The following is a 72,089-nucleotide window of genomic DNA, read 5'->3' on the forward strand; positions in this document are numbered from 1 at the left end:
TATATCCGATATATCAGGTAACAAAGTGAGATACTGTAACAATATGAGATAACCAAGGAACAGCAAGAGATGAGAGATAACATAGTACCTTAAGAATAACAATCATTCATTATATGGCTTATGTTTCTTATTTCCAGTTAACCACCAAAAAGCTGAAAGTGGAGTTGTGGCTTAAATGTTAGAGTACTAGCCTTGAGAACAAAAGCTCAAGGACAGCATCCAGGCCCTGAATTCCAACCCAAGGACCAGTGAAGGAAGGGAGGAAGGAAGGGAGGAAGGGAGGGAGGGAGGAAGGGAGGAAGGAAGGGAGGGAGGGGTCAGGGTCCTTCATCCCCAGTCCCTCTCGACTAGTCAGAGGGATGGGGAAAAACACACCCTGACCAGTCCAAGCCACAAGAGGAGAGACCCACTGTCCTCCCGCTCTCAGCCTTCCTTCCCCGGAGCACGAACAGAGACGCCACACAGCTTCATCAACGCAGGAAAATCTCTCCCCCCCCCAAAAAAAAAAAACCTCCTGAGGAAGTCCCTCCTGATAATATACCCACACTCTCAGTCCCAGCATAGTGATAAACAATAACACATTTGTAAACAATCATAATTAAGTCTTGCTCCCTGCCTCTTGCGCGCCTTGTCTTAGCAGAAAGTTATTGGACATGGCGTTACTCGGCCCCGCAACATCTCCCCCATTTTTATCTTAGAAAAAAGACAAAACCTAGGATATGTGGGGCTACCATCATATCAGATCGACTGTGCCTGTCTTAGGTGTCTCCAAGCTCGCTAGTCTTCTTACCCGTCATGGGATCATCAAGTCCTTTTTACTTGGCTCCTGTCTTAGGTTGATAGGCTACCAGCTGTCCATTTAAGCAAATCAGACTTGAGGGGATGCACTTATTTCCATGGGAGCAGATGCCTGATGCATTAGCATTCACTTTCTGCGTTGACTTTGTAGGCAAGCAATATAGACATATTACAATTATAGCATATAAAAATTAAAACAAATCAATCCTGCCCATCTTTGATCAAGTCTCAAAACAGTCAACCAATCACCCAAAGTTAGAATATTAACATGTGTCAGATTAACCATAATTATTTCTGCAAAGAGGTCGTCAAGTTATCAAACTGAACATTTCCTGTTAGTCCAAGTTCTTTAGACAGATTAGTCACTCAACTGAAAATGTTATATGGTATTCCCATCATGCAAAATCTGGAATAAGCAACTACACAAAAGGTGCTCATCACCTGCTCCAGAATATTCAATTGTTCTTGCAATAAATCAACTCTTTGATCGAGCTTAATTCCAGTCCTCACATGCTGATTAATGGCTTCTTGGGTCTCCAATGCAGTATTCAAAGCATTCTCTGTAGGAACCGCAGTGGCAAGGGCAACGCTCGTGGTGGTAACGGCAGCTACAGATGTAGCAATGGTCACCACCACGGCCAGGAAAATACCAAAGTCTTTACTGATAAGCAGGAAAGCATTCTCCTCCACCTGTACAGGCACTGGTATATACTGAGGGGCTGACTACAAGAGCCAGAGAAAACAGGGAAGCATTCCAACATTAACTAAGAAAACATTATTGAAACCAATAGAAAAAACAGACTATCACACATGCTACAGGGAATAGCAGGGCAATGGAAGAATTAGAAGAGTCTTCCAATCCCCTCCACTTTTGTTTAAAACTTCTGTCTCCCATGTCTCTAATTTATCCTATCTCACCTTCCAAAAATGACTCTGGTCCTTTCATTTTAAGGGGGTTATGGGCGAAGATCCATTTTCTGTAACTTCATGCTGACTCAGGGGTATTGTCTCTATTTTGCCAGGGACCTAAAAAGCTTTAGCCTGTTTTCAACAATTCTGAACCCCGAGCACAGGCTTTCTAAATCACTACCACTTAATTCTTTTTCTTAAGTATTTTTCCAAGCGTCTCTGTGCTTCTTTTCACCTGTTCTTAAACTACTTACTCCTGGATAAGTTGCCACATAGTTTAGACTTAGATTTACCCACATAGCATGCTAACAATTTAACCTTGAACATGTTTACTCACATCTATTCACACACATTCATACTCGCGCAAAATATCGGTCGTTCTGGTCTGAACCCATTCCGTTCTATTCTAAAATATGGGTCATTCAGGTCTGAACCCATTCGGTTGTATTCTAAAATTGCCTCACCCTTATACTGCTCTGGCCAGAGACTCCCGCAAGGTTCCTCCCTACCGTGCCCAAGTGACCTGCGATTCGGAGGTGATCGGGGAATGATTAAAATCTTTTACTGTTAAAACACATAGCTGCTTCTGCTGTGTTTGCCTCTCCGCTTTGACACAGCCTGCAGCTTCTTTGCCTTTTCTCTCCTTAGCTTTGGGAGGAGTTTTTTGGTTTTTCTTTTCCTCAATTTTCTCTTTTGCCTTTTTTATGGGTTTTTCTTTGTATTTTCCTTTCAGGTTTCTGTGGTTTTTCAGTCTGAGGGGTTTTTCTTCTTTGACTTTTGTAGGTAGTTGCTTCCCTTTCTCTTGTTTACCACTTTTTTTCCTTTCTCTTTCTCCCTGTCTTTTTCCCTATAAGCAATTTCAGCCTGCATTTTCCCTTCAGGTTTCTCTGGCCTTTCAGTCCCTCCTTTTTCTTTTTCTTTGCATTATCTTCCTTTCACGGTTCTCTGGTTTTTCGGTCTTTTTGTGCCTTTCAGGTTTCTCTGGTTTTTCAGTCTTTGAGTTTTTCTTCTTTGACTTTTGCAGGTAGTTGCTTCCCTTTCTCCTGTTTACCACTTTTCTTTTTCTCTTTCTCTTTGTCTTTCTCTTCCTCACTGTCTTTTTCTTTTTCCCTGTGAGCAATTTCAGCCTGCATTTTCCCTTCAGGTTCCCCTGGCCTTTCAGTCCCTCCTTTTTTTCTTTGTGCCTTTCAGGATTCTCTGGTTTTTCAGTCTTTGAGTTTTTCTTACTTTTTTGACTTTTGCAGGTAGTTGCTTCCCTTTCTGTTGTTTACCACATTTTCTTTTTCTTTCTTTCTCTTTGTCCCTCTCTTTTGCCTTGTCTTCCTATCTTTTTCCCTGTGAGCAACTTTAGCCTGCATTTTCCCTTCAGATTTCCCTGGCCTTTCAGTCCCTCCTTTTTCTTTTTCTTTGTGCCTATCAGGTTTCTCTGGCCCTTCAGTCTTTCCTCCATGTATCTCTCACTTGGCTCAACTCTCCATCGTGCCCCTTTTATGCCCATTTCGTGCCCCACGTTGGGCGCCAGTATGTCGGGGTCCTTCGTCCCCAGTCCCTCTCGACTAGTCGGAAGGATGGGGAAAAACACACCCCGACCAGTCCAAGCCACAAGAGGAGAGACCCACTGTCCTCCCGCACTCAGCCTTCCTTCCCCAGAGCACAAACAGAGATGACACGCAGCTTCATCAAGGCAGGAAAATCTCTCTCCAAAAAAATCCTCCCTCCTGAGGCTGTCCCTCCAGCTAATATACCCTCATTCTCGATCCCAGCAGAGAGTGATAAACAATAACACATTTGTAACCAATCGTAATTAAGTCTTGTGTCTTGCCTCTTGTGCCTTGCCTTGTCTCAGCAGAAAGTTATTGGACGTGGCATTACTCGGCCCCCGACAAGAAAGGAAAGAAGGAAGGAAGGAAGGAAGGAAGGAAGGAAGGAAGGAAGGAAGGAAGAGAGAAACCTATACCTGGCAGGCATCAGCAGCTGTGGAGGATATATGTGCCCCCGTGAAAAAAAGGGTAGCGTGGTATGAGACTATAGAGTCATGACTCAAGAAAGACCTAACTAACATAACTTTTAAACATGTGTGTAGAAATATCAACCTTCTAGGCACAAAAGAGGCCAATTGATCAATTGCTGCTTATCTGTGTAGCCTTTTTTTAAAATCGCATTCTTGGTGAATCAGAAGTTAGGCCTGCCATCTCCTTCAACCCTCTCTAAGATGGAAGGCATTGTAGTGTCAGAGGACCAGTGGTCTGGCATTCAGCCTGCACACACAGGCAGGGATTATGGGAGTCAGCTAGTCCATCACCTCACTCACTTGGCCTTCCACTTGACTCATGGTTTTCCTTCTACACACACACACACACTCCAGCAGCTAGAAGGGGCAAAATTATCTTCCAAGAGTCTGCTCCAGGTCATAGGGAGAAAAAAAACTTACTCAGGCATTTATGCCCAAACAAGACTTGCCAGGAAAGAAACCAGACACAGGCAGGGAGGATTTTAAATTCAAATTGAATATGAGGTTCAGCCTCTCTTTGAATATAAACCCCTGTATGCCTGGTTTGTTCATGGGGGGGAGAAGGTCTTTTAACAAAAATTGATCCCATTTTCCCTAGAAGAGGTAGAAGCATTCAAAATACCTTCTACCTACACCTAATTCCTACCAGATGACAGTCATTTGCAATATTTTGTTCACATTATCTTCTGCCTTCTTATGTCTCCCTTTAGAATCAAGCATGGTGTATAGGTATCTGTACCCTGGGAAGCAGTGCATAAAGCACGATAATGTTGGAGGCTACACAAACTCCCTGAGCTGTTCTTTCTTTCTTTCTTTCTTTCTTTCTTTCTTTCTTTCTTTCTTTCTTTCTTTTTCTTTCTTTTCCTTCCTTGATTCCTTCCTTCCTTTCTGAATTTCATCAAACTCTTTTTAACTTTTATTTGTTAACAAGGACTAGGTTTTTGTGTATTGGACTGGGGAAAGATAGGGATATTGAAATCAACAGTAGACCAACAAGTAGCATCTATACAGAAGTATCTTATCTTGTAAGATGTAGGGCTTTAGAAAATTGGCCCAGCTCTTGTCTGAGTCAAGCTGGTTCTCAAGCTAGGGAAGATGACTGGTGAGTCACAAGGAGCTTCTTTGTACTCTTGACTAGAACCTCCTACTATAGTAATCATGCTGTGTGCAGATGAAGCCTGGTTTTCCTAAGTAATAGAAAGAGGAAAAATCATGTTGACAGACATTTTGAGTCTTGTTAGGAAGTTGGATCTTCTACACCTTCTACATTGAAATTTCCATCTTCAGGAGACCTTGGATGCTCTAGATTTGGAACATGAGTGTTTGGTGGCCATTCTAAAGCCCAAGTGTCCTCATTGGATGGCTCTCCATTTCCCACTGGGGCCAATGTTGCAGGAGTGGCTTGGTTCATTAATGAATGCTACCAGAGCCTGTCAATGTGGAAATTATCATTCCAGGAGTTGTTATGGCAGTGTTCAAAACACTATGTGAGTTGCTACAAGACTCCTGCTGGGTACTGACAGCTGGGTTCACTGCAGACAAGGACACTTTCATGGCCATATGTCCCGAGTGTATTAAGGTAGCACTAAGTGGTTGCATTGGAAGATAGCCTGACAGCTGATGTTGCTAGGGTTGCTGGATGGCTCAGAGAACTATTGCTCTCTATCAAAAGATTGTCCATTGAATGGATACAAAAAATATGGTACATATAAACAATGGAATTCTACATAGCTAACAGACAAGATAAAATAATGATATTCACTTGGAAGTAGATGAAACTAGAGTGAATCATGCTGAGTGAGATAAGTCAAGACCAAAGGAACAAAAGGTGCATTGTCTCCTTGATATGTGGGTATTAGATTCAAACAGTACAAGAGAGATGACTCAATATCAGGGTACTCGAGGTCATTGACACAATCACGGAGATATAAATATAACTACCTAGACATAAAAATCTATGATGGTATATATACTCTGTAGACAAAAGTTTATATTATATAGATTGATATGTTTCTATGACATTCAAACTCTCAGCTTAATTTTAAATTTGTTCTTAAATTTATGTGCCGATGATTGCATATAGAAATCCCATTCTTGAATACTTATTTGTTAAACTTGACATTTGAAATGATGTTAAAAAATCAATGTTAACGAAATCTAAAAAAAAATTAAAAACTAACCCAAAATAAAATTTTATTTGAATCTGTGAAAAAAGACTGTCCATTGAAGATCCCTAATGTGGGATGAGGGATGACTCCTATACTGGATGGTTGGTCAGTAACAGAGCTTGGTCCCGGCATGGATTGGGACTATAAAAACTGTTGCATTTTTGCACGATGGAAAATAGTGCCACTATGTGGTCAGAAGCAGGAGATGCTTGGTTCAAAGCAGAGTGGCTGTTTGTCAAGACTGGAGGAGATGGTAAGATTGATGACTCTGAAGGTGGCATTATATCCATCACATTATCATCATCTATGGACAGTTTTGTTGGTCGGGAGGTGCTGCTTACAGGAATGAAGATGACGGCTTCATTCATCTGCACTCATGCTGTGTGATTCAAAGCCAGCCTGGGTAGGAAAGTCTGTGAGCCTCTTATCTCTACTAACTACCCAAAAAGTTGGAAATGGAGCTGTGGTTCTAGTAGTAGAGCAAAAACTTTGTAGACAGTGACCAGGCTCTGAGTTCCAGCCCCAGGACTATCACAAAATAGTACATTATTTCTTTATGCTAAGAATATTCAAAATCCTCTTCACTAGCTTGGCTAAAATAAAGTAATTGTTGTATACCATAATTACCTTACTGTAGTATAGATTATCAAAAATTACTCCCCATAGCTGGGTAGTCCTTTTGAAGGACAAAGGGTTAGGAAGGACACAGCACCCTGGGTGGAGGTGGGTTGGTGGGAGCTGGCCCCATTTCACGTTGACCCTGGTACAGGTTGCAGGGCTCAGGGTAAGTAGATATTAGAGGCAGGGTATAGGGGGTGCTGGAGGAGATTGGCCCCATCCCAAGTTGTCCATGATGAAGGCTACAAGGAATCTGCAGAAATGGATAGGAATAAGGGGGGGGGGGGAACTGGAGGGGGATGGGCCGTTAACTGCCCCTGGTGAAGACATCAGACAACCTGGAGAAATGGATAAGGGTGAGCTGGTGGGTGCTGCCCATTCAGAATGGGTCCCTGGTACAAGCTAGGAAAATGGTAGGATATTAGGGAGGCCCGGGGCACTGGGCCCATCATGACATGACCCTGATGCTGGCTACAGAAGACCTGTGGAAATGGATAAGTGTGGGTTTTGGTGGGCTGGTAGTACTGACCCACTCAGGAGGTGTCCTTGTTGCAGGTTAAGGGACTTTGGGGAAATGGATTTGGGTCTTTTGTAGGGTGGCCCATGTGAACTGGACCCATGAAAAGCAACCCCTAGGGGAAGGTATAGGTGGGCTGATTCACAGGCATTCTATGTCTAAATGTTACTTGTAGATTCCCTTAACCCTATACACAGCACCACAAATGGCTCATTAAGTTCATATGAACTAAGTTGAGAATATCAACTTCCTGCCAAGACTAGACTATATGCATTCACTTCCCCATATTCTATTCCACATAATTTCAGAAATTTCCCTAGCCTCCAAAATGAAGATGTTCCAACTGATGAAATTGTCATTTCTAAAGAGACTCATTTGCCTTTTCCTAACGATTTGAAATTTTTCCATATGTCACTTTTCTAAATCAAGGCTGCATTTCTGTGTCTGCACAATGAAGGTGAGATTTTAGTCAAGTACATTTTGTTTCTGCCATTTTTCTTCATGTGTGAAGGAAAAGAGTTTCTTCAAGCTTCATTACATCGCTTCCCAAAACTTTGACTCACCTTACGTTATACACTTGATCATTTCCATGAGAAAGTGAATACTGGATATCAAATCATGCTTCCAACTATCAATTGTTCCTCTTGTGTTTCCCCTATTAGTGACAGGTTCTGATTAAACTTCAGAGTGGTCATCCCCAAATTTCTCTTGTTTATGTACATACAACACATGTCTATTAGGCATTTTGAAACTGATTCACAAAATGCATATCTAGTATCCCTTATCCAAAATGTGTGGGACCAAAGTGATTCATATTTTGCAGATCTTAGAGCATTTGCATCAACTCTACAACTTGAGCATCCCTAATTTAAAAATTCAAAATCTGTATTTCACTGAAACCTTTTGAGCACAAGCATGACATCTAAATGAATTTTGGAACATTTTGGATTTTAGATTTTCAAATGAGGAATGCTCAATTTACACCTTTTTTTTCTGGCAGTACTAGACTTTGAACTCAGAGCTTCATGCTTGCTAGATAAGTACTCTACCACTTGAGTTATGCTTCTAGACTTTTTTACTCCAGGTGTGTGTGTGTGTGTGTGTGTGTGTGTGTGTGTGTGTGTGTGTGTGTGTGTGTTTCTGTACTAGTCCTGGGGCTTGAACTCAGGGCCTGGATGCTGTCCCTGAGCTTTTGTTCTTAAAGCTAGTGCTTTACCATTTGAGCTACAGCTCCACTTCCTGCCTTTTCTGAGTAGTTTATTATAGCTAAGAGTCTCATGTACTTTCCTGCTCAAGGCTGGCTTCACACTGTGATCCTCAGAGCTCAGTCTCTTTAGTAGCTAGGATTGTAGGCCTGAGCCACCAGCAGACCAGCAGGAGGTTACTCTGGTTGTTTTAAGATAAAGTCTGACATTTTGCTGAGGTTAGGTTGGACTAGTATCTTTCTATTTGTGCTTCCCACCGTAGTTTGGATGATAGCAATGCCAGATATTTCTGATGAGATTCTCCTAGTCTCAATTTTCCTTATGATTGGGATGATAGCCTCCAGTGGTTAGCTTTGTACAGGGTGAGATGGAGTCTCAGAAGATTTTGCCCCTGAGAGTTTCATCTTTGCTAACTCCACAGTGGCTAGGATTATACTCCAGAACTACTGTGGCCAACTGAATTGCACCATCATTCAAATTTATATCCCTAGTCCCATAGTCACTACTGAATTCAAGATTTGATCATATTGTATCTAGATTATGAAAACATTTCTAATATCTCCAAGTTTTTTTCCATTCTTGTTACTGTAGCCAAATAGATCTTTGGAAAATACAAATATATCTTCCATGTCACTTAAAAAATTATCATGCTGGTTCAGGAATGTGGCCTACTGTCTACCAGTGCTTGCCTGACATGCATGAAACCCTGGGTTTGATTCCTTGGTACCACATACACAGAAAAAGCCAGAAGTGGGACTGTGGCTCAAGTGGTAGAGCGCTAGTCTTGAGAAAGCCCAAGGACAGTGCCCAGGCCCTAGGTTCAAGCCCTAGGATTGGCAAGAGAAATCCCTTACCCTTCAATTGCCTTTTTTAGGATAAAATTCAGATTCCTTATTTGATAGTAGATGGTTCCACAGAATTTGGCTCCTGCTTGCCTTTTAAGTTGTACGTTTTGTCACTTCCCTTTTGAAATTTGTCATATGCTGCCCCCATAACTTATTTCTGTTTATCTAATGCTGTTGAACTCTTGTCTATTCATCTATCAGACCCAGGCTAAGTATCAGCTTTTCTAGACATCTTTCTATGTCTCCCTTATCTTCAAACTAGTTTCATGGCTTCTCTATAATGATTTATCTTCCATAAGTCCTTCCCTAGCACTATACACACTGACAAATATCTATTGAAATATCCTACTTTTTGGGTTAGAAACTGCACCCTCATCCTTTTAGCCCCAATATTTAGCTCAGAATATACTAGATAATAGGATACTCAAGATATTTCCTAAACAAATGACCAAATAAATGAATGAAACATAAATTGGATACTGAATTCACTTACATACATAAAGTCAATTTCTCTCCTACTAGGTAGGACCAAACCATGTTGAAATGATTAACAATAGAAACAGATGGCGTGGTCTTTGAAATCACAAGCCCTCCTCACTCCTTAAAGCTGTGGTGATGGAACAATAGAACTGGCCTGAATTAATTGGGGAGGGGGAGGGGTGAAATTAATTTCCCCCCAGGAGACACCAAGTTCTTCTACATCACCAGTCATTCTTAAGCACAGATGGGATGGAGGCCAGACTAAAAATACTTCAGCTGTAGGTGACATCCGGACTGTGTTCTTTTATGTGTAACTCACCCCAGATGGAAGAGAAATCATTTGATAAGCAGTTATAGAAACAGGCAGAGTAACTTGTATCACACTAGGGGTGATAGAGGAGCAAAATACCACTCAGGACTTCTTGTCAATTATAATGAACTCTGATAGAAAATTTCAGTAAGAATCCAGAAGAAATATCCTTGCAATTATTGCTATAAATTCTCATTTATTGGATGCCTGATAAATAGTCTTTTCTTAGAATATTTGATGGAGCCCAGTTTTGCATCTACAGAGGATCAGGGGATACTTACTTGACACTATATAGAGATACCAATCACCCAGAGAGAAGAGAATAAAGTCATATGAATATTCTAAGTCATAATACGGAAGGGGCCCCAGACTGTATACGAGCATTTTTCATTAATGGTTTCATCACTGGATGCCATCCTTCTACAAAGTTTTCCCATAACTACAAAGGAAGAAAAGCAAAAGGTATGTATAGTTCTGAAAAAGTCACAAAACTTCCATCAGTCATAAAAATTCCAGATATGTTTAGGGATGATAATAAACACAAATAGGACCCTATAAAAGTGGTAGGGACAACCCTATCTATCTCTTTGTCCTTCTCTATACAATAGTGCTTACCTTGTAAGTTTCAAACCAGGTAGGAAAAATGAGCTGTAGAACTCTGAAGAGCTACTTAGTTGTGTACATTTCAAGTAAGGGTCTTCTCTTTATTTTGCCTAATGCAGCACATTGAGACTTGGGTGTCAGTGGACACCCTTGCTGAGTAAACAAGAGAATCATTCCAGTTGAGTTTTAAATAGCCACTAACCCACTTGTTTATGGGAAGGTGGAAATAAATGCAGATGTTTTAAAAGCATGCAAACTCTAGACTATAATACTGGTAGATGGTTGCCAACTGACTTAAGCTTTGTACCTCTTTCAGAGATCCTTTCATTCCCCTCTCCCCCCTCCCTTGCTAATCAATCTCCTTTCAAAGATCAAGGTTTGAGACGGTGATCAAGCTCCATGGCATAGGAATTGGTGTTTCTCATGATGCTCTCCACCAATACAACAGGCTTTGGGTTTCTCCCAGCAAAGCATGAAAGCCAGGTGCAGATCAACATGGCTGCTGCAGCTCCACCTCCAGCACAGTAATAGGCCCAACCAAGTTGACAGGTGCCTGTGGAAACAAGGACAGAGACATGAGGGTAGGTTCGTCTTTTGTAAACTGCTGTCTTTGTCAGCAGTTTATAGGAATGATTCCTGAAAGTACCATCTTTATACATTCTCTTGGGGATATCTTGGTTGGCCTAAGAACAGGGAATAGTAGATGGAACTGAATTTTGTATTTTCTTTCTTTCTTTCTTTCTTTCTTTCTTTCTTTCTTTCTTTCTTTCTTTCTTTCTTCATTCGCTGACTGTTGATCTCTGCTTCAGCAAAAGCTTATAAGGTTGTATTTTGCTGTCAGAATAGTAACTGAGGGTGGTGTGGGTGGTGATGGTGTGACAATGGTAATTACAATGATGATAAAAACTTGATCAAGTGTCAAACATATGCTGAGCTCTTTATACATACACCTCATTGAACCTCATTGATCCTCCCAGAAACTACATGAAATAGGTACTTTTATTGTTCCTATCTGATGAAAAATGAGGCAAGCATGACACAGGTTAACCTAATTTTTTAATTACATCTTTAGAAAATGATAATCAGGATATAAATCTGTGCATGATGACTTCAGTCTTTTAACTACTGCAAAGGAACTGCTTTCAAAGGCCATGCCCTGCATCATGAGGCAGTATGGCAGGCAAAATCAAATCCCTTCCCTCTTACTTTATCTGTTCTGATCCAGCCTTTCAATATGCAGGAGGGAAATATGCATTTGAGTAAAAATGAAGCTTCTAAGGGGAAACTTTCACTTCGAGGAGTAATGGCAAACATCATGTGCATGAATCTATTTACCCCACTACTTGCCATTTTATTAGAAATAGATTACTTTATTTGGAGAATTTATCAATTTTAGCCATCTTTTGGAAGATGTTAATGCCAAAAGAAACAAGAAGAGCTACTATTTCATGAGGTATTGGAGTAACTAATTGCAAAAGTAAAATGCTTTACCAAACAAGACTCCAGAAGTTACAGTAGGCGCCTAATTACACAAAATTGTAGAGTAATACTAAGAAGAGTAGGAAATAACCTTGACCTACCTCACAGTCTTGCAGAAAGCTAGTCTTGTTTATTATAAGTTGAGGATGCCAAGACTGGTATTTCTGAAATTTTATTTTGAAGCTAAATATAATCAATGAACTAATTATTTCTGTTCATATGGTTCCCTGTGACTTTCCTTTTCTTCCTTTTAATTGGCTACTTGATGTATCATACGAAGAATCTAAAGAGGCCCAAGTTAGGTTGTTTTGCTGTTTTATTTAAGTTAGCCTAATTTATCCCAAGTTTTTCACCTTGGAAATAATCTTTCCACTATGAAATCACCCATCATCTTGTCCTGTCTTTTCTGCCCCCAACACTATTTTTTCCCTCTTATTCACCACAGAATACTGTTCTGGACTTGACCCCAACTATATCCCTTTCCTGACTCACTCAAGTATATTCAAGTTGACTCAACCAAATAGTTGTCTGATAAGTCATCTCTATATTTCATATAGAGATGCTATTGAGCAAAGCATTGGAAGGAAGATTTTCATTTTACATATTCTCAGCTTCCAGTTCTCCTATTATTAGCTATGCAGTACAGGTGTATTTGTTGTTAGCTCGATAATTTTTCATGTATATTGTCTGTAATGGCTATGATTTCAATACGTGTGATCTAGCCTACTCACATTTTAAAGCTGTGTACTCTTGCATTTTCAACGTTCAGTATGAAAAACTGTGGTTTAGATTCTTAAATAAAATTTTAAATTCAGCTACTGTAACATTCTATTTATTTCTAAAACATCCTGTGGCCTTTTCCTCTACTTAATATGCTCTCTATATGTACTTGTGTATGCATATATTCACACACACACAGAGTTTTGGATTGATCAATATTCAAACCAAACTTAATCATTAATTGCTCTGTGAGTCTTTCCCTTACCTTCCTAAATCAAATTCCTTTACTGGAACCTCCAGTAATATCATGTACAATTTCCACTGTGCTTATCTATTCCCTTATCCCTTCCTGTGATAAGTATCAGTCTTTTGAGGTAGTTTGTCAATAAGCGTGGGCAGTGATAAATATTTCCTAAACCCCCATATCCTCACTCAAAACCACATGAACCGTAGTCTACAACAGCTGTAGGAGGTTTCATATAATACTTTGGGATTCACTGTGAAAATTCTGGAAGTTGTCAAACCTTCAGCTTCTGTCATCATTGGGTAAAGGTTGTCACTTTGTTTTATCCACTTCACAGATTTGAATGTGAGTCACAGAAATAAACCCTAAAGACTCAGCAGCAGAGAGCTAGAAGTCAGAATCCAAAGCAAATCTCTTTACTCTTAATCTGATGTTCCCCTCCCACACAAAATTTCCTTTTTACAGGACCCTTGATATGTGATCTCTTAAGAAGAGGCTTCTACCATACTGGACTGCTGGAGGAAATGTAAACTAGTACAACAAATCTGGGAAGCAGTTTGGATGCTCCTCAAAAACTAAACATAGACCTTCCCGATGACCCATACTGCTCCTAGGCATCTACCCTGAGCATCATAACTCAGGATATGATAAGGAAACCTGCACTATTATGTTCACCACTGCACTGTTCACAGTAGCCAAGCAATGGAAACAATCCAGATGGCCCACTACAGATGAATGGATACAAAAAATGTGGTACATATATACAATGGAGTTCTACATAGCCAGCAGACAAGATAAAATAATGGCATTTGCTGGGAAGTGGATGCAATTAGAGCAAATCATGTCGGATAAGATAAGCGAAAAGCAAAGGAACAAAAGGCGCATGGTCTCCTTGACATATAAACAATATAAGAGTGACTCAGGTACTCCAGGTTACTGATGTGAACTTGGAGATATAAATATATCTATATACACATATAGGTCTATGATCAGATATATATTCTATAGACATATATTGATATACTACATAGATCAATATGTTTCTGTGACATACAAAGGCTCAGCTTAATTTTAATTATGCTCTTAATCTTATATGCCAATGATTGCATATAGAGATTTTTTTGAATTCTTATTTGTAGAACATGACATTTGAAATATGATGTAAAAACTCAGTTTTTTATTAAAGAATTTATTAACATTGATTTTTACATCATATTTCAAATGACATGTTTAACAAACAAGTGTTCAAGAAGGGAATCTCTGTATACAATCCCTGGCACTTAGTTTTTAGAACATAATCAAAATTAGGTTAAGGGTTTCTATATCATAGATACAAATTAATTTATGAAATAAAACATTATGTCTATAGAGTCATAGGTTTTTATGTCTATGTAGTTATATTTACACTTCCAATGCCAAAAACATAGTTTTAATAAAAACTTTTAATAAAAAAAGAAGAGGCTTCTAAATAAAGTTGTGACAGTCTAGCCTGAGGTTCTTCTCTGGCTGCTTAACCAAAATTGGTGCTCTCTGCACAGTAGGCAGAGCCTCATCCCCACTGAGATGAGTCCACCGCCCAGCAAGTTCCTTCTCCTCAGTGTATTCTCAAGCCAGTCAAGATATAACATGAGAACTGATTCTGTTCACTTTCCTGTAAGGTCATCCCCTTATTTGTGTAGCAAGGATGTTTCTATTAGGTACATGCACTCTAGAATGAGGGAGACTTGTTTCTCTAAATGAAAGGAATCAATGCAGAGCATAGCATTACTCCCAAATCCTAATGGACAAACAAGCTGAGGGAGCAGCTCCTGAGTAAAGAGTTTGTTAAGAAAGGGTCTGAGTAAACCTTACTAAAATTTCACTCATACTTAGCAGGGATCCAGCACCTATGTGCTCCTTGCCCTGGTACCTTCAGTGCATTCTAAATTTCCTCTCACAACTACATCTGTTAGACCACTAAGCAGCATCTAAACTCTAGCATACTACCCAACAGGAAAGTAAAGAAGAAATGCATCTTTTATTCAAACTCCTCTCTACAACCCTGTTTGTTATCTGCTTGAGGAACTAGAGACATGGAAGATAAACCAAGAGCAAATCTTTTAAGAACTCCCTTTCCATTTTGGGAACCCCTATCAATCCACAGAAAATGTCACTGGATGATAGCCTACAAAAGATTCCCTCTGGAAAAATCAACATCAGAAAGAAAAGAGTAGTTACACTTTAGGGAGTCCTATAGACTACCATCAATCTATGTCTGATTCATAGAGGTGCTATTGAAGACCTGAGAGGGTAGTTTAGTAGTTCTCACAGTAAATGCTTGCCTAGCATGTGCAAGGCTCTGAATTCAATCCTGAGTTCTGCCAAATACAAATTATTTTCCTAATACTCTTTTGGCAAACATTTTGTATTCACAATCTTACTTGATTTTCACAACCACCTTAATAATTACATTGAGGAGGGAAGTAAGTGTCTGAAAGTCAAATGTCTCAGACAATTTACAAATTTCAGAGTTGAGATGGGAAGGCTAGGCCTACTTTATTTTTTATTTTTATTTTGTTTGAAGCTGGCCATTCTTTAATTCTTTTTAAAAAATTATTTTATTGTCGGGGTAATGTAAAGAGTGGTTACAATTACATTCATCACGTAGTGGGCACATTACTTCTCACACTTCTCATGCTTTTGTCTCCCTTTCCCTCCCCCAACCCTCTCAATCATCTTGTTTCCCCCCTTCCCTTTCCTATTTCAAATAAACAAATAAATGTATATACAATATACCAAGTAACAGAGTCAGATACAGTAAACACATGAGATTAACCATCATGGGAAAAAATTAAAAAGAAATAACTGCACATAGGACATTAAGAACAACAATCACAAAGATAAACCTCTTATTTCCACATCCTGGAGTTCGTTTTGTTTAGTCTCATATGTACATAGCTTTTGAGGTATGTACTCTCTGCTAGGAGAGTTCTGGATATATACTAATTATTACCAATGAGAGAAACCATTGAGCCTATGTTCCTTAGGGTCTGGCTTACTTCACTTAATATGGCTTTTTCCAAGTCATTCCATTTCCTTATGAATGTGGCGATAGCATTCTTTCTGATGGCAACATAGAATTCCATTGTTTATAAGTACCACATCTTCGTGATTTATTCATCTATTGAAGGGCATCTGGGTTGGTTTCATATCTTAGCTATGGTAAGTAGTGCTGCAATGAACATTGTTGTGTTAGTGGCTTTAGTATGTCCTTGTTTCTGCACATTTAGGTAAATGTCAAGGAGTAGAATATCTTTGCTATGGTAAATAATGGTGCAGTGAACATCGCTGTGCTGGTAGCTTTAGTATGCCCTTGCTTCTGGACATTTGGGTAAATGCTTGGTCATAGGGGAGCTCTATGTTTAGTCTTTTGAGGAATCACCATCCTGCTTTCCAGAGTGGTTGATCAAGTTTATACTCCCATCAAGAGTATAGTAGCCTTCCCTTCTGGTCTAGGCCTAATTTAAAGATCAAAATCTCAAAAGTAAATGCTCCATGATATCCCTTTCAATCATGTCAATAGAACAAAACCAAACACACAAGTTATTAAGGACTATATTTTATGGGAAAGTAGAACACTTTCAAGTAATCATAGCCCTTCTTTCCAGGCTTCTATTTCCTTATTTTAGGTAAAAGGTTTTATTAATGATATTTTTTCTGAATTTTATTTTTTATTTAACAGACACCAAGTATGCAAGGGCGTCTCATTATGACAATTCTAAACATGCTTAAGGTATAATTTAAGTAAATATACTTTCTATTATATTCTCATACCCTTTTCCCTTCCTCTGTTTTCCAAAAGGAAGGGCGGTAGCATTGTGCTAAAGAGCTCAGGGGCAGCACTCAGGCCCAGAGTTCAAGCCCCATCACTGACAAAAAGAAAAGAAAAAATCCCCCACAATATAAGAGGCAGAAGATTAAGCTTAAAGTCATGTACAAGAGATTAGAAGAATTTGAGAACATAATGATATCAATGTGCATGGACATTATTGTGTCTCTAACAAAGCCTAAAACAATTCCTAACAATACAATATAACTTATGTAAAAAATATCAATAATCTCAAGGTAAGGCAACCTTCCTCTAGGCATACACTAGGTATTGACACTTCAAACTCCGTTCAAAATGAACCTTGACAATTGAAGGATTAAACAATCAAAATGGAATGGTTTCTGTTAAGAAAGATCATACAGTCCCTTCTTGACTCAGTCAACAGCCTGGAATTGAGACATCATCAGCTTTGAGCTTTTTGATTTTTCTGATATTGTATTCCTGGAAAGCTGGGGACGGTCATAGAAAAAGATGTCACAGCATACTGAGGAGGAGGTTATAATTTCCCCGGAGCCAGATCATTACAAAAATCACTTGAAGAAGTTTTTAACTCTACTAGACCTAAACCCTCTCATCCCTAAAAGAGGAGGAGGAAAATAAGTAATTGCCTAAAGACAAAGCATTAGGACCAGATGAATTCTTGAAATGCCTTGAAAAAATAGTTTTCTAGTGTACCTGAGGCTGATTTCAGTCTCCAGGGTGTGGAGGGGAAGGGAGGAAAGGGGCAGGTAGAGGAGGAAAGGGAGGGAGAGAAGAGAAAAGAGAAGAGGAGAGTAGAAGGCAGGAGAGGAGAGGAGAAAAAGAGAAGAGGAAAGGAGAAACAGTTGGGCTCACTACTTACTGCATTTACACTGAATGTACCCAGATTTGAAACTTCACCCTACACTAGTTCAATGGCCTGCATCCACAGAAAATACTCCAGTGAGCTACCATAACACCTGCAGTTTTGTTCTACTCCAAGCATAGATATCTGTGAAGCAAAAAAAAATGGGTGGCAAGATGGTTGGGCAGGGTGAGTTCTAACTGAAAATTAGCTTTATGCAAAGCTTCTGGATGAGCTCCCAGATGAGTCAGCTCTTTTTTGTGTTCTTCTGTATCAATTCTAACACCCTAACTGTGAGTCATTCTATTCCAGTGTAGAATTTGCTGTGACAGAATCTCTCATAAAAGTTATTAAATCATCACTCAGCAGTGGGTCTGACATTTAAGTCAAGACATGTTGCTTTTATTCCAAGTTGCAAATCAAATTGGTTTGGAGTCTGACTCTGTTTCCTTTGATTCATCATTGTTATATTATTTTTTCATATATTTTTATTGTAATTAATAGAAGGGTTACATTATATTTGCCAGATAGAAGGTGCATTAATTCACATACATTGATACCCTTTCTCATGTCTTGGTCCCCATTTTCCTCCCATCCCCACCCCTCATGTTGTTTTTTCCCCCTTCCCAATCCAATTTCAAAAACCAAATACAAATATATCCAATATATCAGATAACAAAGTGAGATACTGTAACAATATGAGATAACCAAGGGAGAGCAAAAGAGATGAGAGATAACATAGTACATTAAGGACAACAATCACTCATTATATGGCTTTTGTTTCTATATCCTAGAGGTCCTTTCATTTAGCATCATACTAGGTTTTCCTCTATTGCAAATCTCTGCTAGAAGAGCCCAAGGTTTCTACTGATTATGACAAATCCTGAGGGAAACCATTGAGCCTATGTTCCTTTGAGTCTGGCTTTCTTTTCTTAATATGATTTTTTCTAAGTCTTTACATTTCCTAACAAACGGGGCGATGCCATTCTTTCTGACAGCAGCATAGAATTCCATTGTGCACAAATACCATATCTTGTTGATCCATTCATCAACTGAGGGGCATCTGGGTTGGTTCCATATCTTAGCTATGGTAAATAGTGCTGCAATGAACATCATTGTGCTAGTGAATTTAATATGTTCTTGTTTCTGGACAATTGGGTAAATGCCTAGTAGTGGAATTGCTGGGTCATAGGGGAGCTCTATGTTTAGACTTTTGAGGAACTGCCACACTGCTTTCCATAGTCTTTGAACAAGTTTGCACTTCCAACAACAGTGTAGTAGTGATCCTTCCTGGCCACATCCCCTCCAGCATCTGTTGTTATTAGTTTTCTTGATTCTGGCCATTCTAACTGGAGTGAGGTGGAATCTTAGAGTTGTTTTGATTTGCATTTCTTTTATGGCCAGAGATGTTGAGCATTTCTTCATGTGTCTATAGGCCATTTTTGTTTCTTCTTCAGAGAAGACTCTCTTTAAGTCTTTGGCCCATCTTTTAATGGGATGTTTTTTTCTTTGGAGATTAGTTTTAGAGTGATTCAATTTTTTGAGCTTTTGATATATTTTAGATATGAGGCCTTTGCCCGTTGTATGGTTGGTGAAGATCTTCTCCCACTCTGTAGGCTTCCTAATTAATTTACTAGCTATATCCTTTGCCATACAAAAGCTCTGCAGTTTAATGCAGTCCCACTTATCCAGCCTTTCTCTGATTTGCTGTGATTCTTGGTCCTTATTAAGAAAGTTTCGACCTGTGCCAAGGAGCCCTAGTGTATCTCCTATTCCTTCTTGTAAAGTTTTCAGTGTGTTGGCTTTTACCTCAAGGTCTTTGATCCATTTGGAGTTAATTCTAGTGCAGGATGACCAAGAAGGATCCAACTTTAGTTTTCTGCAGGTGCTTAACCAGTTCTTCCAGCACCATTGTTGAAGAGGCTGTCTTTCTTCCATTCTATGCTTTTGGCTCCCTTGTCAAAGATTAGGTGGCCATAGGTCTGTGGTTTAATATCTGGGTCCTCCGTTCTATTCCATTGGTCTTCAGGCCTGTTCTTGTGCCAGTACCAAGCTGTTTTGATTATTATAGCCCTGTAATAGAGTCTAAAGTTTGGAATTGAAATTCCTCCAGCGATGTTCTTTCTGCTAAGAAGTGTTTTTGCTGTACGGGGTCTTTTATTATTCCATATGAAATTTTGGATTGCCTCTTCTAATTCTTTAAGGAATGACATTGTGATATTGTTGGGTATTGCGTTGAATATGTAGATAGCCCTTGGCAAGATTGTCATTTTTCACAATGTTGATTCTTCCAATCCAGGAGCATGGGAGGTTTATCCATTTCCTCAGTTCTGCTTTAATTTCCTTTTTTCAGGTTTTTAAAATTTTCATCAAAAAGGTTCTTTATGACTCACAAAAAGGAAGAACAGGATTTTATTATTAAACACCTTTGGAGGTTTTGTTTTAAGTTAATAATAGGCATAAATCCTTTTTCCCATCCGAAGTCCCTTCTATATAAAAAATGCTCTGTGGAGCTGAGCATGGTAATACATGCCTGTAATCCCAGCTATTTGAAAGGCAGAGGTAGGAGGACATGGTCCAAGGCCGGCCCTGGGCGAAAAAAAAAAAAAAAAAACAAGGACACTGTCTAAAAAATAAAGCAAAAACAGGAATGGGCATGTGACTTAAGTCATAGGATATTTGCCAAGCAAGCACAAGATCCTGAGTTCAAAACCCAAATTCTACCAAGAAATAAAATCCTTGTATTTCTAAAACCCGGTAGATTGGATATGAAGTCTGAAAACTGACTTTCAGTCAGTGTAGACACATTTTTTAATAATCTGTAGTTTTACGCATTGAAGTAGGAGGCAAGTTATTTGAGTTATTTTTCAATGGCATCAATATCAATAAGATTATATCAGTGTATGTTTTCTGAAGTCCTAGAACACTTGTATTATAGGCATTTTCTCTTCCTGTTGGACTTTTTCTAAAGTCATTTTTTAAAATCACCTGTCTTCTAATAGAGTTCTGAATAACACATTTTTCTGTAGGGTTCTTCTGAGACAGTTCAGTCTACCGGTACCATTGTTAGACTCAGCTCTTCACTGCAAAGCATGGACTCATGTCTTCTAGTAGGGAATCTACAGAACTTAAATTAAAACCAAATCTTGATAGCAGGAGACAGCTTCCTGATCTAAATGTACAATTAGAATGTAGGTTGGCAATTAAAGGGTTAGTTGGTTTTGTTTTTTGGTGTGTGGGGGGTGTCTTCAATCTCTGTGTAAATACCAACAAGCTTATGCATTGTAAGCCAAGTGTGTATTCCTGTGTATGAATTTGTCGCGCTGATTACTGCTTCGAGTGAAGCTGCACCTTTCATTTTATAAGGTCCCCTCCACCCAGATTATTTTTAAAAGAAGAATGCACTTTAACATAGAGCTACATGGGGCAATTCATACAAATCCGTGAAGTGCAGCACCCATCCAGAAATCATACTTCCTGAAAACCATTCAAAAGCAGAGTCCAGACGGGCTGTTGATCTCACTGCCTGTAGGTTGAAGCTCAGATTCTGAACAATTTTGAGACAAGCAGGGCTGCTTCAAAAGAGCAATGTGAATACAGCCAGCTTCGGACAGGTCTGTAAAATGGTGGGTCCCATATTTACCACTAACTAGCAAAACTGACAGAAAACTCATAGAAAAAGTTAAGAATCCTTCCTGCTGATGTGCACTCCTTATAATAGTAGACTTTTGCAAATGGAGTTTTACAGTCTATATTTAAAAAATTGTATGTTTGTAACAAATAAAGTATGCGGAAAAGTGAAAAAAAAGGTCCTTTACATTCTTAGCTAAGATAATTCCTAGGTACTTTATTTTCTTTGAGGCTATTGCAAAAGGAGTTGCTTTCCTGATTGTTGCCTCATTCCTCTCACTGTTGGCATAGAGGAAGGCAGTTGATTTTTGAGGATTAATTTTATACCCTGTTACCCTCCCAAAATTTTGAATCAGCTCAAGGAGCTTGGGAGTGGAGTCTATAGGATTCTTTAAATACAAAATCATGTCATCTGCAAAGAGGGAAAGTTTTACTTCTTCTTTCCCTATTTGGATCCCCTTTATGCTTGCTTCTTGCCTTATTGCTCTGGCTAGGAATTCTAATATTATATTAAAGAGGAGTGGAGAGAGTGGGCATCCTTGTCTTGTTCCTGATTTTAGAGGGAATGGCTTTAGCTTTTCACCATTAAGTATAATACTAGCTGTGGGTTTGTCATACACAGCCTTTATTATACTGAGGAAGGTTCCATGGATTCCTAGTTTCTCCAGAGCTTTTAACATAAAGGGTGTCGGATCTTCTCAAATGCCTTTTCTGCTCTTTCAACTCTTATAATGCATGGATCTACATTTGATGGTTGTTGAGCAATGCTGTGTATCTAGGTGTTCAAATATACTCTAGGTCCAGAGGGACTTAAATACAATAGAGATTTGATTGAGGGGCTTATTGTTTTGGTCATGAATCGGTAATCTGTGTTTGTATTAGATTTGTATGTAAGTGCACAAAAACAAAGAGAGAGTGATATTACCAATCTAAAAGTGCGAACATCTATTGTCAGCCAACTAAAAAGGTCTAGGTTGGTTATATCTGAAAGATTATAATCTTGTTTAGTATTAATTTTGCTCCCATTTTCAAATGGGCAGAACAAGAAACTCAAGAAAAATGTCAAATCAAGAAACAACATCCCCCACCCAACGTAAACAGACAATGGAGCAGTCAGTGGCAAATCTAGAGGAGAGTCTTCCAAGTGCTATGCAAATTCAATACATAAACATCATTAATGAAAAGTGTGAAAACATAAAGAAAGAGATAAGGGAGGAAGCCATAACTAAACAAGAGGAAACCATAAACAAGGTGATATGTGAAAAAGGGGAAGCCATAAAGGAGGCCATAATAAAGGTTTTTCAATGAAAAATGGATGAATTCATAGACTCTACAAACAAAAAGTTGACTGAATTCCAACAAATTTCCAAAGAGAATAAAGCTGCTGAGCTAACCACTCAAATGGAAATCAAGGAGTTAAAGAAATCCATATATTATCTAAAACAAGAGATGCAAGGCATCAAAAATGAGCAATTAGAAGCAAGGGAGATGAAGAATAAAGTAGAAAGCTTTTATAGCAGGTTAAACAATGCAGAAGAGAGAATTTTCTGGGTTGAAGATAATTTAGTTGTTATAGAGAAAGAACAGAAAATGAGTCAATTCAAATCTAGGAAATATGAGAAAATGCTTCAGGAGGTCCAAGATACAATTAAGAAGACTAATTTAAGGATAATTGGTATTGAGGAGGGTCTGGAGAAAGAGGTCAATGCTATTGGAAATATACTTCAGGGAATTATCTCAGAGAACTTCCCAAATATCCAGAAGGGCAGGCCCATCTAGATATAAGAAGCTTTTAGGACCCCAAACAGACCTGACCAGAAAAGGACCTCCCACCGCCCCATTATAGTCTGAACTGGATCAATAGCGACCAAAGAAAGGATCCTAAAAGCAGCCAGGGAGAAGAGACCAATCACCTATAAAGGCAAACCAATCAGAATAAGCCCAGATTTCTCAGCAGAGACCATGCAAGCAAGGAGATTGGAGGGATATATGTCATGCCCTGAAGTCAAATAACTACCAACCAAGAATACTGTAACCAGCTAAGCTCTCATTCATAACTGAGGGAACAATAAAAACATGCCATTCCAGGGAAAAGCTTCAATATTATGTAGCAACCAAAACAACATTAGAGAAAATTCTCACAGATGTTCTACACATAGAAAACCAACACAAATATAATACAGAGAAAGAAATGGCACCTAAAACTCATACCATCTAAATACCACAAGAACTGTCAAGACACAGGCCCTAAGGAAAGCTTTAAAAAATGGCAGGAACTAATAAATATTTCTCAATCCTGATTCTCAATGTCAATTGACTTAACTCTCCAATTAAACGACATAGACTATTTAGTTGGATCAAAAAGCAAGATCCATCGTTCTGCTTTCTTCACGAGACACATCTTACCCCCCCAAAACAAACATTTTTTGAAAGTGAGAGGTTGGAATAAACTTTATCAAGCTAATGGCCCCCATAAACAGGCTGGAGTTGTTATCCTCATATCAGATAAAATAGGCTTCAAACTAAAATTAGTGAGAAAAGACAAAGAAGGCTACTACATACTACTAAAGGGATCTTTCTTCCAGGAGGACATAACCATCCTAAATATTTACATACCGAATCCCGGAGCTCCGAACTTCATCGCGCAAACTTTACTTTCACTGAAACTATACATAGATCAAAACACAGTGATTACTGGTGACTTTAACACACCACTCTCACCTATGGACAGATCAACCAGGCAAAAACTCAACAGAGAAACCTTAGATTTGAACAACTGTATAGACCAACTAGATCTAACAGACATCTGCAGATTATTCCACCCAGCAACAACTCAATATACATTTTTTCAGCAGCACATGGAACATTTTCCAAAATAGAACACATCTTAGGGCATAAAACAAACCTGGGCAGATTCAGATACACTGAAATTATTCCCTGCACTCCCTCAGACCACAAGGGCATCAAATTGGAACTGAATACCCGTCTCCACCAACGAAAAGCCTGTAACTCATGGAGATTGAAGAACACATTGTTGAATCACCAATGGGCCATAGAAGAGATCAGAACAGAAATCCAACAGTTTATGAAATTTAACAAAAAGGAGTACACAAAATACCAGATCCTTTGTGACACGGCAAAGGCAGTGCTTAGAGGAAAATTTATAGCTCTGAGTGCCTACAATAACAAAGTGGAAAAATCGCAAACCAACAATTTAATGTGTCACCTTAAGCTCCTGGAAAAAGAGCAACAAACCAACCCCAAACCAACCCTAATCCCAGTAGAAGGAAGCAAATTATTAAAATCAAAGCAGAATTAAATGAATTGGAGTCCATAAAAACTGTAGAAAGAATCAACAAAACAAGGAGTTGGTTCTTTGAAAAAATTAACAAAATTGACAGACCCTTAGTAAATCTTACCCGAAAAAGAAGGGAGTATATCGAAATAAACAAAATCACAGATGAAAATGGTAATATCACGACAGAAATTACCAAGATCCAGAGCATCATGAGGGAATAGTTCTCAAACCTTTACTCCAACAAATTTGAGAATCTAGAAGAAATAGATGAATTCCTAGCCAATATTAACATACCCACACTGAACCAAGAACTAACCCAACTCAACAGGCCTATTTCAAGCACTGAAATAGAAATGGCAATTAGAGAACTTCCACCTAAGAAAAGCCCAGGGCCAGATGGATTCACAGCTGAATTCTATAAGGTCTTCAAAGCAGAGCTCACACCAATACTCCTCAAGCTCTTCAACGAAATTGAAAATGAAGGCTCTTTACCAAACTCATTCTATGAAGCCAGTATAACCCTCATCCCCAAACCAGAGATTCATCAAAGAAAGAGAACTATAGACCCATTTCTTTGATGAACATCGATGAAAATCTTCTCAACAAAATACTGGCCAACCGTCTACAACAACTCATCAAAAAAATTATACACTGGGATCAAACAGGATTCATCACAGGGAGGCAAAGCTGGTTCAACACACGCAAATCAATTAATATAATTCAACACATCAGCAGGAGCATTGTTACATTATTACAGCACTATTGCTTACAGGAAGATCATCACTGGATGCTACTTGGACTGACCACCTTCAAGAAGGCCTTATCCATGTGCTCTTCAGAGGCATAGTGCCTGTCCAGCTGTCAATGTGTTCTCATAGAGTATGGAGAGAAGTCAGCTCCAAATTACTGTTTGTAGTGCTGCCTAACCTACCACTGATTCAGGTTGCAGATTTAAGAATCAGAACAGAATCTGACAGAGACTCAGCAAGCGAGTTCAGTATGCTAGCTTAGAAGTCAGGAATATTGGAGAAGTAATCCAAAGAAAGGACACTTTCTTAAAGAAGGTAACAATGGTAAAAGGGACAGAATGAGATAAGTCTGCCTTTTCAGTTTCTCACACATTCTTTTTCATAGAATCATCTGAAAGAACTTCTGGCCTCCAAGAGACTGCACAAAAGGAGAAATCAGGGAGACAGCAAGTACATCATGACAGCTAATTCTACCAAACTGACTAGCACTAGATGAGACTTAAGGAAATTTTCTGTATTGCACAGTTTTATTTGACACAATACTTCCAAGGTCTGAAAGTAGAAGAAAACATGTTTGTGGTATGACAGAGGCTGATGGGAACTGGAAAAAAGATAAGCATTATAAATCAGAACTTCACAGTGAAATGAGAAAGGATCGTGCTATCTGGAAAGTGTGAATAGTTCAAGGATATAGAGAGGGGCTACATATCTACACAAGTATGAGATCCAAATTCTAGGAATTCATGCAATCAGAAACTTGGAGCAGTGTTTCTGGTAGAATGCACAGAATAATATGCATATCTATTTGTCAATCTAACATATTCTAATAAACAGAGTTGAAAGACACTGTTCTATAGGCAAAACAAGAGGCAAGGAATAACATCAAGATTGGAGGCAGATCTACGATGAGAATCTGCATATCATCCTCTCCCTTAAGCCCAATGCAAAGTAACAAGACATATTCAGAAAAGTCTATTTGGGAACCATGTATGGTGGCTTTCATAGCCACCCTCACATGAAGTTAGCTATTTATAGTGACCGAGAGCTTTAGAATTCAGTGGAGTAGAATGTAAGAGAAAGTAACAGAGACAGGTCAAAGAACTGAAAGAAGCAAAAATAAAGGTTTATGGGAAAATGGAAAATTGACAAATGAAGAGCATGGTATGTAGGGATTGAGGAGTGGAGATAATTGTAGTACTTGCCAGATTCCTTTCTATGAGTGTATTGTTTTCTTCTCAGCAAATTCAGTTGAAGAACGCCCACTACTCTTCTCTTCACTATGGTACCATCTAAGTTCATGACACTAAGATTAAACCCATCTCCAAAACTTTGGGTGTATAGTAAGGGGTAAGGGAAAGAGAGAGTTACTATTTTGTTGATTTGGCATATTTTTTACTTTAGGGCTTGAATTTTGCTCAGTAAGGGTATTGGGGACTTTAAAGAAGCTAGTGACCCATCTGTTCAGGGATGATTTTAGGTTTTACAGTTTAGAGTCACTAAAGGTAGCAACATAAAATATGTTCAGTACAATCAAGGTAAATGAGCAGAACCTTTCTGTACTAGGTTCTAGCAAACACAGATGAATAATCTTCAAAGATAAAGCGAAGCCAAAGAATTCAAGAGCAATTGTCAAACACCCTACCACCCTCATCACGGTCCCCAGTAAAATGACAGCCAATGCTTTGAGAAGGACTCTAGTCTCACACTACATGCTGTATATGAGTATCATCAGAAACCCAGACTGAAGCCCCAGAACCTAATGAACATTCCAGATCCCTGAAGGCTCACTTGGAAGAGGAGAAGGAAAAAGTCCTCTAAAAGCTATGGCTGTCCAGGTGTACATAGGATTGCTAGTAGCCGCTGAGACAGTGACCCAGTTAGAGCTGCCAAGGAACACAGCATGTGGGTTTTTAACTTCATGTTGGTCCCACAAGTGCTTTTAAAGGTAGAAATACCAGAACACGTGCTAGGAAGTCAATGACGCATACACTAATGAGCTGTTCCCATGGTGATAGAAATGCTCTGCTTTGTCTGATATTTTTACTCCTTCCCATATTTGCCAAGCAAACTGAGTCCTATTGAGCCATCCTCAAAGACTACTGAGCATTTGATTCTGAGATCTTTTCATGATTTCCATTATTTTAGGGTTATTTCTTACATTGCTGTCCTGAGTGTAAGCTCATCTTTTTTTTATCAATGAAGAAAATCACATCTCAAGCCAATTTCAATGACAGTATTTCTCCAGATGGCCTCTTTCTGACCCTAAACTCCCATGTCATAATACCATCCTTTATTAGCTATACCTGGAGCATCTTCTGAGAATAGCCTTGGACAGACTTGACTGGATCATTTTCATTAAGCATGATTTCCATGTTACACTTGGCTTCTAAGAAATTGGCTACTCTCACAAACTTGTTCATTGTATACTGCAGACTTCTGAGGAATTATCACCATGACACTCTCTTGCAGTATTAATACATGCTAATGTAAATAAAAAGATTCCCACGTATCTGACATCTGCTCAGTAGCTCTCAGTCGCATCTCATTGAAATTTTCAGCATTCACCCAGTAACTGGAATAGTAATATTTAATGTCAGTCAAGTGTTTCCTTCGACCTACTGGGTGAGGTAGAAAGCAATAAGTTCTTCTAGCAAGTTGTTCTCATATAGATTAAAAGCAACGAACCAGAGGAGTGAAAGGGAGCCAGAGATGGATGTAAGACAAGTAAACAGACTATTACTGTGATAAATGCTATGATGAGTGATTCTGGCAGGATACAGATAAAGGCCATCGAATCCTGTTTAAATGGGACACGTAGATGTTAAGAAAGTATGAGGAGTTCGCATGACAATACAAAGGAGAAGGGTACTCCTAGCAGAGACTAATACCTGCAAAGTTGCAAATGCATGAAGGAGGATTACATTTCCAAGGTAACTGAGTGGAAGAAGTGGCAAGGGAAGTGGTGCTCGTGGTCCTGGTATGCTGTGACAAGAACTTGAACCTGAAGGAGTAGGAAAAAGGCAATTGCTAGAGGGGAATGACATCTAACTTGAACTTCAGACATAAATTTGGCTGCAGAATGGAAAAGATATCAAGAGCAGTGGGAATTACCTTTTTAAAATTTTTTCAGTACTTCAATTTGAACTCAGGGTACCATGCTTGCTAGGAAGACACAGCCACACAGCCATTTCACCACACTTACAGTGGGGGGCTGGGGGAAGGAAGTGAGTGATTTTTTTCAAGTAAATCCAGATGGGAACTTTTATTAAGGGAAGGAAAATAGATTCTACAATGTTCTTTGTGTGCCTTGGAATTGTGCCAGTATTTACTCTGAGGATGCCACACATTTGAATTAACATTATTATGGCTGCATTTGCTAGGTAGCCATATAAATGCCACCTCAGATAAATTACAAGCTCCTTAAAGATTATATCCTTAAAATCTCTGCATTTATATACTGCTTTATTCTGCATCTTGCATTCCATAGATAAGCAGAATATGCTAGCTGTCTATTATCCATTTGGACATAGTAGTCTTCAAAAACTGCCAGAACACCAGACACAGCAATCTGACCTACTTGAGGACACAAAAGTGAATGCTCCCTCATTCTAGCCATTGGCTTAGACTCATACCATCAACAGAAACTTTGAACATTATTTCCATACTCCATTAGCCAACAGTTACACATCAAAAGACTATCCTTGATCAAAAGTCTCTGAGTGTACTGGTTTAAATATGCACCAATGTCTTCAAGGAGTTCATTTCTTAAATGCTTATTCCCTATCTGGTGGTACTAATTTATTAAGTTCTGAGAACTTTAGAAGATAGGGCCTAGCAAGATGAAATAGGCCATGTTGGTATGTCCTTGGGGGCTGTATTTTGTCCCCAGTCCTTCATTGTCTTTCTCTGCTTGTTGTCCACCACAAAGTAAAAAGTTGTCTTTCCCACATCTTTCTGCTACAATTTCCTGCCTAACTATGTGCCACAAATCATTGGCAACAAAGAGTATAAGCTGAAATCCCAGAAACTATAAACCCCAAATCCTTATTTTAAGTTTCACTCATGTCATAGCAATGAAAAACTAATCAATGCACTGAGTAGTAACAAATGCTATAATAATACCTACCATCCAGTGAGTATAGTAATTTACATCTTGCATGATTTTTTTAAGTATAGAAAAATCTATCACCCCTTTAATTTGCCTCCATTTGTTTTATCCACCCATTAAATGCCAGTTACTGGCAAGGATATTATTCTACTGGAAAGAATTGAGTAGCCAAATTAAGTATGCTGTCAAATTCTCCAGCTAGTCAGATGGTATTAAGACTGGGCCTAGACTCATGCAAGCTTGGGAACTTAGTGACTTCTAGTGGTGTTTTAGGGAACCATGTTTGATATTATGTCCTGTCCCTTACTAACTGAACTTCCAGGGAAAATCATTTAAACTTTCTGAGTTTCAGTACCACTGTAGGGAAAAATGAAAGTGCTATCACTTGCCTCAGAGAACAGCTGGGTGAGTAAAAGACAATGATACACATAAAGCACATAGCACAGAGACTAGGATAATTAATATTTCTCAATTACTTTTTCTCTCAGCTAATCACTCAATTCATTGGTCTGTCAGTACCCAAGTATTTCTGAGAGCCTGGAAATGCAGCTTTTTAGGCTACTCCTGGATTAATATATCTAGGGAAAGGGCCCAAAGATTCTATGAGTGTGTGTGTGTGTGTGTGTGTGTGTGTGTGTGTGTGTGTGTGTGTGTGTGTGTGTGTGTGTGTGTGGCTGTGTATGCATGCATGCATATGTGCTGTTCCAGAGATTTGAACTCAAGGCTTAACTGCTATATTTGAATTTCTTTTGCTCAAGGCTAGTGCTTTACCACTCGAAACATAGCTCTACTTCTTACTTTGGGGGATAGTTTATTGAAGAGTCTCATGGACTTTCACACCTTTGCAGGCTTTGAACTGTGATCCTTAAATCTCAGCCTTCTGAGTAGCTAGGCCCAGAGGTCTCTTTTGTAGAGCCTACTAGAAAACCACCTGAACTAGACCACAACTCATAAATCTTTAGCTTACAGAGAAAAAGTACAAGGGAATCAACATTTGTTGCAAATCTGTATCACACTTGATGTAGTGCTAAAGAGTTTTACCTGAGAGATACTTTTGTATCTTTATCAATGTTTATCAGAATTTACTGAGGTGAGGCTTGGCGTCAATAGTTTGAAAAACTATAACACAAAAGACTGATGCAAGATATATGTTAATACCTATGACTCTAACCTCACTAGAAAACCACTTCTAGAATTGTAATAGTTTCCTTCCATTTTGCCTTTGAACCCCATTTCTGTTTATTATGTAAAAAATTCTTGTGGATTTGTGTAGGCTATAATAAGTATAATCATGATAATATTAGTTATTGATTACAGGCTCTGAGCTAAATGTGTTAGTTATACAATCTCGTCTCATTTTTATGGCCAGTACTCTGTAACTTGAAAGTTACAGTATTAAGTATCCCCTATTAAAAATAGATTCAGTTTTTAAACAAAGGCTTACGTTATAATATTGTTCTATAGTAGACTGAGAAAGACTAACCGCACAATAAAGGTGACAGAAGAAAAGGAAACCAAACAGTCTGTAAGAAGGAACTCCAGTGAAAGAAATGGAAGGAAAAAATTAAGTGTGATCAGGAGTCCAGAATGAAATTTCCTAGCTTTACTGCCACCTTGTGGTTATCATATATATAGAAATCAGTTTGTACTTCAGTCTTATTTCATTTTGTTTTCTTTCCTTTTCAACTTAATATGCTCATTTATGTGTGTTTGCTTATTTGTGTGTGTATTAAGAATGTGTGATTTTTGCCTTTCTGCTTTTTTAGAGCAAAACAGATACATATGAAATTAGATCATAGGCCACACTAGAAATGCTAAGGAAGTATGTAGGTACTTCAGCCCTCTGGTTAACTACTTCCATGTAGTCCATTTTTATTTGAAAAATTGAAACTAAGGCTCAATATAGACAAGTGTTGTATCCAAGCCAGCTTAGAAAAATAAATGCTCAGATATCCAGATGTCCTGGTACTCTGTACAGACCTGCTTCTACCATACTCTGCTGCCCCTCTGTGGATAGGACAGTATGTTCAGCTGCCTTATTGTGCTATGATGAGCACAAGGAAACAGAGATCCCTCACTGAAGAAACTAACAGAAAGGAAAGTTAACAGGAAATTTCTGGAAACTGAAACTCCAAGTCACTGTAAAGGCTTAGAAACTGGCAATGACAGGAAATGATAGGAGAATAAAGGAAATAAACCTCAGTGAGAGGAACCACAGTGAACACACATGCGGCCTTGGATGAGTCTATAACATTATATAAGTCACCTGAGGAGCCAATCTTTGGCATCCTTTCTAAAATAAGTGCTTGAGGGCCAGGAGTTTGGCCTAGTGGTAGAGTGCTTGCCCCACATCTGGCAAAAACTAAAAATAATTAAAATAATTTAAAAAATAATAAAATAAGTGCTTGAGCTGGGCACCGGTGGCTTATGCCTGTAAATTCTAGCTATTCAAGAGGCTGAGATTTGAGGATTGCAGTTCAAAGCCAGCCTGGCCGGGAAAGTCTGTGAGAAAATTTTGTTGTTCCTGCTTGTCCTGGGGCTTGAACTAAGGGTCTGAGCCCTGTCCTTGAGCCACTTTTGTTCAAAACAAGTGCTCTTAACGCTTGAACCACAGCACCATTTCCATCTCTTTCTGAATACTTTATTGGAGATAAGAGTCTCATAGACTTTTCTTCCCCAGCTGGCTTTGAACTGCAATCCTCATAGCTCAGCCTCTTAAATAGCTAAGATTTGCAGATGTGAGCCATCATGGCCTAACTCCGTGAGACTGTCATCTTCAGTTAACCATTAAAAAATAGGAAGTAACACTATGGCTCCTAGTGATAGAACATTAGCCTTGAATGTCAAAGTTCAGGCATAGGACTCAGGCCCAGAGTTCAAGTCCCATGACTGAAAGAAAAAATGAGTGCTTCAGAAATAGGTTGATTACAAATTATATAATATACAAATTCCTGAGCATATTAATACATGCTGGTGTGCACCTTATGTATCTATTACCTTGATCATCAAAACATTCATACGAGAAATATAATTACCAGTCCCTATTAAGGGAGATATGATGAGGTAAGTACTATGATCAGGTTTGCACAACTAGTCACTGACAGCATTCACATTTGAACAGAGGTAATTCTACCATGATGACGTGCTTTTATTCTTCATGCCATATACGCTAAGTCCTTGTTGCAATTCATTCTTTTTCTGAAAACTAAAGCAGTATTAACATTTTTTAATTTAAATTGCATTTTTATTTTGGGGATAATATACTGAGGGGTTACAGCTACCTTTTTCAGGTAGTGGGTACATTATTTCTCACACATTGATACCCCTTCTCATGTTTTTGTCCCCCTTTCCCTTCCTCCATCCCCTCCAAATCATCTTGTTTCCCTCATTCCCTTCCCTATTTCAAATAAACAAGTATATATACAATAGTCCAAGTAGGGGCCGGGAGTTTGGCCTAGTGATTAAAGTGCTTGCCTAGCATGCATGAAGACCCGGGTTCGATTCCTCGGTACCACATACATAGAAAAAAGCCGGAAGTGGTGCTGAGGCTCAAGTGGTAGAGCTCTAGCCTTGAGAAAGTCCAAGGACAGTGCTCAGGCCCTGAGCTCAAGCCCAGGACTAGCAAAAAAACAAAAAAAAATAGTCCAAGTAACAAAGGCAGATATACAAACTACATGACATTAACCATGAGTGGAAAAACTAGAAAAGAAATAACTGTGCATAGTACATTAAGAAAAAAAATTAATAAAAATAAACCTCTTGGTCCAGGAGTTTGACCTAGTGGTGGGGTGCTCGCCTAGCATGCACGAAGGCCTGGGTTCGATTCCTCAGTACCACATACATAGAAAAAAGCCAGAAGTGGTGCTGTGACTCAAGTGGTAGAATTCTAGCCTTGAGAAAGCCCAAGGACAGTACGCAGGCCCTGAGCTCAAGGCACAGAACTGGCAGAAAAAAAGATAAATCTTTTGTTTCCATGTCCTAGAGTTCATTTTGCTTAGTCCCATCCTGTATGACATAGCTTTTGAGCTGTTGTGATTCCCTGCTAGGCGAGTCCTAGATGTACACTAATTATTACAAATGAGGGAAACCATTGAGCCTATGTTCCTTTGGGTCTGGGCTACTTCATTTAATATGATTTTTTCCAAGTTTTTCCATTTCCTTACAAATGGTGCATTTTAAAATTTTCTATCAAGGGACAGGAGTTTGGCCTAGTGGGGTAGAGTGCTTGCCTAGCATGCATGAAGACCCAGGTGTGATTCCTCAGTACCAAATACATAGAAAAGGCTGGAAGTGGTGCTGAGGCTCAAGTGGTAGGGTTTGAGTCTTGAGAAAGCCCAAGGACAGTGCTCAGGCACTGAGTTCGAGCCCCAGAACTGGCAAAAAAATTCATTAAACTGGATTGTTTGCCAAAATATTATTGAAAATGTTCTGAAATGGTGAAATTTGGAGGGATTTTTATCTCCTTCTTCCTGATTTCCAGTCCACTGTATTTAACATACATTATTGGGGTTTTCCCTCTTGTGGCAGCACTGTGAATTAGACTTATGGTTGTAGGCTGCTAGGCAAACACTCTATAATTTGAGCCACAGTCCTAGTCCCTGCGTATTGTTTTTTCAGAGAAAGCCCTCACAAACTTTTGCCTGTTCTAGCTTTGAAACTATCTCTCTATGTAGCTGAGATATTGGATCTGGCTGGGTATTATTGTTTAAAGGAAGAAAAAAGTACTCTGTATATCACTCTGACAATAACATTGAATAAAAAAGAATGTCGGGCCGGGAGTTTGGCCTAGTGGTTAAAGTGCTTGCCTAGCATGCATGAAGACCTGGGTTCAATTCCTCGGCACCACATACATACAAAAAAAAGCCGGAAGTGGTGCTGAGGCTCAAGTGGTAGAGCTCTAGCCTTGAGAAAGTCCAAGGACAGTGCTCAGGCCCTGAGCTCAAGCCCAGGACTGGCAAAAAAAAAAAGAATGTAAAAAGAATCTAAAACTCTATGAGGAGAAGAAAAATGGTATAAATATAATGATAATGACATCAGACTTGTTATTATATATCAAATACTATACTATGTGTATTTCATACATGAGCTCATTAGTCTTAAACAAACCCTCTGAGACAGCAATGAGCCACAAATACTGAACAATTTGCCCAGGTTACAGCACTAAGGATCTAGATTGCTAAAGCCAACTCTAACCATTACGATGTACACAGCCTTCCTCCCACCTGTTCTTCTCTTTTCTCTTGTTCACATTGCTTTTGATCCCAATTAGAGGCTTGGTGAAAAATAGGTAGGAGGTAGCATTAAATGCATCAATTTAGTATTAGACTTTTTCAATTCGCTTGTGTGGGATGATGTCTGTGAAATCATTTGATGACTAGACTCCAATTAACAACAAACAAAACAACACTTTTCTCAGCTTAAATCTTTCATTTACTTAATAAAATTAAGGTAGATGAAAGACACTGTTCTTCACAGGGCTGTTGCTGGGAGCCTTTGCTTGACTTTTTCCCTTCTTGATGAATGGATGATTCACTCAACAAACAGATATTGCATTGCCAACAGGTATCATCTACAATGTATGGGAACATCAAGAAACTAGTCTAAAATCAGTTGTAAGCCCTTAAGCAAGTTATCTCCCCTGGTTGGGTCTCAATAGCTGGATATGGATAAATTGAAGAACACATAGAGATTAATTCAATGGCTTTTTGCCAGTCCTGGGGCTTGAACTCAGGGCCTGAGCTCTGTCCTTGGCCTTTCTCAAGGATAGATCTCTACCTCTTGAGCCATAGCACCATTTCCAGCTCTTTGCAATATTTTTATTGTAATTATTAAAAGGGTTACATTATATTCACCAGATAGAAGGTGCATTACTTCACAAACATTGATACCCTTTCTCGTGTCTTGGTCCTCATTTCCTTCCTCCCACCCCCACCCTTATCTTATTTCCCCCCTTCCCTATCCTATTTCAAATAATCAAATAAGCATATATACAATATATCAGAAAACAAGGTAAGATACTGTAACAATATGAGATACCCAAGGGACAGCAAACGAGATGAGAGATAACATAGTACATTAAGGACAACAATCATTCATTATATGGCTTTTGTTTCAATATCCTGGAGGTCCTTTAATTAGCTTCATACTATATGGCCTTATGTATCTAGGTTTTGCTCTATTGCAAATCTCTGCTAGTAGAGCCCAATGTTTCTACTGATTATGACAAATGAGGGAAACCATTGAGCCTATGTTCCTTTGAGTCTGGCTTACTTACCTTAATATGATTTTTTTCTAAGTCTTTCTATTTCCTTACAAATGGGGCGATGTCATTCTTTCCATTGTGTATAAATACCACATCTTGTTGTTCCACTCATCAACTGTGGGGCATCTGGGTTGGTTCCATATCTTTGCTATGGTAAATAGTGCTTCCAGCTTTTTTTTTCTATGTATGTGGTACCGAGGAGCGAACCTGGGTATTTGTGCATGCTAGGCAAGCATTCTGCCACTAGGCCAAACTCCTGGCCCCAATTCAGTGTTTTCTTACTTAAAGTAAAAAGAATATTTCAATCAGTCACATTCTAGTAGCTCACTCCTGTGATTCTTGCTACTCAGGAGGCTGAGATCTGAGGATTATGGTTCAAAGCCAGTCCAGGCAGGAAAGTCCATGAGATTCCTATCTCCAATTAACCCCTTTCTCCTCACAAATGGCTAAAGGTAGATGTGTCACTCAAGCAGTAGAGTGACAGCCTTGAGCAAAACTGCCAAAGTGAGAGCTCATGGACCCCTGTTCAAATCCCAGTTCTGGCATAAGGGGAAAATGTATTCCTTCATGAAGTATATACTACTCTGAAAAGAGAAAATTTTTGACATCTAACTGTACTTACAAATTCTCCAACACAAGTTAAAAAGCATGTATAGCATACTGATGCCTTTATGAGAACTCTTCTTCTTGCATCTCCCGTGCTTAAGCCTTTCCGTCCTTCAGGTTTCTTTTAAAATCAAAACCAACCTTCTAACAGGCTTTGCCTAATCCTCTCCTAATTTAGGTTAGATATACCTCTATTACTCTTTCTCATAAAACCTGGTCTTTTCCTTCATAGTATTTTTCAGCATCTTTAATTAGTCTCCATGAGGACAAACAAGTACATTCTGCTGTAGCCCCAATTCCTAGCACAGTACTAAGTGCTGTGGACTGTGAGACCATTTTCCAAGCTGCAAATTCCCTGTCTTTAAGCTAAGGAGGTTAAATCACATATATTGACTCAGTAAACCTCGCTAGTATTAACAAAGGAGAAGCAAGCTATCTCCATTGGGCAGTTTTCTTTCTAATAAACTTTAAAGGTAATGAAAATACAAAAATTCCCCAAATCATTATAAACTGATTACTACTAATAAATAAATTTTTACAAATATCCTCCAATAGAAGAATATGGCAGTGAAGGACCTCCGGGATTGTGATAATTAAAATAAGGATACTAGCTGGGCACTGGTGGCTCATGCCTGTAATCCTAGCTACTCAGGCAGCTGAGATCTGAGGATCACAGTTCAAAGTTAGTCTGGACAAGAAAGTTTGTGAAAAAAAAAGAAAAGAAAATTTGTGAGACTCTAATCTCCAAATAATTACCCCAAAAAAGCCAAAAATGTAACTGTGGCTCAAGTAGTACAGTAGTAGCCACGAGCAAAAAAGCTCAGAGACAGTGCCCAGTCTCTGAGTTCAAGCCCTAAGGCCAGTATATGCACACACAAATAAAGGATAATAATGGACCAACAAAACTCCCATAATAACTATTATCCATTTTGTTCTGATATTCTATGGTTCTGTGTAAAATTATGGTGTATGTAGCTATATATATATATATATATATATATATGGCAGTATAAAGAAAAATGTTATCTCAGTGAAACTGGCACTGTAGGCCTTGTTCTTTCAAGATATAAGGGTTTTATTCTTCCCCTCAGTATAAATAATACAAGTAGACCAGACTTACAGTTGTTTTAAGAATAAAAATGATAATAAGCATAAAGTTCATGACATAATCACCATACTAAGTATTCAGAACATTTCAGACCAGTAAATATAGGATAATAGTTATCACTGTGAGAGAGGCAGGGATGTAATTGGATCAGTATATTCAAAAGACTTTAGTCATACTGGCAAAGTTTTATTTCTTAAACTGAGATACAAATCTCAGCTCTGTCACTATAAGTTTCTGGATTTAACTACCTCTCTTCAGTTGATGATGGGTACATGGGTGATGGTTATATTACTCCTTATGCTTAAAAATACTTGATGTTTTGTACAATATTTTAAAGTGATTAACATAACTCCTGTATGTATTTAGTAAATTACAGCAATTATTATCACAGATTAAACACAGCTCCTAAGTTGTGGTTAAGAGCTTGCCAAGCATACTACTTCTAGAATCAGATTTACACCCTGGTTCTGCCAACTACAGTCCTGTACAAGTTAATAACCACCTCTCATGAAGGTGATCTTTCACTTATTTCCTCTCCTAAAGGATTGTGTGACATGATACACAGAATATTGTATGTTCTCAAAATTTTCTTCGTCATTATTAACATTGTTCTTTTTGTCCCCTATCTTATGTATAGAAAAGGGAAGAAAGACTTAGGGATAAGCAAATGGAGAGGATGAAATAAGTCTCTCATTCTCAGCCCCCTCCTGTTATATTTGTCCTAAGGTGGCCTCTCTCAGAGAAGCAGCATGAGGTACTGTGAAGGCATGCTTGCCTGGCATTTAGAAATGAGGTTCTAGGAAGGACTTTTAATCTAAGCTAAGAAATATCAAAATTATCCATGTCAGAACTTCTTTTTGTAGCAAATGGCATACAACAGGATTTGTGTAAATAATAGATATTTTCAGAATATGAATGTAAATAATCATAGATAAGAATGTACTCTCTGTATTTTCAAATAAGTAATCCTCCTCTTTTCTTTTGTTTTAACACATTAAAACTAGGTACCAGCCTATTCCTTGGGGAAAAAAAGAACTATCAAAATGAATCTCAGAAATAATATATTCAGGTGTTCAAAGTTCAAAATAAAAGTAGGCTGAGAATGAATGGTTTTGTAAAAGATCATTTCAAATTGCTTTAACTGAGAATATTATTTGAAATGATAAGTAAAAATCAAATGATGCAAATCTTCTTTATACTAATTGAGTGTAGAGCAATGCAAAACAAATTAAAATGATGAGAGACAATAGGTAAGCTCACAATGAGCACTTTGGATGACATTGAATTTATTACTAATTTTTGAAATGTTAAAATGCACATAGCAGCTAAACTGATAATTATATGAATTTGTCCAGCTATACTATTATGTTAACATCTACACAGATGATTTTTGAATTACATTTTCTAAAAGTACATTCTATTGAAATTTAAAACTAAATAATTGAAATGTACATAAATAAGTGTTTAACCTTATGTAATTTGATCATCCCCCAAATTTTCAGTGCCTAGTACTTAGTACTGTTTACTTAGGCATTGAGGACATAGCAATAAGCAGCAGTCAAAAATCCATGCCTTGGCACATGCTGGTTGCTCACACCTGTAATGCCAGCTATTTTGATAACATCTGAAGACTGAGGTTCAAGGCAAGCCAAAGAAGAGAATTCTATGAGACTCATGTATCCAATTAACCTGCAAAAAGCCAGAAGTGGAGGTGGGGTTCAGGTGGTAGAATGCAAATCTTGAACAGAAATGCCAGTTGAGAGCTTCAAGACCTGAGTTCAATTCCCAGTATTGGCACCAGAGAGATACCCATTCCTTCACAAAGCATATCTAGCTCTAAAACTTTAAAAATGTATCTAAAACAAAGGATGATCTATTCTATCTCCATCTATCTCTCATTCTCCAAGAGATATGAGTACATGAAAATCTGAAAAATGCCCAGGAACATAGCAAGCTGAATAGTTACATGGCTGATACCATCCTAGATGGAAACACATACTCAAATTTATTAAAATTTCTGGAGCATGAAAATCCCTAATAGTCCTTTGGATTGATGAAATTGATACCAGGAAAACACTTGCTTTGCACTTTAAACTTTATGTATTAACTGTTTTATTTTGTAATGTGTATGACACACTCTTGATCTCAAAGCATATATAGAGGATATAGAAAAGAACTTTGGGAAAAATAAATAGAAGCAGAATAAAAAGAGAAGAATTTTAAGGTCACTGACTAAATTAGAGAAAGTGAGTTAGAAGATGAGGTGGAAGAATAGCATCATGGTAACTGGCTCAATTCTCCTACAACTCATTTCAAAAAAATAAAATTAGATGATGAACTAAATAGAATTATTGATATGAATTTTTTCCTGTACAAAGCTACAACATTACTTAGATTGACATCAGAGCTGATCTCCAACAAGCAAGTCAAATCTGCACAAACATTGGGAGAACTCTCTACTTCTGTGACATTGAATTAAATAATTGATGACAAACAAAATCAATTTCAAAGGAACACGGAAATCTATCCTTTAAATGCTGACAATTACACAAAAATTATGTAGACTGTTTAACATCACCTAGTCCTTTTCAGAAAGAAATCTGACCCTCTCTAAGTGAAATGTAAAGCATTAAATTCCACAAAGACAATGGAATGCTGATGTACAACCTTCCTCTTCCAGTGTATTTACTTTTAAACTTTCCACTCCAAATAAGTTCAATACAGGCTGACAATTCATGAACTAACAATCAGAAATCCCCTTTCTTAATCTGAAATGTTAGATGCTCCAAAATCTGCAATGAAATCACCCACATGAAAACACAATGTGAAAAAAATCCTATGTGAACCTACATGAAAAGCCACATTCAAAACGCAAACATACATCTGGGCGTGGTAGCTCTCACTTGTAATCTTAACTTCTCAGGAGGCTGACATCTGAGCATCATAGTTTGAAAGTAACCTGGATAGGAAAGTCCATGAGACTGCTAAAAATTTCCAAGCCTCACGATCAGCATGCACGTGCTCACACACATGCAAGTGCTCACGCATGCGCACACATACACACACACACACACAACATAAACACATTAAAAATATTGTACAAAGTTATTTTCATGGGCTCCATGTGCATATCTATATACGTATGTGTAGATATTCTTGTCTATGGAATATCAATAAAGTTTGTTTTGAGGCTTGGGTAACAACTCAAAGATGCATTATCATACGTATCCAAATATTCTAAAATCCTAAAAAATTTCTGGTCCCAAACATTTAGATAAGCATTGTGAAACATGAACTTTAAAGAATTTGAATAGATTAGGTTGAGCCATTATTAGGCAACCCAGATTTGGGGATCAGAGATTGGATAATATCTTGGCCCCCCCTAAGGGAAGAATGTGATTTTGTGGTTATTTTTAGCCCTATATAGACATCAATACTAGAGGTTTCATACAGTTATATATTTAATAATTCAATTTAAGACTCAAAATTCTAATGTAAGCCAATAGAAAGAGGAGTTGAAGACACAAGTGTGACTTCCTTCTACTACCAAAGTGACAGAGAAATCCATTACACTTTAATCTTCCATCTACTTTCCTTTGTACTATCTTCACCTCTTTCTTTTTTTTTTGCTAGTCCTGGGCTTGAGCTCAGGGCCTGAGCATTGTCCTTGGACTTTCTCAAGGTTAGAGCTCTACCACTTGAGCCTTAGCACTCACTTCCAGCTTTTTTCTACGTATGTGGTACCAAGGAATCAAACCCGGGCCTTCATGTATGCTAGACAAGCACTTTAACCACTAGGCCAAACTCCTGGCCCCTATCTTCACCTCTTTCAAGCAAGTCATGTAGAATGGTTTTTTTCCCTTTAATAGGGATTGTGTAGGCTTCGAGATTTTTTTTTGTGTCTCTGAGCATCTCACTTTTCAAAATACAGAACATGTAGTAAAGTATGGAACCTACAATACTGTTAAAGTAAATGCCACCAACTAATAGTTTATTTCTTAGTGCAATGACTGCTATCTTGCAGAGAGGCACCATTTATTTTGAGCCAAATGTTGTAGTAAGTGGTTTCATATATCTTTTATTGTTATGTTCTAACACTGGCAGTTATACTAATACTAAATGTGTTTTGTAGAGAAGGAAAGTAAGATACTATATAGCAACTTTCCCCTGTTTCACTACTTAGGTGACAAGAGTCTGGATGTCAATATGGACCTTCAGTTATAAAGCCTATGATCTTGCAGTGCAACATGCTGTACACTAGGGAGAAAGAAACAAAACTATGTACACTGGACATTCAGAGTACATTTTGTGGTCTCATTCACCCATCCCCATAATATCTAACACGTGCTTCTACACTATAGCTACATTCATAGTGATAAAGAAATGCCTGGGGAGGAAGACTTTATTTCTGTCTTTGACATTCCTAAGATGTCATTTCTGATATAGCATGGTATTTTCAAATTATAATGCTTGTCTTACTGCTACTCCTGGAACTATTCATTGTAAATAAACAACTATTAATGTAGGAAGTATCACATATGTTTGGCCAGATGAGTAACAAAGAGTTAAGGATGGAACAGGTTTTCACTACATTCAATATTCATCAGAAAAGTGTTACTATGGAGATATGAAATTGGAGAATACAGACAGAAAATTTACAAAGGAGAGTTATTTAGGAAGCTGGAAGGATTCAAAGGTAGTTCAGCAAAGGTAACACTGAGGCACACCTTGAAAATCTTTTTATTTCTAAGGATTTGCAGATACTTCTCCAGTGTGTTAAGAAGAGAGCTAGAATGATCAGAAAGTTTATAGCATAGGGAAGAAATAAAAACAAGTAAGGAACATTACTCAAGTAAAAGAAGAAAGGAAACATAACTTTGTGCTAAAATGATTAAAGACAATAATACTTAATGAGAAAAAATTGGATATTTTACCCTTAAGATTAGGATTAATGGTTGGGACTTTGGCCTAGTGGTAGAGTGCTTGACTAACATGCATGAAGACCCAGGTTCGATTCCTAGGTACCACATACATAGAAAAAAGCCGGAAGTGGTGCTGAGTCTCAAGTGGTAGAGCTCTAGCCTTGAGAAAAATTCCAAGGACAGTGTTCAGGCCCTGAGCTCAAGCCCAGGACTGGCAAAAAAAAGATTAGGATTAAAACAAAAATATCTGCTTTTAGTAGTTGTATTTCACATTATTCTGGAGGTCCAGTCTAGGACATTAGACAAGGAAAATGAACACAAGCCATCTAGATTGGAAAGGAAGAATTCAAACTTTCTATTTTTGCATGGCATGATTCTTCTAAATAGGAAATCGTAAGAAATCCATTTTAAAAGTATCAAATTAAGGAAGTCCCAAGACTCTTTTTTATAAGTATGGTGTCTAGAGGGGTTACAGTTACATTCATAAGGTAATGAGTACATTACTTCTTGAACATTATTACCCTTTTCTAGGTTTTTCTCCCATATTTCCTCCCTCCCTCCCCCCAGGTTGTAAAGTTCATTAATAAACTACTCAGAAAAAAAGCAGAAGTGGCACTGTGGCTCTAGCCTTGAGCAAAAAGAGGTTCAGGGAAGCTCTCAGTTCCTGAGTTCAAGACCCAAGACAAACAGAAAAAAAGTATTCAGTTAATAACACAATTAAGTAAGGCTGAAGATTACAAAGTCAACGTGTTAAAAAAAATTGGTCAGTCACCAGTGGCTCACCCCTGCAATCCTAGCTACTCAAGAGAATGAAATAACAGGATCATAGCTCAAAGCCAACTCAGGTAAGAAACCCATGAAAATCTTCTCTCATTAATCAACTCAGCCCTGACAAAAAAAAAAAAACTAAGAGAAACCACCCTGGCCTTGAGGTTAAGCCCTAGCATATATATATATATATATATGCTAAAAATTACTGCTACAAAAATAAAATGAAGAAAATGGGTAGTAGCCTGATTTACTCTTTCTATAATGTGTGCAGGGTTTATCTCATCATAGTGTACCTTGTAAATAATATATAATTATTTGTTAATTAAAATTAAAAATTTCTAAATTTACAAACACTAACAATCTAACAAAACTGCTATCAAGGGCTGGGAGTTCGGCCTAGTGTTAGAGTGCTTGCCTAGCATGCACGAAGACTTGGGTTCGATTCCTCGATACCACATACACAGGGAAAAAAAGCCGGAAGTGGAGCTGAGGCTCAAGTGATAGATCTCTAGCCTTGAGAAAGTCCAAGGACAGTGCTCAGGCCCTGAGCTCAAGCACAGGACTGGCACAAAAAAACTGCTATCAAGAAATGTACTTGAGGGAAAGAGTGGGGGGAGGGAAATAGGGACAAAAACATGAGAAGGGGTATCAATGTGTGAGAAGTAGTGCAACTACTACCTGATGAATGTAACTGTAACCTCTCTATACATTATCCCGACAATAATAAGGAAATTGAAAAAGAAAAAGAAATGTACATGAAAGGTATGAAAAGATGGTCAAGGAGAGGGAGAGGAAGAAATGCAGTCATAATAGTCAATAATAGCCTATAATCCCAGGAAAGTTAACGTGAAAGATAGAATGGTGAAGAATAATGAAGGGATAATATTGATCCAGAGGTACTTATAAACAAATTTGTTAAATGGTAACTCTTTTGTACAACTACTTAGAGATAATAAAAATATAATTAATTGCAGTAATGTAAACATAAAAATAAAATCTAAAAACACTGGAGTCAACTTTGCCCAATGAATAAAAAGATGTGTACGTCATTGATAGGAATTAAACACAGCCAAAATAAATGGAAACTCATTTCATGCAAATATATTAAAAGGCTTAATATTACAGGAAAAAATACTTCCTAAAGTAATCTACACAATAGCAACCAAAATGTTTTATATAGAAATCGACAAGCTGAATATAAAGTGGGCATGGAAATTCAAAGGACTTAGAATAGTCAAAAAGCTTTGAAAAAGGAGAATTTGAATTTTACAATTTCAGCACTATAAATCTGTGATAGTCAAAATAGCTTAGTTCTGACATATGGATGCAAATAAGGTCAGTCAAATAGAAGCAAGAGCTCAGGTAAGCAGTTACATTTATAGGCACAGTTACTAAGATCATCCAATTGGGAAATATAATTGGTTTTTCAATAACAGAATAGACACAAAATAAACTCTGACTTTCACCTGAACCATTTACAAAGAAAAAATGAAGCAAATCATAACTTTCCATAAGTCCATTCATTGTTAGCTATGGGACTAAATGCAAAAATACCAAAAGAAAAAAAAAACAGGTAAATAAGATTTCACCAAAATTAGAAAGCTATGTACTTCAAAAGAATGATATCAAAAACATGACAACCCACAGACTAGGAGAATATATTGCATATAATATATCTGAAAAAATATATAGAGCCTAGACTATGTAAAGAACTTTAACAATACAACTTTGAATCTGTACATTTTGCTCTTCATTTCTTCAAAACTAAATATTTTTACATTTCAAATAATAATATACACTTCATGATTTTATTGATACAAAATGTCTAGAATGTAAATCCATATCAACAATGGTTTCCAGGGTAGGCACAGTGGCAAAGGTAGACTACTGATAGGTAAGAGATTTATTTTATGCTAATGAAAATACTGTGCAATTGGACGGTAATGATGCTTACCCAGTCTTGTGACTAAAAACCCTTTGACTTCATATTTTTACAAATTTACATTGATTTTACCCTTTTGGAAAGTTGATTTTTATCACATTAAATAATTTAATTTTCTAAAATAACTTCTTTATTTGGAGCTATTAACAGCACAAAGAAACAATTTTACTGCATAAATTTAGGGTATTAGAGCATTATTTAATTAGGTTAGTTATGAGGTATACTAGTAATATATTAAACTAAAAACATTTTTATATGTAGATCGAATATGAATGTTACTATATGGACATATATTTTATATACATTATGCATAACGGAGTTTGGATTGTCATTGTTAGATAATAAATTTTAAATGGTATCAGAAAGCAAATTATAAAAGTAGGCCATAAAAGAAAAATATTAAAATTCTAGCTAAGGCAGAAAAATTGATTTACTCACAAAAAAACACATAGGAAACAAATTTACAATCCTTTACTAGAAGCCCTTAGAGAAAAATGTGTTTTGGATTTTAGAACTTTTGGATTAGAATGTGGTGTTAAATATCATATAAAACATGTTCCTTCCTTAGTGTGATATGATATAATTAACATATGAATATTTCTGCAAGGAAACAAGCATATTCACATTAAATTCTATGAACAAAGAAAATAGTGTCACATGTTCAAATCAGGATTTGGTTTGCCAATTAAGTATAAAAATATTCTTTAATTCCTCAGAGTATATTCTTTGTTTTTTGTTTGTTTTTTGTTTGTTTCTGGGTGTATGTGTTGGTATGGAGGTTTGAACTCTGGGCCTAGGCTTTTTAGCTCAAGGCTAGTGCTCTACCACTTAGAGCCACAGGTCCACTTCCAGCTTTCTGGTAGTTAATTGGAAATAAGTGTTTCATGGACTTTTCTTCTTGGGCCGGTTTTGAACCTCAGTCCTCAGATGTCTGACTCCTAAGTAGCTAGGGTTATAGGCATGAGCCACCAATGTACAGCTTCAGAGTATTTTGAAGCTAAAATTCCATACCATAAAAAGGACCATGTGTTTTGAAGGTTTCTGTATGCTCTGGTGAGAAAAGTCCAGAAGTATATAGATCTATATTAGAAGCTCATGCTTGCTGAAAGTACTTACAGAAAAAAAGTAACAAATATTTTTCTTATGGTATTTTTTAAAACTACACTGCTCAAAGGGGAGTTACATATTATCAAATGTTTGAAGGATTTAGTTAAATTAATAAAGAATTTTTTAAGTTAAATCATAAACCTAACAAGTAAGTAGGAAAAGTGTGCCAGACAGAGAAAAGACCATATTTTCTTCATTTCTTCCCTTTTGGAAGAATTATATTCACCATTCAGCTATGTCCTGAATCAAAAACACTAGACATTCCATCATCCTCACTTGTCACATCTTGCATAGAGACCTGACCTTGTGTTAGCTTTGTAAAGAGAATAATTCTTTCATACAAGCATGGCTTAGCCTCCTGAGTACTGAGATTATTGATATCTGCTACTGTGCCCAGCTACAGGTATTTTAAATCCTTCTAAATTGTTGCCACAAACTACCCAGAGGACTATGGAAAAGTACAGAAATAGTGTAGATAGTTGAGAATGCAGAAGTTAACAACCAGCCTTCCATAAGTTAAAACGGTCAGATATGTGTAGTCAAACCATCTCTTTCCACAAACAATGGCATGAGAGAGTCAGGCAAAGTACCACTAAAAAGGAAAGTCCTGCTTAAGAAATAATAAAACAAGCAAAAACAACCACAAAGAAGAACTTTTGAAAACAGCTTATCTCACCTTACCTAACCGAAATTGATTGGAGACATTCCCACATGTTTGCATTATCTCTGGGCTATTCCATCCCAAAGGATATAATGCACAGCCTGAACTTATCAGCAGCCCTGGAAATAAAAGGATATATATGTATATATGTTGAAAAATAACAATTTTTCATTATTTTACCACCCCCTCTGGGATTAATTCAGCTCAAATTTGCTTCCTCTGTGCTGAGTTTACCTATTCTATTTCACTCTAAATTTCTGTTTCTACCAACTCCTGGAAGGAATTGGTGTGTCATAGAGGCAGTGAAGTGCACTAGACATTGGAAATGAGAACTCATAAAGAAAAAGTAGTAGAAGTTGAGACTAAAACTATATACATTTCAGTTAAAGTATTAAGGGGCAGATCATTGTTGAGACAATGTCTCTTTGTATAGACTAAGGTAGCCTCCAATTCGCTATCCTTCTCCTACCTCAGCCTCCTAAGTGTTGGATTATAGGAAAGGAAAATAGGGAGGTATCACCTTGCTTTGCCCGTCAAAATATTTTAAACAATACCTTATAAGTTCAAGCTCTTATACTGGAGAAAAAAGATGAAAACATAGCCATGTATAGACGTGTACAACCATAATCCTACATCTTGAGAAACTGAGACACTATCACAAAAACACAAGCAGAGAGAGAGATAGAGAGATGGAGAGATCTAGAGACAGAGATCTGCTGGCTTAACAGATAATTCACATGTTTAAAAAAAACAGAAGTTAGAATAAACTCAGTGTGAAACTAAGCCAAGTTTAATCCCAGTTACAAGTGAAAATCATTCTGAGTGAACTGAGCAAACTGATTTGTAGAAGGGAGAGGAGAGACTAAAGTAGAAAAGTGACAAGACACAGACACCGTGAGCAAAACCTGCTCAGTCTTCATGAAAGAGCTTTAAAAAAAGAGAATATGGCCCTTTGTGATGGGATTTCAATTTCAATATTTTTGTCCATTGTGGGGCTTTAATTCAGGGCCTGGGTTAGTGTTCCTGAGCTTCATTGTGCTTAAGGCTAGCACTCTACCATTTGAGGCATGGTGCCACTTCCTCCAATTTCAGTTTTCACAACTGGAAAACAAATCCTTTTTTCTTCATTGAGACAACTCAAGTCTCTGGTATTTGCCAATAAAAAAACCACTAAAATTTGATTATAAGACTATTGTACTCAGGTGCCACATCAAAGGACAGGAAAGGGACACCTGCCATGAATGTGGATACAGAATATAATGGGTAAGAAGTACCCGATAATGGAGCAGTGGGGAATGAATGGCATATTGTGGGATCCAGTGCTCTGAAAATCAACTGGGCAATGCTGCTCATTTGACCTTCACCTCTTTCCTCAATGATGAAAATCCCATAGACATTCTTAGAAGCTTGTAAGCCCACTTTGCCATCAGATGTACTGTTCAGAGAGAACTTAATGTGGCCTCCATACTTACCTGCCATATGGCAAACTGCTTTTTCTCATTACCCATTAAGGCCACAAAAGACAGTGACATTAAGAATACAAGAAAAATTAAATTGGAAGAACTTAGTGACAGTAACAAAGATTTGGAAACTACAGGAATGACTACAAAATGTTACAAATTCCCTTCAGCAGAAATTTTGAAAATAGAAGAACTCTTGTCTGTCTTGTAGTCTCTCAGGATATGAAACTAGTCTCTCAAAGACCTTTCTAGGATAGGGAATTTGTCCAGTGACAATAGAACACTATGTGTGTTTTATCCCATAGAGAAACTGAAAATCTAAGATGGCAGGAGGAAGTAGCTCAGAAGATACTGCAAGTTCTGGTCACATTGTATGCGTCTGGGTGGTAGAGATAATGTAGACAGAGTTCCCATACAGGTTAGGGATACCCATACAGGGGTAAAAATGACATGGGCTGGGCTTTTGAACCTCCACATTCAGATTACTGAGATTGGCAAAAACTCGACTTCTCAAGCAAGAATTTGTGCTGGTCAATTGCCTTTCTTTAAAGAAGATGGAAAACCTCTCTCCTTCAGCTCCCTTTCTCCTCAGAACTTACCTCAGGGGAGAGATTTCCTCCTCCTCCAGGAGGCATTCCTTCATCACCCCTAATCCCCAGGCTGAGGCATATGTGTCTCTAATTTCATAGCACACTCTGTTTACTCCAGTTAATAACAATCATGTGGTATATATTTTTCAAAATATCTGTTATCTGTTTTCCTCATGGATGTGAGCTCACTAAAGGTCCTACCATGGTTGTCAAGTATATATCCTTGGTACCTGATTCATAATAAATAATAAATGCATCTATTTCAGGGTATTCCTCACCTATAAAACATTGCCTTTGCCCATACTGTCCTAGGGTGAAGGAATCTATAGAGACTTCTCCAGCTTGGCTGATAGTCATAGAACCTTAGAGACAAAAAGGCCTTTGGAGATTACCTATTATAACCCTTCCCTTCACAGGTGCATTTATTGAAGTTCTGACAGAAAAATGATCATGTGACCAGTTAATAGCAATACTACTCAGAGATCCTCAACCCTTAGAGAACCGTGCTTTATAGAGACAATTATCCAGGCATGACTATGTTTTGTTGAGAATATCTCTAACACACATTGAAAATTTTGCAAGCATTAAATCTGGACAGATGATACAACCTGATGTTTTCAGATAATGGGTTGTGGACTGAGCCTAGATCTAAGTTCAAATTCCAACTCTGCCACCTAGAGGTTATATGACTTCAGATAAATTCTTTGATCTCTGCTTTTAATTTTCTCATTTTAGAATGGAACTTAAAAATGATACTCTATCTTACACAATTATTCCAGCAATCAAAGCGAATCATTTTCAGGCTGACAATAGCATAAAGAGAAATCAACATAATGGAATAAACTATTTGGAAGTCATGTCTCAAGCAAAGTATTAATATGTAGGAGTTTAGAAAGTTAAAGTCCAAAAAACAAACAACCTAATTAATAAAAACAGTCAGATGCACTACAACTGATGAGTGATTTTCTTTCAATGGTCACATAAAAGGGACACAGAGCTAAATCTCTATATAAATCTATATATGTCTATATTTTATATAAATTTATAATAAGTTCAGTTATTACACAGGAAGTTGACTACAGTTAACAACTATAATGGCAATGATTTTTGCATTCTTTATAGCTAGAAGAGTGTGTTTTCAGTGTTCTCATTCCACAGAAATAATAAATGAGTGAGATACATAAATGCTAATTGCTTTGATTTTATCACTACATGTCCTATACATATATACTGAAAGATAGTAAGTTTTAGAAAGATAGCACCTTTCCCAAAGTCAAGTCCTTGGTTATTTATCTGCAGTGGCAGTTTTGTTTCAGCTTGAAAAATGGAGCTTCAGGAACTTACATAGAGAAAAGAATTGGTTCCATTGTAGACATGTTCAATTCTGTCCTCTTAACAATGTCCAGAGTAGTGTCTCTCTTGGCTTGAGGAAAGTGAACATTGTAGGTACATGAGAGGCACTGGGGATATTTGGGGAAATATGCAGCCTTCTACCTGTTGCTATGTGTATGAGAATGGGAATGGAGATAGGAGAGTTGGGGGGTAGACACATTCTTCTACGTACTCCAGGTGATTCTGATACATTCTCTGTTGCAGAACGATTCTTGGCATCCCTCAAGTAACATGATCCAAGATCTTATATTTTATTTCCTGACAAAAAGTTTCTTCCATTTACCTCTCACGTATTTCCTCTTTGTTGAGCTCTCACTGAAGGTAGAGGATAATTCACAATCAGCTTGCATATGTATATACAGGGGAATGTGAATGATGACTATGTTCTCAGGGACTGGGGCCAGCTGGTTGGAAACTTCAGCATCCCTAGGGTTGAAATAATCTCTTGGCCAGATGTTTCCTTAACCGGTTGGAGAAGGGCATAAATGTCCCAGTGGATGTCTCTTTGGACCCTAAGCTTGTCCAGCTGGACCAGCTGCAGGTGGAGCAAATGAGACCCAGGGGCCCCATCAGGTCACCTTGCTGAGTATGACTCAGACCAGCAGCTCTTTATTTCTTCCTGTCTCTCCCACTTTCCACCACTCATCTCTGTGGGCAGCTGCCAGACCGGAGAACGAGAGTCAGTAGAGGGAGGAGGTAGTTCTTAATGGATACTCCATCTCTTCAGTGGTTTGGGGTCTGGCAGAGATAATCCAGACCTGAAACAAATTGGTTCCTCCTCTAATGTATTTCAGTTAATGCTTTGGCTGCTGAGAAGCAGTCAGGCCTGGAGCAACAAAATCAATTCCCCTTAGCTGAACAGCAAGCTTAAACTTAACCCCCACAGTTCTTTTCTTATGTGTCTTTTATCCACGATGTCCCGAATACTGCCCAAGTTTGGCTTCCAGTCACTGAAGGAGCCCCTTCTGAGGTCAGACTCAAGATATTCAGTGAGCCATAGGTAATGATTTTGTGCCACGGTGCACTATATTAAATATGGTACATTCAAGCTGGCCACCATTCCTTTACATCTGTGTAACTTTGACAGCCACTTGTCCCTAACACAGAGTCAAGCATGGCTGTGAGTTAGCTGCTTACAGATGGGGATGCTGTAGAGGTCTAGAAATCTAACCTAATTGCATATGTGCCCCCTTGGGTCTTGAACCATTATTACTGCCAAAGGACTTTTTTCCCTTGATCTTGAAAGACATTCATCTAAATGTAGACACTATGATGATAACCTTCTGAGTAAGAGTCTTAGGACGTATAGAGTGACTAAATCATATGAAAATGAAACAATGTGTGTGTGTGTGTGTGTGTGTGTGTGTGTGTGTGTGTGTGTGTAAAACACTTGCCACTAAGCCAAAGTCCTCTTCTTCTCAGCCTGAGTGTCCACATCCTCATTGCTCTTTCACATTCTGCCTCAATGATTTCCTTTGAGCTTCTAGATATGAAATGTATCACATATTGTTTACTTATGTGATACTTATGGAACGCTCAAAGAGAAATGAAATCTCTGGTTTAGAACAGTATCCACATCCTGTTTGGTACTATGGTTTCAAGGAGAAGTTAATCTAACTTTGCTTTTTATGGTGGCTAGAAAATAACCAGTAGCTGCAGCAGGACAATTCTGAAATGAAGGAAGTAGAACTGTAGCACAGATTTCAACGGTTCATCAGGTGCCAGGCGATCATGTCATCATAGCCCAGGTTTTCTCAATCTTGGCACTATTGAAATATTGGGCTGCATACATTGATGCTGAATGAAGGGGTGTGTTATTCCTATGTCAATAATGTAGGATATGTTATGAACTACTTCATCTTTACCCCTTGAATGTCAGTATCGCCCTCTTCACAGTTTGATAATCAAGGTGGCTGCAAATGTTGCCAGCTGCCCTCTGGGGTAGGAATGGGGAATACAAAACGAACCTAGTTGAGAACCTCAATGCTTAAGCTAATTTCCCTCTAGTGTAACCTGAATGCAGTCACTGGTCACAAGAAAAAAAACTGAAATCTGAACTTCACTGCTCAAGAACAAGTTCAAGCGACGTGAAGCACAGGAAAGGTCATATCATTCGCCTACAACAGCCACATGGAAACACGGAGAATGAGATAGAACTACAATTCAAGTTTCCTGGCTGTATTCACTCACATAGTGATGCTAAGGGAAATGATAGTGTTAATGAAGTGGATAATAATTCTAAAACTGAAATAATGAACTTCACCTGGCGATTCTACCAGCACTTTTCCTATTGCCCCATGTAGGTATCTAAAATACCATAAATATTCACATATTCATTTGCTTGTCTGTCTGAATTTATGTATTTTTTCTTGTCAGAAAGTTTCAAGTTAACTGCCCACCTTATCTTACTATAGTATTCAAATTTTGCATTTTGTGCTTCCCTAACCATAGCCAGACTGCTAGCACTAAAATTAATGGAAAATGAATCAGGAAAAGGACAAGTAGGGTGGATCAGGATCTAGTCTGGGTAGAGTTACTTAATGACTGCCAGACAAAGATGGTCTTAGATTAAGACCAAAGAAGCTGGCATCTACAATACCCTTTAGTACTCAGAATTTTACAATTACATTTCTATATATGTGTGCATGCACAATTACATTTACATATATATGTGTGTATGCACAATTACAATTACATTTCTATATATATGTGCATGCACTGTGTTCTAAGGAGACTGCCAGAGAGCAAAGCTCTTGGAGATCAAGTGAGTACTGGAGCAATAACACTAGAACATATGCTTCTGGCACCTGAAGGCAGAACTGGATATTCTTTTCAATTATTTTATGCTGATAATTGTTTTGTCTTTAATGAAAAGGGTGTTTTATTTTATTTCTTTTTAATTGACACATAATAATTGTACATATTTTGGGATACACTGTGGTAATTAGAGCCATGTATATAAATGTATAATGATGATGAAATAAGAGTAATTAGCATTACCATCATCTTTAAAATTTATCATTTCTATATCTTGGGGACCTTTATAAAGTATATAACTAAGTGCTGTTGACTCTAATTTTCATGCTGTATTCTATTTTTTTTGCATTTTCATGCTGTATTCTAAAATACCAGAACTTCTTCTTCCTAACTGTATTTTGATAGCAAGTATCCAACTTCCTTTTATCTCACTTCCCGTTCTGCAAACCTCCAGTGACTACTATTCTGCTTTCTTCTGTATTGAAATAAAAATATAACTTTTGGGATAATGTTCTTAAATAGGTACCTTTAGGTGACAAAATTGAGTTAAACAAATATACCAACTCTGCCCACTAGCCTAAACCCTACATTAGGTTGAGCATTGGAAAGTTTTAAACTAGGAATTTCAGAAAAGTCCCCATTCATGTAGTTACAATTGGACAAAGTATAAGATGTGAAAGGTAAGATTTTCCCATTAAGGATACATTTCTCACCTCCTCTCCTACTCCAAAGCTCCCAGTTTAGTTAATCCCAGCAACACCATCTTACCTCCCACAAATTGTGCTGCTCCCATGCAACGACCCATCATTCTGGAGATGAGTTCCTCCATGCAGCAGCCCAGAACAGCAGCCAGTGCCACCAGGAGCAGCAGAGCACAGCCAGCACCTGTTACCACTGTGCACATTTGCCAGGCGAGGCTTGGGATGGCATTGAAGCTGGCGTAACGCCCACATTCTTCCACCATAATCAGGTTGTGCCCCTCGCCCCTCACAGGGTAATTGCACCTCCGGAATGTGCTGAAGGACACTGGCTTTCCTAGTTGTGATCCAAAAAGCCAGTAAGGCAGGAAGTAACTAGCAGAACTGGCCACGGCAGTAATAAGGGACAGGAAGGCCCAGAGAGTTCCCACCAGGGTCAGGCTGCTCCTCATGGTCTCAGGTTTCTTTGTAGGGTTGAGGAGATGAGTAGATTCAGACTACTAAATGTAAGAAGTTACCACGTAGACTCCATCCATCATCTGGTTGGCAAATCCTGGAGATCATTCATGTGCCACTTGGCACTTACTTCTGGATAACATTATTCTCTGAGACCATTTGGGTGCTGGTGGTATTCTGATTTTCACTTTTGTTCAGAGATCTATAGTCACTAGGCTGTAATGAAAGAATCACAGAACTGAATTAATGACTACTTTGCCAATCTAAATATAGCCTGACAAGCCAGCTTCTAACTCTTGATACAACATGGAACTAGTGGTGTGAAGACAGTCTGAATGAAAGTAATCCTGCACTGGAGGTCCTTAGGGATTCCATCTAAATAATGTTTCCAGCCTGGAGGCCTGGAAGAAGGCAATACCTTGGAAAGATCAGGAACAAAGTTGTGTTCATAATTGATGGAGAAAGGAAGACAAGTCATGGACTTGTCGCTGTGTAAGGGATAAGAAAGCAGTAAAACTCATCACTGTGTTCCTGGAAGTTTCCATTTGACTTAGGATGTTCTACACTGTGTTACTGTGAGCTTTTCTTTGGGATATGTCAGCCAAGTTGAAATGTGTAAGATAAAATAAAGGATACCTAGTTTGTTTGCACATTCTACCTACCACTGAGAGATATCACTTCTATATTCAAACTGGAAGGCAACTTTCCAACCAGTAGCAGTTACCAGGCTATCAAGAAGAGCTTACAAGGGGCTGGAATTGTGCCTTAGTGGTAGAGTTCTTGCCCAGCACGCATGAAGCCCTGGGTTTGATTCCGCATAAAGAGAACAATCCGGGAGTGGTACTTTGGCCCAAGTCGTACAGTGCTAGCCCTGAGCAAAAGAAGCTCAGGGACAGTACCAAGACTCTGAGTTCAAGCCCCAGTACCGGCAAAAAGAAAAGGAAAGCTTACAAGTCCTTTTATGAATACAGTTAAGATAGGTTCATAAACAAATGAAGATCAGGTGTCTCTCAACCGTGCAACAGAAACATCTGGCACTAGAGTTTTCAAGCCCTCTTTGGAACAACAAGAAATCTACAATTGAAGATACTAAGGCTAACCAGATCTTGTCTTATCATCATAGCACAAAAATGCTTTTTACAGATCTGTCAAAAATCAACCACTTCTTTCCCAATCCATTAATCTGGCATTGCTTTCAGGCCAGGACCTCTGTTAGGATGCCTAGAGACCACACTCCATCTTGATGACAGCACTGTGAATGTCTCCAGCAGGCAGATGGAGGGTGTTTTAGAGATTTCCCCATGATTTATCACTGTTGCTTCAAGTTATAAGCAGTGATGTTGGTGAAAATCCAAAGTAGGGTAAGTGCAGGAACTAGCTTATTGAGGTCACCATACTACCAACTGGGACACTAAACAGGAGGAAGCTGCAATTATATGCAGAGTATCATGGTCTCAGTCATGAGGGCTCTTACAAGCATCATCAAACAGTGCCTGATGCAGAACAGTCAGTAGAATTCATGTTTGTTTAATGAATCCATTTCATAAAATCATCCAATTTCCAGACTGGCTAGGATTTAATGACTCACCTAATCCAACCTTCTTGTTTTACATATGGGGGAGTTTGGCCCAGTCAAAGAGGAAATTATTTTCCCCAGTCACAGTTACCAAGCAGCAACACCACAACCAGAAACCTGATCTGCAGATTCCTAGGCCAGTTCTTTTCTATCCCCTACTCCCAATCACTTTACAGGTGGGAATATGGAGAGGAAGTGCTTTGCCCAAGGGTAAATGCTTAGTGAGGCACATTGGCCAAATAAGAGCCCTGTTATTAGATTTTTAGTATAATGCTCTTTTTTTCCACCTCACCACATTTTGCATCACATGTTTTGTTCAGGATAGGAGCAGAGGTTGTAAATTGCAGGTGCTTACTTTGGAATGTTAGGGTCTGGGAAGAAAGTGCTCTGAGCTAGCCCCTTGGGAAACGTGTGGTGAGAGATTGAAAGCCAAGACAGAGAAAAGTAGAACTAGTTTTGAGTAATTGCTGTTAGAAAGCAGGTATGTTTGGCCACAATGAGGTAATGATTCTGCCTGCTATACTGAACTATGTACGATTATGAAAAGCACAAGCAGCCTTCTGCTACAGACACATTTCCAAATGAAAAAGTCCAGGACACAGGAAAAGAGGCAAAAATAAAGCAAATTACAAAGTTGATGATCACCTACTGGCTTCATCATCACAATTCCTTCCATTATTTCATGCGCTCCTGCCAGCTGTCTCCTCAAAGTTAGTGAGCAATGTATTACTATCCAAACTACAAATGAGTAGATTAAAGAAGCCAAGTAACTTGGCCAAGTGTATGCAGTGGTTCAGTGTCAGAGTCGTTGTTGTCTACTTGCTCCTTGGTAGCCTACCCTGTAGTCTTATCCCAGTAGTATGATATCATCACCTAGACAGTGTTACAATGAAATGCTTTCCATTGTTTCTCATCTAGAATTCAAAGAAAATGTTTGCAGATGGGGGAAAATGAAGGTAACAGGAAGACATTTCTTCAGAAAAACTGTGTAATGCCATAGAACAAGAGCATGACATGTTTCAAGCATTTCTGTACTAACACTTAACTTTACTAACCCCCATCCACACCATTACCTTGAGACCAAAATTTCCAGTATGACAATCAATAGAAGGTACAGAGTCCATAGCCAAAGGAATAGATTATATCAGTAAGTGGTACCTAGACTATGGTTAGAAAAATGGACAGGGATTCTGTTAAGATGTTGTTGACCTTATCTGTGATAAGGCTAATGAATAAACTCTATTACTAATCAATTATTGTCACCATAATTTCATTTTAAGGGTGGCATTGTGAAGCCAACATGTAGTAAGGCAGAATCTCAAAATTTACATAAATTTGTCTAGCAATAGGCAAGTCAGTGTTTCATAATTTTACTTAAGTACTTACATGTTTAGGAAAACTTACCACCCTATTTTATTTAGGACAAGATTGAGCAGTGGTGCCAGTTTGCCTGGGACCTAACATTTTTCTGGGAAATGGGACATTCAACAATAAAATCACAGAAGTTTCAAACCTGGGAAGATATAGTCATTCTATATAGGACTAGTGATCTTGTAAGCCAGCACTATTTATGAGAATGACAGTCACAGTTAATTATCTAACATTCACTGTGAGGTTCAAATAACAAAGTTAAAGGTGACAGTGGGGGCCAGGAGCATGGTCTAGCGGTAGAGTGCTTGCCTAGCATGCATGAAGCCCTGGGTTTGATTCCTCGGTACCATATACACAGATAAAGTCTGAAGTAGTGCTGTGCCTCAAGTGGTAGAGCACTAGCCTTGAGAAAGCCAAAAGACAGTGACCAGGCCCTGAGTTCAAGCCCCAGAACTGGCAAAAAAAAGGTGACCATAGATGTCAACAGTGGAGAGGTAAACCCTCCCCAATTAAAAGTGTATACTTTGAATGTAAACCTTTCTATTTCATAAGCTTGACTGTATGACATCAAGAAATAGAATACTGAGATTCAATTGCTTAGTACTTCCTGAACATACAATGAGTCTGAGCCCAGTTTCTTTTATGGCTAAACAGAGAAAGCAGTAGGACATAAGGAGTCTGTTTGTATATGATACTATCCATTCACATGTGCTGGACAGGACAGTACCTTTCAGCTAATGCTTTTAGTTTTGTTACCTGCAATGGAGACATAACCTTTGTGCCTGCCTTTATCTACTTAACTCTCTTTGTATTTACGTAAATTAAAGACATAAACAATGCTATACTGTGTTTTATCCAAAATCCTTTTGTATGTTTCCTATATGCAATAGTTCTGCTTCTATGTCCAAATAGCCACACTAGCTTTCAGAAAGAACAAAAAATGCCAGTGTTCCAGAAAAATAGCATAGTAATTAGTAGTTGAGATTGCCTTTTAGTCTCCCTTTTTAGATGTTTCATGGTGCTTCATTCCTTAGTTTCCCTGATAAGTGAGTCACATGAGAGTAGCTGTGTAAAATTGACTGAGTATACCCAGAAAGTTGTAATAACGATGATGGAAGTAAGAAGTCTGCTCTTCATTCACTATCCTTGTGTTCCCTGATCTTTAGATATGTATATCTAAAAAGTGGAACATAGTCTCATGGAAAGAAACCTTCCTAAGCAATACATACCAAATGGTTATCTCTACTATATTTTGGGGGCTGGTCTTGGGGATTGAACTCACAGCCTGGGTGCTCTTCCTGAGCTTTTTTTGCTCATGGCTGGCACTCTACCATTTGAGTCACAGCTCCACTCTCAGATTTTTTGATGATTAATTGGAGATGAGTCTCATGACATTCCTGAATAGGCTGGCTTTGAATCATGATCTTCAGTTCTCAGCATCCTGAGTAGCTAGGATTACAGGCCTGAGCTACCAGTGCCCACTTTATCTCTATTTTCTTGCCAGTCCTGGAATTTGAACTCAGGGCCTGGGAAATACCCTTGAGCTTTATCAACGCTAGTACTCTACCACTTGAGTCATAATACCAGTTCTAGCTTTTTCTCTATGTAGTACCAAGGAATTGAACCCAGGGCTTCATGCATGTTAGGCAAGCACTCTACCACTAGGACAAGCTCCTGGCCAATCTCTATTACTTTTAAGGAACTCCTTGGAAGGGAACTCTGGAATTTCTCCCAGTAATTGTACAATCGTCAACAAGTCATTAATTTATGAACCTTTTCTTCTGCAACTTAAGGACAAGTATTTTGACTGAGTTCTTAGAGCGAATTCAAAACATCAGGTCACTGTCCTCCAGTTGAGTGTCTTTTATAAATTGAGATTGCTAGTAGATTACCTTTATCATCTTTTATGCCCAAAATGAACATTATCTTTCTGTGGTGTCCCACTGCCAAATACTTAATCTTTGTCTCACTTGTTCCCTCTCACATATGGGCACATACTTTCAATAAAGATGGAGACATTGATCTTATATTTTTCTTAGTGGAAGAAAAACATCAAATCCTTCCTCTAACTCATGTCAATCCCAGTCCTCTTTTGTTGCCTCTAAAGCTTGTTGTACAACTTCAATTAAGGAAATGGCATTCTTTTATCAACATCAACAGTATCCAGTAAAAAGAATTGCTAAAATAATAGTAAAAACAAGAATCGGTTTGAAAGGGAGTCACTGACATGTAACTGCAGAGGAAAACATAGCTCCTATACTCTTCATTTACAAATTGTAAACAACAAATTTATGGGAACCAGTATTGGCAAAGGAATGTGAACAGGCCTTTCTCTTCATGCCCCTAAGACAGTATAAATTGCTCACCTGCCAAAACTGTTAGAAATACATCTTCCTCAGTGTTGAGGCTTGCCTAGGAAATGAGCAAGTCATGATCCTACTACATAGCGTCCTGCTACAGAGAAATGTCTTTGACCAATGTTACCTCTTGTGTTGAGCTTGTTAATTAAACTGCCTAACAATTGTAGATCTCTGTTTTGCACACACAGCCCTAAATAATTTTTTGTGGGTCATGGGCTTGAACTCTGGGCCTGGGCTCTGTCCATGAGCTCTTCAGCTTCCTACTCCTTGAGCCACAGTGCCACTTCCTGTTTTCTAGTGATTAATTGGAGATAAGAGTCTCTTGGTCTTTAGTGCACGGGCTGGCTTTAAGCCAGAATCCTCAGATCTCAGCCTCCTGAGTAGCTAGGATTACAGGCTTGAGCCACTGGGTCAGATTAGCCCTGAGATTTTTAAATACCTTGTCTTAAACATTTCTCATTGCGTATTCTGCCACTATATCACTTTGAAGTTTTTCCTTCTCTAGGTATCTCCACAATAAGAGTTGCTTCCAAGTTCTTCTTTTCCTGACATCATCTTATGATGAAGCCACTCAGAGATTTATTTTCCATTTGTTTCTTGGTGAACCTAAGATGTCCTCATCTTTCAAGTTTACTGAACCTCATTATAGGCCTTTTCCATCTTTTCTTCCTGTTTTTTTTTTGTGTGTGTGGCCTGGGAAAGGAAAATAAGCAAAATTACCTCACTGGGTTAGATAGTTGGTTTATTAGTCCATTTACTTGCATCTTATCATCTTGAGGTGGAGATGTCCATAAGTAAGTAGAGGTATAAAATCCAGGAAGCCAGAAACAGAGCAAGCAAAAATTGAGCTGGTCAAGTCTAAATCATAGAGGTGGCATTCACAAACATGGGAATCTCATGAAAATAACTTCTAAATGTCTTTCTCTACAGTCTGGCATTGGAAATGTGGGAACTGAAATGATTTCCATAAATCTCCTGTAAACTTCTTAAGTCAAAATACTGATCACCCAGCAACTATGTGTCTTATGCTTTTCCAACTTTGGACCTGTAGCCTAGTTTTCATGCTGGCTGCACAGAGTACATATATCTCCCTTCATCAGTAAACAGCTATAAATTCAACTGCACAACCTCAACTAGTTAGAAACTACACCTTGCCAGTCACTGTGGAAAAATATAGGTAAGCCCTATTAACAATACACTACCTGGTCAGACATGTCCCACACCCTTACCTCATAACTTCTGCTCTGCTACTATTGCTCAATAAGCCCTCTAACCTCATGGCTTCAGCTGGGAATAACAAGACACCGTAGTTGACTAGCTCCATTGAGTAGATCTAATCCAGTACGGGGAAGATACAGGCTGAAGGTTTTCCAACCAGTATTTATGATCTAGTTAAATCTATAGTTGGGGGCTCTGATTGACCTGCATCAGAATCACCTAAGATGCTTGTCTAAAATGAAAGCTCACTTCCTAACCAAATTAACTGAATTCAAATTTATAGGAATTTGCATTTTCCTTTCATTCCTCCGTTGATTCTGATGGATATAGATAGTTAAGAAACACTGTTTTAGGGCTGAGAATGTGGCTTAGTGGTAGATTGCTTGCCTAGTATGCATGAAGCTCTGGATTCGATTCCTCAGCTATTCCCGAGCTATGGCTCAAGTGGTAAGGTGCCATCCTTGAGCAAAAGAAGTTCAGAGACTGTGCCTAGGCTCTGAGTTCAAGCTCCAGGACTGGCAAAAAAGAGAAAGAAACACTGATTTAGTGGAGTCAAACCTCATTCCTGAGCTCTGAGCCTTACAGATTGTGCATTTTGGTTTCTTCTATAAAATGGAGATGACTGTGCACAGTTGAACTGAAATAACATTTGTGCTGTACTTAATACTGGGGTAAACATCAATTCATACTCTTTCTATTGAAGAAGAAAAGAAACAAGATGATTGGGAGAGAGTAGGAGGAGGGAAAGGGGGACAAAAACACGAGAATGTTCGAGAAGTAATGTACCCACTATCTGATGAATGTAATTGTAACCCCTCTATACATTACTCCAACAATAAATTACAATAAAAATGCCATAGGAAAGACTTCAAGTCACCCAAAAAGCGCAACACCACTCACTCCTTTCACCTTACAACCACTAACAGTGACATCTCTTTATTCCTATGCTTCTTTAAGCTTTTAGTTCCCCCCCCACAAAATGAAAGCATTTGACAGAATGTTCTTTGCAAGAATGGGTTTATAGTTAATGCATTTCAGGTCATTCTGGAAATCGTCTTGCCTGACACATAGTAGGAACTCATAAATACTAAACAAATGCAACCTTTTATTTCCAGCCCTACTGGCCTCAGCCTCAACATCTGCTTTTCAGTTTAATTCTGTCACCCGTTTCAGCCCCATAACTCCAGTTTTGCAGTCTATGAAATCGACCTACCACATTGGAAACTGGATCCATTTTTACTCTTATGAACAAGTTAGAACAAAAACCCTCTTTCCACTCCCAGAGACTTTTGCACTTCCTCTCCTCAAGTTACCAGGTCCTTTGGGGAAAGCAGCTAGCCCTTAACCCTTAGGTCCTCAAACCTTGTCAATATGAAATAGGAATCCAGTTCTTAATTCCTTTCAGTCTCTGTACAAACAACAGTCTATGAGCAAGTAAAAACACATCAGGCTGCCCTTGGGAAGAAAACAGCTTCACTGAGTTTTGACATGAAAGGACAGGAAGCCTGAGAAAGGAACTGGGAAGAAGGGCTGAGCAAGGAGAGAGCAAAGCAGTTTCTTATTCAGCTGCTTCAATTGCATTTGGCCCAAGTTGTATATTTACCTTCTGACCATGTAGGCTGACTGACTTGTTCCCTCTCTTCAGATTTAGCACTGAAAAACGACTTCTCCTCACAGCTTGTCAGACAGGGATGGGAATCCCAGCTGCTCTTTGCAATGATGCCTGAAAACCTTGCTTTACCTTTGGGAGAGAGAGGCGGAGTCCAATCTAATGGGAATTAACTCCAGCCATGCTGGAGGCTTCATACTCAGCCTCAGACATGCAGACACTTGAAGTGGAAACCAGCTTAGCGGGCACTGAGTTTCCAACCTCCAACCAAGCAGCTGCCAACTGCCAAGTCAGCAGCTTTCTCTCTTTCTTTCTTTCTCTCTCTCTCTCTCTCTCCCTCTCTCCCACGCACACACAGATCTCTCTCACATACACATACACATAAGAGAGAGAGAGAGAGAGAGAGAGAGAGAGCGCTCTAAACTTCATATCTGTCTCATTGTATCACTTGTGTCCCAAACGCTAGTTTCAGAGGTTCTCCCTAATTTCCTTCCAAAGCTGCAAATAATCTTTGACATGGATGAAGGTGTTAGCAGATATATGGCTGGAAACACATAAATGAAATGAGACAGGATAATACTTTTACTTCAAAATGATTTCCATTGCCTTATAGAGATGATGCCCCAATAGAGAAAACTTTAGCTCTGAGATGTAATGAGTTTAGATTTAAAATAAACAATTGAGACCCTGCATGATGGTACCTATTGGAACCCTAGTACTTGGGCACCTGAGGCAGGAGGACTGCAAGTTCAAGACCAGTCTGGACTACATTCAAGTTGCATGCCAGTCTGGGTTTATAACAAGACCTTGTTCCCAATAATCTAAAAAATGTGAAAAGTGTATGAGACAGCCAGGAGGAGGAGGAGGAGGGAGGGAGGACAGAGGAGAATGAGAAAGGGCTAAATGGCACATTTCATTTTATTTATTTTTTGGAAGTCCGGGGCTTGATTTCAGAGCCTGCGCACTCTCCTTGGGCTTTCTCAAGGCTAGAACTCTACCAGTTGAGTCACTGCACCATTTCTGGCTTTTTTCTATTTATGCGGTACCGAGGAATCAAACCCAGGTCATTGTGCATGCTAGGCAAGCAATCTACCACTAGGCTAAACTCCTAGGGAATGGTACATTTTAAAAATAGCATCAGTACTTAAAAAATCAGCATGCTAGCAAATAAACTAGAAAGCTTACAGAGTGGGAGAAGATCTTCACTCACCATACAGTGGACAAAGGCCTCATATCTCTGAAGAAGAAATAAGAATGGCCTATGGACACATGAAGAAATTCCTGGCCATAAAATAAATGCAAATCAAAACAACTCTAAGATTCCACCTCACTCCAGTTAGAATGGCCAGGATCAGGAAAACGAATAACAACAGATGCTGGAGGGGATGTGGCCAGGAGGGATCACTACTACACTGTTGGTGGGAGTGCAAACTCGTTCAACCACTATGGAAAGCAGTAGGGCAGTTCCTCAGAAGACTAAACATAGAACTCCCCTATGACCCAGCAATTCCACTACTTGGCATTTACCCAATTGTCCAGAAACATGGATATACTTAATCCACTAGTACAACAATGTTCATTGCAGCACTATTTACCATAGCAAAGATATGGAACCAACCCAGATGCCCCTCAGTGGATGAGTGGATCAACAAGATGTGGTATTTATATTCAATGCAATTCTATTCTGCAGTCAGAAAGAATGACATTGCCCCATTTGTAAGGAAATGGAAAGACTTAGAAAAAAATCATATTAAGGGAAGTAAGCCAGACTCAAAGGAACGTAGGCTCAATGGTTTCCCTCATTTGTCATGATCAGTAGAAACCTTGGGCTTTCCTAGCAGAGATTTACAAGAGAACAAAATCTAGATACATAAGGCCATATAGTATGACACTAAATGAAAGGACCTCCAGGACATAGAAACAAAAGCCATATAATGAGTGATTGTTGTCCTTAATGTACTATGTTATCTCTCATCTCTTTTGCTGTCCCTTGGCTATCTCATATTGTTACAGTATTTCACCTTGTTATCTGATATATTGTATATATGCGTAATTGGTTATTTGAAATTGGATAGGGAAGGGAGGAAAACAAGATGAGGGGCGGGGGTGGTGGGAGGGAAATGAGGACCAAGACATGAGACAGGGTATCAATGCATGTGAAGTAATGCACCCTCTATCTGGTGAATATAATGTAATCCTTCTATTAATTACAATAAAATATATGAAAAAAATCAGCATGCAATATATCCCAGAGTACAGTAACTGCTTTACTGCTTTGTAAATTTTTTTTCAAAAGTCTAAAGATGAATGGAACTTTACCGGATGCTCTACTTGTGAAGATGTATCTCTTCCATCTATGTATGTTCCTGGTATTTTGTATTTATTTTGAGGAGACTTATCACCTTCTATGTTGTATGTTTTAGACATGTGCCTTATCTCCCCTCCCAGATGCCTTATGAACGGTGAACATGGTTAAACAAATAAGAATGTACAGGACAGAGGAATAGTGTCTAGCTTAATAGAATATAGCTTAATTTTAACAGTGCATTACTGAAGTGGTCATAATTATCTATGCTCCTAACATGGCTCAGTTGTCTTCCCAGAATGTTATAAAGGTTGTCAAGCTTGTTTTTTTTTAGTATTTTATAACACTAATTAAAAATATAAGAGTAAATAAACTTTATCTCATTCATTGGATCTTAATCATTTAATAAAGTCACTAAAAGCTTCTCTGCCTGCTGTGAATGAGGCTTATGCTCTGTCTTGTATCATTTATGTTCACATTTTAGTTGGTTTATCAAGCTATTTCCCATCCAAAGTTTTTAGCCATTTTTTCTTCCCCAACACACCGGTAAAGCACATTCCAATCAGTAATAATAGCTTACTGAAACAATTACCTGGGGAGGGAATGGTGACATTTTAGAGGGAATACCAGTCTTTTCGCTGTGAAAACACTCCAGATAATTTTAATAGTCTCTTTGTTGTCATTTGGTTAGAAATGCAATCTGAAGCACTGGCCTTAGATTCAGGGCTATAGAAAGTGACATGCTGGGTCCTCCTTCATAAAAATTAATAAATCAATATTGACAATGTTGTATGAGATATGTCTGCACATTCTGACATATGAGAAGTAGTTGATTCTATTTAATGATTGCTAGTAGGTAGCACCTGTCATATGAGAAACCTATCACTGTTTGAAACTCTAAGAATGGTACATTTTATTTCCCTTATTTTAACATAATTCCCCTGTGGTTCTAAGTCTCTTAAGTGCACTTCCATAGACCAGTTAGGTACATACTGAATAATCAAAATTTTGAAACTGGAGTGGGGAAAGATGGCAAAATAGAGGCCTTCTCTGTCCATAATACAGTTTGGGAGATGAAGTTAAATTCCTATTTTAAATTTAACAGTCAGTAGTTCTCTTAGAAAAAAAATACCTTAATCTTGTGATTGTTGATATTTTTTCAAATGAAATCTTTTTCATCCATTCTTTTATTAGATCATGTAGGAAGGAGGGGCTATTTAGGGGGGACATAATATACAGGATTTGTAACCATGCTAAAATTGTTGTGGCAAAAAAACACACCTAAATTTCACTGTTAGTTCATGTGGAATTAGATCCTGAAAGACAAGTATGGGTGACAGGTGATTCTGATACACAACCCTTTCTCAGCTTCGGCAGCCAAATATTGCTGTCTATACTAGCTTTTCTAATTCAAGAGCAAAACTCCCACAACACTTTGAAGTCTAGACACGGGGTCAACAAGCCACAGCCTGTGTATGCTGAATCCTGCAGGCTGTCTGTTCTTGTAAAGTTTTATTGGCACATAGCTGCAACTTATTCATTTATATTTTATCTACGGCAGTTTCTATACTAACAATTGCAGAGTTTGCATAGTTATAACACAGATCTTATGGTCCACAAAGTCTAAAATATTTGTAATCTGGCTCTTCACAGAGAAAAGATGTTGGTCCCTGCTTCATACCAGTAGATGATAGTAAAGACATTATGTTCATTTCAAAGGACATGGATTTTAAGGAATTAAAAGTTAATTGACACCTGAACAAAGAAGAAAGAACAGAAATTCTATTTACTTCAGTTTTTCTTCTTTCTTTCTATGCTCTTCTTCCTAACAATGAATGTAATGTCTTTACTATCATCTATTGTTCACAATAAGCCAAATATTAATTAGCCTTGTTTACATTTATTTTCAGGTAACTCTCCTTTGAACCTATCTTCATATATTTCTCCTTTTATTTTTTAACAGATCTGTTTCTTCTTGATGACTAATTTCTTGGTTTGCTTTCTTTTTTTTCATTTCTTTTTAAAAATATTTTTATTATCTTTAAGTAGTTATGCAAAGGAGTTGCTATTCACTAAAGTGTTTATGAATATAAAGCATTTTGATCACTGTCACCTCTTTCACATTCTCACCCCTCCCAAGCTCTTGCCTTACTTATCTTAATTTTAGGTCATGAATTTAATTATTTTTCCTTTTTTCATATATTTTTATTGTAATTAATAGAAGGGTTACATGATCTTTGCCAGATAGAATGTTCATTAATTCACATACATTGATTCCCTTTCACATGTCTTGGTCCCCATTTCCCTCCCCCCCCACCTCACCCCTCATCATGTTTTCCCCCCTTCCCTATCTAATTTCAAATAACCAAATACAAATATATCCGATATATCAGATAACAAAGTGAGATACTGTAACAATATGAGATAACCTGTTATTACTATGCACGTATGTCCATATCTTCTGAGAATTCATTTATTTTCAATGTCATTTGTAAAGTTCCATTGTCCTTCTACCTTCGAAGGTTCACATGTAAATTCTCCTAAATTAAAAAACACAGTGACTCCATAATCTCTAACCCATGTTGGTTGAACACATGGAGCTTCTTCTTGCCAAAAATTTTGTTTCAGTACTAGGTTTATATAGAAATCAGAACTAACGCTTTTTCTTGAATTTTCTTATTGACTTCAGGGTGTGAGTTAATGTGTATAAACCAGTGATGTGGTATGCCAGTAAATGCTTAATGACTGATTTCATAGTGAAAAGGGGAATTCAAGAAGGTTCTGATTTGTGATATTTGCAGATTCACATAGGATAAATCCTCCCATCATGACCAAATTCAAGTTGCCATTTTATTGTCAATGAATATGAAATAAGATGTAAAGATAATCAAAAATTCAAAAACTGGCATAAACTAGCTCTGGCCTATTGCATGATCTCAGATTCAAACAAAAAAAGAACAGTTTCAGTTTTCTTCTGTGTAGATTTATAAACTATATATAATATTAAATAAAACAGGGTAGCTATCACAGTTTTCTCACATGTTACACATAGGGATTCTTCCCTGCCATACAATATGTTAGCTAGCACTGAAACATTTCTGAAATGTTTTGCTGGATAACAATTTTTATACTTTTAGACTGTAATTGGTGCATTTTGGGAAGTAAACCAGAAGTAAATTGCTGGCCAGGCGGTGGTAGCTCATGCCCGTAATCCTAGCTATTCTGAGGATCACGATTGAAAGCAATCCTGGGCATGGAAATCCATGAGACTCTTGTCTCCAATTAACCATTGGAAAACTGGAAGTGGCTCTGTGGCTCAAATGGAAGAGCACTAGCCTTGAGCTGAAGAGCTCAGGGACAGAGCCATGGCCTGAGTTCAAGCCTCAAAACTGACACAAAAAAAAGTAAATTGCTCATGGATCTTCCTGTCTGCTTTTCCAGCTTTTGAAAAAAGATTTTATTGCATTTATAACAGATGAAAATAACTGAGGACCCAGATATTAAACCACAGACCTATGGCCACCTAATCTTTGACAAGAAAGGAAGAAAGACAGCCTCTTCAATAAGTTGTGCTGGCAGAACTGGTTAAGCACCTACAGAAAACTAAAGCTGGATCCTTCTTTGTCACCTTGCACTAGAATTAACTCCAAATGGATCAAAGACCTGGAGGTAAAAGCTGACACACTGAAAACTTTACAGGAAGGAATAGGAGATACACTAGGCCTCCTTGGCACAGGTCGAAACTTTCTTAATAAAGACCAAGAATCACAACAAATCAGAGAAAGGCTGGAGAAGTGGGACTGCATTAAACTGTAGAGCTTTTGTATAGCAAAGGACATAGCTAGTAAAGTAATTAGAAATCCTACAGAGTGGGGGAAAATCTTCACCAACCAAACAACGGACAAAGGCCTCATATCTAAAATATATCAACAACTCAAAAAATTGAATCATTCCAAAACTAACCTCCAAAATAACAACCATCCCATTAAAAAATGGGCCAAAGAATTAAAGAGAGTCTTCTCTGAAGAAGAAACAAAAATGGCCTATAGACACATGAAGAAATGCTCAACATCTCTGGTCATAAAAGAAATGCAAATCAAAACAACTCTAAGATTCCACCTCACTCCAGTTAGAATGGCCAGGATCAGGAAAACGAATAATAACAGATGCTGGAGGGGATGTGGCCAGGAGGGATCACTACTACACTGTTGGTGGGAGTGCAAACTCGTTCAACCACTATGGAAAGCAGCGTGGCAGTGCCTCAAAAGGCTAAACATAGAGCTCCCCTATGACCCAGCAATTCCATTACTTGGCATTTTCCCAACCATCCAGAAACAAGGACATACTAAATCCACTAGCACAACAATGTTCATTGCAGCACTATTCACCATAGCAAAGATATGGAACCAACCTAGATGTCCCTCAGTTGATGAGTGGATCAACAAGTTGTGGTATTTGTACACAATGGAATTCTATGCTGCTGTCAGAAAGAATGACATCACCCCATTTGTTAGGAAATGGAAAGACTTAGAAAAAATCATATTAAGTGAAGTAAGCCAGACTCAAGGGAACTTAGGCTCAATGGTTTCCCTCATTCGTCATAATCAGTAGAAACCTTGGGCTCTACTAGCAGAGATCTGCAATAGAGCAAAATCTTGATACATAAGGCCATATAATGTGAAGCTAATTGAAAGGACCTCCAGGATATTGAAACAAAAGCCATATAATGAATGATTGTTGTCCTTAATGTACTATGTTGTCTCTCATCTCCTTTGCTGTCCCTTGGTTATCTCATATTGTTATAGTATCTCACTTTGTTATCTGATATATTGAATTTATTTGTATTTGGTTATTTGAAATTTGATAGGGAAGGGGGGAAAACCAAGATGGGTGGGGGGTGTGGGGGGGGGAGGGAAACGGGTACCAAGACATGTGAAAGGGTATCAATGTATGTGAATTAATGCACCTTCTTTCTGGCAAATATCATGTAACCCTTTTACTAATTACAATAAAAAAAAGAAAATAAACCAGAAATCTTAAAAAAAAGAACACTTGACTAATGTACCAGACATTCATTCCAAATAGTATGGAGTAAGTTAAACTAAATTGCATTCGGTAAACCAATATGACTATTTTTCTGTATACAAGTTGATATTGAAACTTTCAAACAAGTTTAGAGAAAAGTTTCGCTGAGTTGTCAAATGAAATTCTTTAAAAGGTCATTGTAAGAAAATATTACCCATTGTAGACTTTCCTGGAAGAAGGCAGCTCGGCAACGATTATTGAGATATTGCTTAAATGTATCTATTTCAAAGTTTGTTTATTGTCACCGTAATATGATTAAAATATAAATGCTTTAGGAAATGATTATAAAAGACATTTTAGACAGTATCAGTTCTCTATTAGTATACCAAAATTCTTGAGCAATAGAAACACATAAAGATACATTTACGAATCTTAACATGTGCCAGGCACTTTGGTTAAGTTTTACAAATACTCAGGGACCTACACATAAGTATATAAAATACTCAGGGACCTAGACTTTATGGAACATACATCCTATACTGTGATATAAGACAATTTAAATAAAAAATTAAATATAGAAATGGGTGCCAGCGGCTCACACCTGTAATCATAGCTATTCAGAGGCTGAGATCTGAGGATTGTGTTTCAAAGCCTGCCAGGGCACTAACTGACATAAGACTTTTATTTCAAATTAACCATCAGAAAACCAGAAATGGCACTGTGACTTAACTGATAGAGCACTAGCCTTGAGCTGAAGAGCTCAGGGACAGGCCCAGGGCCCAGAGTTCAAGCCCCATGATTGACAAAAAAGGAAATTAAATACAGATAATGAGGAAATTCTGAAGGGCTTAAAAATAGGGATATAAGGTTGTAAGGCTGGGGAGACATTTTCTGCATTTTCTCACTATTATATTTAAGCACACATGGATAAAATTGTTTGATTGTCTTAATCTATCAGAACCCCTATTTCAATCTCCTTTGTCCACTCATACCCTCCAAGAAGATCTACTTTTTAGATTCATGTCTCATTATCATCATCATCATCATCTCAAATCTGTAATACACAAAGAAATAAGTACTTAAATCAAGTGAAATCATAGAATGGGAGAAAAATAAGTATCCAAGAATAAAAATAGCTAAAAACATTAAACAGAACAAGAACAATTAAAACAATTAATAAGTGGATAAATGAATAGACAGTTCTCAGAATACGAAATACAAATGTGTAATAGATCTATGGAAGAACATTAAAAAGCCTTACCAATAAAGTAAGTGTAAATCAAGTCAATACCACGATTCCTATCTAACATCAATGAGAACAGAAATACTCAAGAAAATGGACAGCAAATGGTGGTAAGTGTGCAGGTTGGCAGAAAAAATTTTCATATACTGTTGATGGAGCTGTAAATTAGTCCAGTCATTACAGAAGGTAATATGGATGTTCTTCCAGAAACTAAAAACAAACCAACCTTGTGAGAATCAGGGTATCAAGGAAATACATAATTCACAAAAACAACTATCATAAAGTAAAGGAACAGAATGACAGTGAGTTAGGGACAGTTCACACGCTGGTCTCAGTAAACTGCTGATAAACTCTTTGATTAAAAAAATAGAGAACCGCGGGGCCGGGAGTTTGGCCTAGTGGTTAAAGTGCTTGCCTAGCATGTATGAAGACCCGGGTTCGATTCTGCGGTACCACATACATAGAAAAAAGCCGGAAGTGGTGCTGAGGCTCAAGTGGTAGAGCTCTAGCCTTGAGAAAGTCCAAGGACAGTGCTCAGGCCCTGAGCTCAAGCCCAGGACTGGCAAAAAAAAAAATAGAGAACCTGTACAAGAAATTTTGAGAACAGGATATGGTTAATATGAATAATGTAAGAATATATAGACCACAAATAAATGAAATGAATTCCAAGAAAATGCAAAGCAATCCAATGAAAACACAGATAGTTGAGGTCAAAGAAGGCACAGATAAATTGGTGAATTAGGTCTCATTGGCACAGGTTGAAACTTTTTTTTTGCCAGTCCTGGGCTTGGGCTCAGGGCCTAAGCACTGTCCTTGGGTTTTTCCTCAAGGCTACAGCTCTACCACTTGAGCCACAGTACCACTTCTGGCATTTTTCCATGTATGTGGTACTGAGGAATTGAATTCAGGTCTTTGTGCATGGTAGGCAAGAACTCTACCTCTAGGCCAAACTTCCGTCCCCGAAACTTTCTTAATAAGGACCCAGAAACACAACAAATCAAAGAAAATCCAGATATGTGGGACTGCCTTAAACTTCAGAGCTTCTGTACAGCAAAGGGCAAAGCTAGCAAACTAACTAAAAAGCCTACAGAGTAGGAGAAGATCTTCACTGACCATACAATAGACAAAGACCTCATTTCTAAAATATATCTACAGCTAAAAAAATTGAATCTCTCCAAAACTAATCTCCAAAGAAATAAACATCCCATTAAAAGATGGGCCAAAGATTTAAAGAGACCTTCTCTGAAGAAGAAATAAGAATGGCCTA

The 72,089-nt window shown here is 38.2% G+C and overlaps 1 protein-coding gene across 1 annotated transcript; it reads right to left on the reverse strand.

Moving 5' to 3' along the window:
* Positions 1-10,835: 10,835 nt before the first annotated feature.
* On the reverse strand, positions 10,836-54,111 carry Lhfpl1 (LHFPL tetraspan subfamily member 1). Its single transcript, XM_090326366.1, has 3 exons — positions 53,730-54,111; positions 46,783-46,881; positions 10,836-11,017 (listed from the first exon to the last, which is right to left on the reverse strand). The coding sequence occupies exons 1-3, from the start codon at positions 54,109-54,111 to the stop codon at positions 10,836-10,838; spliced, it is 663 nt and encodes a 220-aa protein (XP_090182492.1).
* Between the last annotated feature and the right edge of the window lie 17,978 nt (positions 54,112-72,089).

This window comes from Megascapheus bottae, chromosome X, assembly GCF_031878675.1.
Source record: "Megascapheus bottae isolate mThoBot1 chromosome X, mThoBot2.hap1, whole genome shotgun sequence".
Lineage (NCBI taxonomy): Eukaryota > Metazoa > Chordata > Mammalia > Rodentia > Geomyidae > Megascapheus > Megascapheus bottae.

What these genes read in the sequence shown, in the direction of transcription:
- Lhfpl1 (XM_090326366.1), bottom strand. Translation starts at nt 54,111, where the DNA reads ATGAGGAGCAGCCTGACCCTGGTGGGAACTCTCTGGGCCTTCCTGTCC. An exon ending in AGCAGCACAATTTGTGGGAG is followed by an intron (nt 46,882 to 53,729) that starts GTAAGATGGTGT and finishes TTTTATTTCCAG; the next exon opens with GGCTGCTGATAAGTTCAGGC. An exon ending in CTCCAATCAATTTCGGTTAG is followed by an intron (nt 11,018 to 46,782) that starts GTAAGGTGAGAT and finishes TTGTTTCCACAG; the next exon opens with GCACCTGTCAACTTGGTTGG.